The sequence below is a fragment of the Gadus chalcogrammus genome, chromosome 4 (assembly GCF_026213295.1).
Source record: "Gadus chalcogrammus isolate NIFS_2021 chromosome 4, NIFS_Gcha_1.0, whole genome shotgun sequence".
Taxonomy (NCBI): domain Eukaryota; kingdom Metazoa; phylum Chordata; class Actinopteri; order Gadiformes; family Gadidae; genus Gadus; species Gadus chalcogrammus.
In genome coordinates, this window is record NC_079415.1 from 16,218,720 (window position 1) to 16,288,151 (window position 69,432).

General features: G+C 43.6%; 8 protein-coding genes across 9 annotated transcripts in view; 4 read left to right on the plus strand and 4 right to left on the minus strand.

The window, feature by feature from the left end:
* Nucleotides 1-898: 898 nt before the first annotated feature.
* On the minus strand, nt 899-7,275 carry enc1 (ectodermal-neural cortex 1). The gene is made up of 3 exons (XM_056589155.1): nt 6,990-7,275; nt 3,066-4,885; nt 899-1,838 (listed from the first exon to the last, which is right to left on the minus strand). The coding sequence occupies exon 2, from the start codon at nt 4,877-4,879 to the stop codon at nt 3,104-3,106; it is 1,776 nt and encodes a 591-aa protein (XP_056445130.1). The 5' UTR covers nt 4,880-4,885; nt 6,990-7,275; the 3' UTR covers nt 899-1,838; nt 3,066-3,103.
* Nucleotides 7,276-8,227: 952 nt separating this feature from the next.
* Nucleotides 8,228-14,286, plus strand: LOC130380486 (beta-hexosaminidase subunit beta-like). The gene is made up of 14 exons (XM_056587710.1): nt 8,228-8,565; nt 8,697-8,845; nt 9,262-9,327; nt 9,753-9,799; nt 9,975-10,085; nt 10,183-10,284; nt 10,411-10,543; nt 10,911-11,091; nt 11,321-11,407; nt 11,701-11,773; nt 11,894-12,068; nt 12,564-12,654; nt 12,763-12,867; nt 13,912-14,286. Exons 1-14 carry the CDS (start codon nt 8,312-8,314, stop codon nt 13,973-13,975), a joined length of 1,638 nt encoding a protein of 545 aa, XP_056443685.1. The 5' UTR covers nt 8,228-8,311; the 3' UTR covers nt 13,976-14,286.
* A 787-nt stretch (nt 14,287-15,073) lies between these two features.
* Nucleotides 15,074-21,273, plus strand: LOC130380487 (beta-hexosaminidase subunit beta-like). Its single transcript, XM_056587711.1, has 14 exons — nt 15,074-15,430; nt 15,539-15,687; nt 15,906-15,971; nt 16,186-16,232; nt 16,708-16,818; nt 16,935-17,036; nt 17,178-17,310; nt 18,284-18,464; nt 18,556-18,642; nt 18,982-19,054; nt 19,353-19,533; nt 19,925-20,015; nt 20,135-20,239; nt 20,579-21,273. The coding sequence occupies exons 1-14, from the start codon at nt 15,195-15,197 to the stop codon at nt 20,640-20,642; spliced, it is 1,626 nt and encodes a 541-aa protein (XP_056443686.1). The 5' UTR covers nt 15,074-15,194; the 3' UTR covers nt 20,643-21,273.
* Nucleotides 20,974-27,988, minus strand: gfm2 (GTP dependent ribosome recycling factor mitochondrial 2). The gene is made up of 20 exons (XM_056587709.1): nt 27,740-27,988; nt 27,571-27,655; nt 27,380-27,425; nt 27,196-27,293; nt 26,979-27,104; nt 26,764-26,852; nt 26,564-26,652; nt 26,426-26,486; nt 26,080-26,265; nt 25,877-25,957; nt 25,587-25,735; nt 25,120-25,260; nt 23,740-23,839; nt 23,358-23,532; nt 23,066-23,142; nt 22,756-22,894; nt 22,253-22,438; nt 22,026-22,141; nt 21,543-21,725; nt 20,974-21,194 (listed from the first exon to the last, which is right to left on the minus strand). The coding sequence occupies exons 1-20, from the start codon at nt 27,785-27,787 to the stop codon at nt 21,066-21,068; spliced, it is 2,304 nt and encodes a 767-aa protein (XP_056443684.1). The 5' UTR covers nt 27,788-27,988; the 3' UTR covers nt 20,974-21,065.
* A 214-nt stretch (nt 27,989-28,202) lies between these two features.
* On the plus strand, nt 28,203-31,599 carry nsa2 (NSA2 ribosome biogenesis homolog (S. cerevisiae)). The gene is made up of 6 exons (XM_056587713.1): nt 28,203-28,361; nt 29,525-29,712; nt 29,909-30,059; nt 30,412-30,591; nt 30,993-31,185; nt 31,375-31,599. The coding sequence occupies exons 1-6, from the start codon at nt 28,359-28,361 to the stop codon at nt 31,440-31,442; spliced, it is 783 nt and encodes a 260-aa protein (XP_056443688.1). The 5' UTR covers nt 28,203-28,358; the 3' UTR covers nt 31,443-31,599.
* Nucleotides 31,600-34,304: 2,705 nt separating this feature from the next.
* LOC130380488 (torsin-1A-like) lies at nt 34,305-45,813 on the plus strand. Its single transcript, XM_056587712.1, has 5 exons — nt 34,305-34,614; nt 43,477-43,742; nt 43,839-44,014; nt 44,168-44,289; nt 44,684-45,813. The coding sequence occupies exons 1-5, from the start codon at nt 34,461-34,463 to the stop codon at nt 44,911-44,913; spliced, it is 948 nt and encodes a 315-aa protein (XP_056443687.1). The 5' UTR covers nt 34,305-34,460; the 3' UTR covers nt 44,914-45,813.
* Nucleotides 45,814-56,261: 10,448 nt separating this feature from the next.
* LOC130380898 (torsin-1A-like) lies at nt 56,262-61,811 on the minus strand. The gene is made up of 5 exons (XM_056588324.1): nt 61,484-61,811; nt 59,149-59,414; nt 58,871-59,046; nt 58,591-58,718; nt 56,262-57,175 (listed from the first exon to the last, which is right to left on the minus strand). Exons 1-5 carry the CDS (start codon nt 61,728-61,730, stop codon nt 56,910-56,912), a joined length of 1,083 nt encoding a protein of 360 aa, XP_056444299.1. The 5' UTR covers nt 61,731-61,811; the 3' UTR covers nt 56,262-56,909.
* Nucleotides 61,812-67,353: 5,542 nt separating this feature from the next.
* Nucleotides 67,354-69,432, minus strand: part of LOC130380899 (torsin-1A-like) — a 7,992-nt gene continuing 5,913 nt past the window's right edge. For both annotated transcript variants that reach the window (XM_056588325.1, XM_056588326.1), the window contains exon 5: nt 67,354-68,884. In XM_056588325.1, coding sequence (XP_056444300.1) covers nt 68,640-68,884 — 245 coding nt within the window. In that variant the 3' untranslated portion in view covers nt 67,354-68,639. The remainder of the gene's footprint in view (nt 68,885-69,432) is intronic.

Genomic DNA, 69,432 nt, shown 5'->3' on the forward strand with positions numbered 1-69,432 from the left:
TGGTGACAGCTGGGCAAGCCGTGGCATTCCGTACCGTGTTGGGGTCTCTCTGTATACTTATAGGGCTTTGATAGTGGGGTGGCGAGAGACAACACACTAAAAACAATTAGCTTGCCTGACGAGTGGTTGTCGAGTCGCAAGAAATTCTGGAGGCCCATGGCGGCTTTGGACTATGACGACTTTGAACTGTAGTTGGGATCGGAGTAATACACTGATACTAATCATGGAGTATCAGTATGTAAGAAGTATATCAGTATGTAAGAAGTTTGTACTGCATGCCTGAACTCTGGGATGTGGTCCAAGCGGGGGGCAGAGTTTTATCCATTTGTCTAATGTAATGTTCTTTATAATTCAGGAGAACTGGAGACATTTGGTCTGTATCATCTTTGAACGAGAACATGCACCCCAGGGAGACAGAACTGTGCAAAAGACAGACTAATAGTAATACAAAATAATATACAACACACACCCTGGACTGACACGAGGGCAGGCAGAGAGGGAATAAATAGTATCGCTAGTGAACGTCATCACCGTGATATAAATTAAGACTTAAGGAGAAACATTGCAGCAGGTTTAAAAAAGAAAAAAAGCTGATTCATCTCTGGTAAGGTTAAAGTGACGTTATTTATCTCTAGTATGAAGGCAGTTTCTGCCATCATTTAGGGTAAGCATCGCGTGTGTTAAATCCAGGGGTTCACCAAAGACCGCCGGACAGCAGGCCTGTTATCGTAGTTCATCGGTGGTCATGGTATCTCTCAGCGTAAGGAGGGCAGTGGCTCCCTTTGTAGGAAGCCAACGTGTGAATACTGCCCTCGGTGTGCACTAGCTGAGATCATAGCTGTTTTAAGCCGGGGGGGGGGGGGGGGGGGGAGGGGGGCGTTCTGCAAAAACAGCTCAACAGGTCACGACCCAATGACGGTTCCACAATTCTCAAACACCCCTCCAACCAGACCTCTGATCTATCCTCAACATCAGCTGGTGCTGTTGATCAAGAACCCTTGACCTCGTGACCTTTGGTGACAGTAAAACTATGAAAAGAAAAACACCCAGAGGGTGGGAAGACCACAGCCAAGTGTGAGACCCCCAAAGATCAGAGCATACAAGGACCTTTGCTTCGCCAGCGTTTGGGGGAGGGGAGCGATGTGACCACCAAGGTGGTGTAGCGGGGTAGGAAAACGGTACAACAAAGCAGAGTTTTTAAGAGTCCAATAAAAAATAGCGAAGGTTTTCTTGTGCCCTTCATGATTTGGCTGGCCTCCCAAAGCGTGTTCTGGAACGCACCCCACATCACAGCACGTTCACTCTTGGTTTTAATCCCTTCATGATTGAAATAGTACATCCGACATGCAATTGATTACGGTCTCTGAGAAGAGAGTGATTTTGTTTTGTTTCATTTCTTTCTTTTCATTTCATAGAAGAACAAGTTAAGAAAACAGGACACATCCTCACAAGCATTTTCGTGATTCAATGGACACTATGCAGTTTGCATGACTTGAATGTCGAAAGCCCAAGATGCAATATGAAATTTTGATTTTGCATTTCATACAACAAGCAGCGGTTTGTTTGGTTGGTTTGTTTGTGTTGGATTAGTCCCAGATGTTTGGTCAGAAATGGGAAAGGACACACAAATCTATGTTCAATCCTTCCAGGATTAAAAGCACAGTTCTTTGTCATCAATGTCCGCACATTGGAAACATCAAGTTGAAGTCAGGTGTCGGGACGTCGTTTGTTTTTTTGGGGGTATTTTCCGAACAGCAAAGATGAGTCATTGTCGCGCAGGAAGTTTAAGCGTGATCCTTCACAGTTGGAATCCAGTAAATGATGCAAAATGGTGGAATCTGAGAAAAGGAGACAAAAAAAAGACATAAAATAACAAATTACGCATAGAAAACATAATAAATTAATCCAGTACATTTTATATTAGTTAAATTGTTCAATGTGACTTAGATAAGATTGTTTCAGCTATAACTTAACTCATTCACACAATTAAGGTGCAACTTAATGGGAGGTGGCCATAGTCCATGATTGGCTTACTCTTGATTCAGCAAAGAAGAGGAGGAGAAGAGAGCTGGAAATTATATGCTACTCAAAAACACTCCTGGTAGCAGTAGAAATGTACATAATCGATGTATTGTCGTATCAATGGATTTAACTGAGCAACACTGACCATTCCATCATTTAAACATTTCGCTGATGTGCAGGTTTACCAATCTGAATGAATGACAGTTATGGTGGACGGTGGAGTCCTAGATCAGTTGGCTGATCTATCCCCTCACACATGAACAAACAGTAGAACTGAAGGATCACGGGGATGAAGCATGACTCAGGCAATCCATTTAAAATACAGCAGGCTTTAAAAGGTCCATCAATGCATTGTATACCAGTATGTGTGGCAAAATGTGATGCAGATTTGATATATATTATCAGTGTGTGTGTGTGTGTGTGTGTGTTTGTGTGTGTGTGCATGTGAGTGGTTGCCCGTTTTATTTATTCAGGGGGATCAGAAGTCTTCAGATGCACCTCAGCTTCCCTCTCTCAGCAATGCTGCGTGCTCATCTCACTGATCTGAGGTTTAAGTCTGAACTAGCGGGGTGGGGGGTGAGGGGGGGTGACGTGTGGGTGGGGGTGGTATGTGGGTGGGGGGGGGGGGTCGGCGGGAGGACCGGAGGTCGCCTGCGCACCGCGAGGAGCCCCCCTCTCATGCGGTGCAGGAACCATAGCCTCTTCAGGAGGAGCCAATTGAGAGAGGATTAGTCTCACCAGGATGCTGTCGGCTGCTAGTTGAAGCCTGTCTTATTGGCTAACTCCCCCACCTCCTCCAGCCTCTAAACATGTATTCCATTTCCGTCGCACTGTCCTTGTGCTTTAGCCCAACGAATACCTCACCAGCATTCACTCGACACCCCACACCGTCCTAGCATCCGTACCCACTACCAGACACTTCTGACTAACGGGATGCACACAATCGATAACATCTTTACATGTACAAAACCCCCCAGACATTTTGGTTCTCAATGTTTCACACGCCCAGCGAAGTGGGACTACAGAGAGGGAGCTCTTCTTACCTCGCGGGAGAGGGGGGCGTCGAGGGGCCCGCGGTGCTTCAGGAGGGGAGGTGCTTCCACGTGCTCACGAAGGCGGTGGGGATGAGCGAGTACGGCACCGTGGTGATGCTGTTCCACGCGTCCAGCGTGGGGTCGTAGCAGTCCAGGGTCTTGCAGCGCTGCGTGCCGAAGTAGCCGCCCACCACGTACAGTTTGTTGCCCGACGCCACGGCCTGGCAGCTCATGCGCTTGGCCGTGACGTCCCCCACCTTGGTCCACTGGTAGCTGTCGCTGCTGAACTTGTAGGCCGAGCACGCCGAGAACTCGGTGTCGCCGCCCATCACGAAGATCTGGTTGCCCAGGACGGCGGCGGCCGTGTAGCGCCAGGGCTGCGGGCAGGAGGCGGGCACGGTCCAGCGGTTCTCCTGGGGGTCGTAGCACTGCACCTTGGGCAGTTTGTCGTGCGTGACGCTGGTGCCCCCGAACGCAAACAGCTTGAGTTTGACGCTGACCACCGCGGCGTTGCTCACGCCCTCCCTCAGCGGCGCCACCATCGTCCACTTGTTGACCGCCGGGTCGAACTGCTCCACCTGCTTGAGGGACACGGACGGCGAGGCCGGGAGGCAGCCCGTGGCGGCCGTGTGCCCGCCCACCACGTACAGGCAGTGCTTCAGCTCCGCCGAGCCGTGGCCGAAGCGGGCGATCAGCATGGGTGCCGCCTTGGACCACTCCTCCTGCACCGTGTCGTACACCCACACGTCTTTGGACACGCCGTTCTCCGAGCCCCGCCCGCCCGTGATGTACACCTTGCAGCCGATGGCGCAGGCGCTGAACTCCTTCCTGGGGCTCGGGATGTCGGCCTTGGGGATGATCTCTTTGGCTTTCTGGTCCACCAGGTACAGCTTGTCGCACATGAAGGTCTGGCCTCCCAGCAGGAAGAGCGCGTGGCTGGTCTTCCTGGGACGGGCGCACGGGCTGTTGACCACGCCGTCGTTCTGCAGGATCTTCAGCTTGCAGCAGATGGCCTCGTCCACCAGCTCCTTGCTCTTGGTCTGGCTGTTTATCAGTGGCTCGGTGGAGACGTTCTCCATGAGGAAGACGGCGGGCAGAAGGGCCAGACGCACTGTTTTCAGAAGCTCCGGCAAGTGGGGGTGCCTTCCTTGCAGGTCGTAGGTGACCCAGTTAAGCGCGGCCTCGTAAACAAGTTTCTCGTCCTCCGTCTCCAGCTCCTCGTGGGACAAAAGCTGCACAACCATGTCTTTGGGCAGTTGGAGAAACTCCTCCGTCTTGCATATGGCGGGGAAGTTGCTCAGGCACATGCTCCAGGACAGCTCCGAGAGCTTGATGCACTGGTGGGCGTCGGAGAGCAGCAGCATGCCCAGGCAGTTGGTCGGGTGGAGGTTTCTCTCCAGGAACTCGGCGCAGGCGTCCCGGATGTCCTGGAACTCCAGCATGTCGCCGGCCTCCAGCAGAGACTCTGCGTTCTCCTCGTTGATGACCACGCGCGAGGAGTAGGCGTAGTCCAGCAGCAGCTCCAGCACCTCGGGGTGGATGGAGTCGTGGAAGTCCACCTCGCTGGCCTGGCTCTCCCTCAGCCCTCCGCTGAACATGGCCTCGAAGTAACGGCTGCAGGCGGCCAGCACGGCGCGGTGGCACGGGAAGGAGCGGCGCCCGGCGTGCAGCATGACGTCGGTGAACAGCTTCTGCTGCCGCAGCGCGTTGAGGTGCATGAGCACGCTGTCGGCGTAGGACGACTTGTGGAACAGGTAGATGTTCATGGAGCCCGTGCTGCCACGCGACTTGCGGTTTTCGTGGACGCACACGGACATTTTCATTGAATCCTGGAAAAACCAAACAAAGGAAGGAGTTTGATTTATGTTCTATATTTGCTGGATTAAATAGATTTGCATGTACAATACAGGTGTTTAGGGTATCATACATATATATATATATATATATATATATATATACACACATCAGAGTTGGGAGAAATTGTCTTCCTGTGTACTTCAGGAAGTTTGATTCAAGTTTGTAAGATGCAGCAGGATGAGGTAAACCAGGAAGAACCAAAAATCCTTTATTCTTTTCAGTCACCAGGACTTACAAGAAAGACCTGCTCACTAGACCACTTCAAAAAAGGAATTAGTTTGGCCTTATAGCCCTCTTAGCAAGACGGTGGTTGGGGCTTGCCTGCTCTCCACGTCTTCAGCGGTAACTGTCATTGTTCTTGCTCTGGGTGCATTCATGCCGAACTTGTCAGAGATTCCGGGTCTTTAAATCCCATTAAAATGTTTCTATTCAGAGTTTCTAAACACTTTCTATTGAGGAACATCAATAGGCAAACATGTTAAACATGGTCGACATTTAAAAACAGGGAACCACCTTTACATAAACATAATTAACCTTAACCTGATGATTTGACCTGTTATAGCCCCATAACAAACTATTATTGTTTTGCTATGTTGTGTTGATTCCTATCCTGCATTCATATGATTCCCTACATGATGAGATGATGAGGCCAGCTTTCTACTGCATCGTGATCATCATTTGTATATTGGGAGACGTTATTCATCATAATCCTGGTCTTTAGACTCTGGGATCTCAATCAGGCATTTTATTCTGCGTTCCCCCTTCTTAATAAAATACCAGCATTGGAAATACTTATCAACAATGCTAGCCTGTGACCTAATAAGCATAACTAGTTCTGAGATGCACTAATCAGGTAATACATGCATAGTCATAATGCTGCTGTCCTAAATAGGCTACACATTATTTTAGTTAAACATTGTACGTAGGGTCATTCAGGTATGACATTCAATGAATCAAAACTGTCTCTGCCCGCAAACACAATTAACAGTTTAAAAGCAATTTAGGGAATTAGAATGGAATTTCACTTAATCTGATTTACCATGTGGTCAGGGTAAGAATAATTATTTTGTGGGAAGAAATCCACACATTTCCACGAGCAAATAGTCTGGTAAATATAATACGATTATATTACCTGATATAACCTATTAGTGTTATTATAATTATATTAGGACACTTACTACAGAAACGGCTGAATCTATTCAACACAAATTACAATTTGTGAGTAGGCCTGCCTCAGCCCTTAAACTCTTTTAAATCCTTGTCTAAGTTCTTGTCTCTTCACTTCACATTCCTCAGGCATTGTCTTGAGTATCACAATAATCATCTAATTGGCCCTCAGAAAGATCTAACCACAGGGACGCACGGCAGCATTCACTGTGCGGTAGGCTACACACTGACACACACACACTCCGCCTCTTCATCGGATCGACTAGACGTGTTCTAAATCATTGCCAGGTGTTCATAGTGGACCATGGCTATCACACAGGAAGAGGTGCCAAGGGGAGAGTCTATAAACGAAAAAGCCCCCAAACAAAATGTTGCCGGTCTGGTATAGGAAGAACAAGACCGAATACACTAGGGGGAAATGTAAGCAATGCAAGGTTGTATTCCGAAACCAGCTGTCAGATCTCTAGAGGTGTAGTTAATTGTGTTAAACCCAACCACTAACGTGGTCATGATCAAACCGGGGACGCTCTAAGAAGCAACACGCTGGTCCACCTGATGGCCTCATGTCTGAGGGTCTGAAGATGTGCTTGAAGAGCATTCTTGGGTGTAATCAGAAAAAGAAAAGAAAAAACGGTGAATCGCACTAACGCCATAGATCATGGTTAAACGACATTAACCCTCAAACGAATATACACTATTCCTATCGAGTTGACCTAAGCCTTTTATGTGCTATAATGCCTTCTCCATACAGGGATATTTAAAGAGGCCTATAATAAAGGAATATAGATTACAAGTCTTCATTTGGTGAATTAAATAAAACAGCCTAATTGTTAAATGCCCTGCATTCTAATGTAGGATTGGATCAGATCAGTGCCGTGGTCCAGGCAACTGGTTGAGTGTGGGTATTACCTCTTTAGGTGAAAGCAGGAGGTCAATTCTGTCCGTCTTCGCCCTCGAACATGCCGCCTCTAGCAGAGCCACGATGCTGGTTCCGACGCTCTTTTGCGCTTGACAATAATCCTGGATTATTTCCGCTCCAGTCGCAAAATGAACATTCACAGAGAAACGATAGTAATCGTCTAAATTCGCCTTGACATTTGAGTTTTAGCAATATTTTCTAATTTGCCGATCACAAGTTGGACAGAGAGACAACAGGCTGATGAGGATGACCAGCAGCGGGCTCGTGTGTCGCTGCTCTGAGTGTGAGCGGCTGTGGGCTCCGTGCTGTGGATCAATGGGAGTGTTTACAAAGAGGAGGAGGAGGACCGCCTTCTGAAGCAACCCAGAGGAATTACTGGGGAGGCCGACTTTAGCCTACACATGGTTTGAGTCTATGAGTTAAATTCATACAATATTATTGAACATTCAACAACAACAATAACAACAACAAATTAAATGAAGATTTAACTACAATGTTTCTCATTGTAGGCTAAATTAGTTGCTGAACATTGATAAACGATTAAATTATCCAGCATTTTAAATCATATCGTGGGTCTATCTATTATAGGCATATTAATTGGAGAGAAGAGGGGGAGGGGTGCTAATTGATGTTGTTGCTCTGTAGCAGCAGGACTAGGCCTATTGTAGTCAAATGGTAAATAATACAAACGTAAAATCAACTGAATAATATGAATATTACAGTGCATGCCTGTATTGTATAGTATTTAATCATATAAATTGGTAAGTGGGGAGTATAGGTCTAAAATGACAATAGAGCCACCTAGTGGACAATAGAGTGCGGTTGAGATGTTATACGAAGCTGCTTCGCTCCGCCCTCCAGAAGATTCGAGGCCGGGAGACAATCGGAAATAACACACTCTACGCCAAATGAGGTCAAAAAATGAGGTCAAATTGTGTCGGAAAACATTGCAAATATTTCAACCAACTTTTAAGAGGGGCATGTCTATGCACATTTGTGATGATACGTTTCGACTCCAGTTTGCGTTCATACAACCGGATAAAATATTCTTTCACATGACATTGCCGGATCAATTCGCAAATGCGTATTATTTTGCAGATTATATTTCTGACAGATTAAATGAAACATTAGAACGCAACGCATATTCGTCTGGTTCACAGGCAAATGTACTGTACAACACGGAGTTGTCCATAACGCATCACCAGCAATATTGTCTTCCGCTTTGCTAAGCCCCTCCCACTTTCTAACTACACTGGATGTGCGACAGTCACTCTGGTGTTATTTTCTTCTAATTTCACATGGGAATGTCATCATGTTAGCTGGGCTGAATTTCGCTACGCTGTTGCTCTCGGTGGCTGTATGTCAGGGATCTCAATACAAGGACATTGATAGTGAAACCGTCAGCGTGGACCAAGGATCCACCTATGGTTCTCTCTGGCCTCTGCCCCAGCAAGTGAGTTTGTCTGAGGTTTCATTTAAACTATCGAGCTCCAGCTTCAGAGTGGTGGACGCCGAGGGATCGTCTGCGGGTCCCAGCTGCAACATTCTCCAGAATGCATACAGAAGGTAAGACTATGCTTTTTATTGTTAATGGTAGTTTTTCATGTGGTTATTTCTCTTTCCACTGTCTGATAAGAACAAAGGGTATTTTTGCAAAAATAGAAGATCCAGATGATATGCCCCACTATAATCTGCAGATATTATGAATACGTGTTTGGCAACGCAAGAAAGACTGGACATTTCAAAAGGAAAGCGGCAACATCAGAGTTGTCAGAACTACAGGTGTCGATCACATCAGGTGATTCGGACTGTGACGGTTACCCAGGAGCGACCTCGGACGAGTCATGTGAGTGACTTCCTTGTTTTTGTATAATTGCAGGATAAGGATACAGGTTTTCACACACACACACACACACACACACACACACACACACACACACACACACACACACACACACACACACACACACACACACACACACACACACACACACACACACACACCTTTTTCACAGGTCCTCTATGGCAAAGTCTCCTGCTGTTCCTGTCATTTTAACATTAGGTCGGTTTTATTAATGTCTGTGTCATCCTAGCACCAGTGTGGTCAATGTCTATTTAATGGACTAGTTTTGTCCATACTGGTGCACTCCCATGAACAAATCAAACAGACACATAATTCATTCGATTTGCTACGCCTGTGTTTATCCTACTGTGAAAAGGGCCCATTGTTAATCTGTTGACAACTGTTTCATCTCTGTTCAGATGAACTGACGGTGGACCAGCCGTATGCAATCCTGAAAGCACCAAAGGTGTGGGGTGCTCTTCGAGGTAGGGATTACTAAACTAGGACTAGGCCTATATGAAGTTGATAATAGCCTGTATACAAATGTATTTATTGACAGATTGCACATATGTTTATTGGCATCCACTCTTTCAGAGATACTGAGCAAGTATTTCTAGGACCAGCTTCTCAGTGTTTTACCTCCATATTTTATTTGTATTTATGTTTGCATTATTTTTGTCTGATTCTGTACTCTCACTCTCTGCTCTAGGGATACCTGTCTTGTGTTTTATTCTCATTGTTGTTGCTGCTATCAAGCCTGCATTTCCCTCAGGGGATTAATAAAGGCTTAACTTATCTTAAACCTGACCTCAGGTGTCTATTGGCTTTATACGTTGCCTGCAAAATGACATTGGACTACAAACACGCCTTGTCCTTAAAAACTCACGATGAAGCCAAATGTATTTTACAGGTCTAGAAACGTTCAGCCAGTTGGTGTATGAAGATGAATATGGGGCTGTAAGTCTAATATTTTGAGATATTTTCTAAAAAGAAAAAAACCGATCCTGCATTGTACTATTTATTTGCCACATGGCCGGTGTAATACATTTATTTTTTGTTTTAAATGAATCATTGAAATGAATCAACCTGTGTGCAGGTGCATTGGTTTTGACTCCCTCTTTAAACTTTTCAGAAAAGCATTAACTCGTCAAAAATTGTTGACTTCCCAAGATTTCAACATAGAGGTATCTTACTGGATACCTCTCGCCACTTCTTGCCTATTAAAGTCATCTTGGCTAATCTGGTAGGTCCAATCTCATAATTTTTATTTCATTTTCATGCTTATTCAATGTTTCAGTTTCTGGGTGTTTTCTTGATTTTTAAACTTCATACGTTCACAGGAAGCAATGTCAATGAACAAATTCAACGTGTTCCACTGGCACATCGTGGACGACCCGTCATTCCCCTACCTCAGCAGAACCTTCCCCCAGCTCAGCCAGATGGTCAGTGTCGTAATTAAGCACAACATATTTTCATTTTGGTTCATAACTGTATTTATTTTTTGCATCGGAAAACTCAGCTTTGCATGACCGACAGCTTCTTATTATTAATTTATTTTTTGCGAGCAGGGCGCCTACCACCCGTACACCCACGTGTACACGCCTGGCGATGTGAAGATGATCATCGAGTTTGCCCGGTTGAGGGGCATCCGGGTTGTCCCAGAGTTTGACACACCGGGACACACGCAGTCCTGGGGCAAAGGTGGGTTTGAAATCGCTCTTCTTCTCTGTGCTGGTTCTGAATCATGTGACAAATTACTCACCTAAATAAATCGTATCAAGGTTATAAAACAACCAAAATGATCTTTTGGCAGTTCTTGCACCTCAAAGACTTTCGTAAGCACTTTCGTGCTGCAGTCTCTGCAGATGCAAGATGATGCAATGATTGTGTTGGCTTAGTCAGAAAATCAGGGAAGGCATGATTTCATTCATTTGTATTTATTTCTCCAGTCGTGTTTCTGATTTCCCGTCTCCATGGAGACCCTAGTGGTCTTGAAACATTGTATGCTGCCCACTTAAATGGCCAAACTTAAAACGCACAACCCCCACACACCGCTTCACCCCACCAGGACAGAAGGACCTGCTGACGCCGTGTTACTCCGGCTCCACACCCTCTGGCACCTTCGGGCCGGTCAACCCCATCCTGAACACAACCTACGACTTCATGAACCTGCTCTTCAAGGAGATCAGCGAGGTGTTCCCCGACGCCTACGTTCACCTGGGAGGAGACGAGGTGGACTTCAACTGTTGGTAAGAGCTGAGGTTTAGTTTATTCATTCAACGGTAATTAGAAAACGTATCAGGAATGTTTATTGGTTATAATGTTTGGCCTTCAGCCAAAAGGCTCTGAAAGGTTGTCTGCCTGTAGGGATTCTTGCGCGAGATGTCTAACCCCTACCTTCTCATTAACGAACAGACAGCTTATCTAAACAAAAATGGCAGTTTAAACTTGCTTTTCGGTATTTTCTCCTCTCCACAGGAAGTCAAACCCAGATATTCAGAAGTGGATGGATGAGCACGGCTTAGGAAAAGACTACGCCAAACTGGAATCATTCTACATCCAAAAGTGAGTGGCTGAAAGTAAATGATATGAAGCATTCTCCACAGGGGACTTCTTCAGTGCAGATGTTTGAAGACATCCAATAGATTTTGTTTCATCTAAATGCACACAGATTCTGATTCATTAACCAACCGGTAACAAGGTTGGTTAATAAATCAGCCAGAAGGCTCTAACCATAATCTGGATGTGATAACAAGTGAGGTGTCATCATAGGATGTGAACAATGCGTTGCTTCATCAACAACCAACAACGGTGTCTGACCTCCCGATAACTTCATAATAATGATAAAAATATCACAGGCTCTTGGGTATCGTCGCCGCAACGAAGAAAGGCTCCATGATATGGCAGGAGGTGTTTGACAACGGCGTGAAGGTACTTGAAGACCCAATTCGACCATATTCTGTAATAAATATGAACGACGTGTTTGAATGTGGATGGAGTCGTTCAGGTGGGCTGCCCACGTGTACGTTTTGACTGCTCTAACCCCGGCAGCTGCCGGCGGACGCGGTGGTGAACGTGTGGATGGGCAGTGGGCTGCAGGGGGAGATGTTCAACGTGACGGCGGCGGGCTTCACCACCATCCTCTCCGCCCCCTGGTACCTGGACTACATCAGCTACGGACAGGACTGGCAGCGCTACTACAAGGCGGAGCCGCTCGACTTCAAAGGTCCGTGCTCCACCGTGTCCTCCCTGTTCATTTACCTAAAGCGACTCATAATGTGTACATTTTTCAGAAGAGGGAGAAACAACGATATATCGCTGTAGGTACGTGTTCAATAGAACCAAGCACTAACAATCGCTAGGTTAACCCATTCCCTGTATACAACAAAGCTAGCTAGGATAAGATGCTACACAACTAAGTACTATTTAAAATAATAATAATAATTGTGCCAGGGCATACGACATGCAATAAATGCATACATTAAGTGGCATGAACGTATGCCTCACGTACTCTACTAGGGTAGCGATGATGGGAACATGGCTGATATTCAATACTTAGTTGTTGTTTTTGTTGGCCAGTCACAGTGCTTGTTTTCTTTTATAGAAAGGCAAAGGGAACATGTTTAAAACTTCCTTAAACAGGCTCATGTACTGTGCACAGGGGGGGAAGGGAATCAGTTGGTTTTGAAGTTCCCCATTTGAATAATGACGTTCTATGCAGGTAGTGATGCCCAGAACAAGCTGGTGATTGGTGGAGAGGCCTGTCTGTGGGGCGAATTTGTGGATTCAACCAATCTGACGCCAAGGCTGTGGTACGCTTAATCCAGACTTCTCCCTGAACCCTAACCGCTGTTTCCAGTGAGCCTGGTTAAGACTGACCTGTGGTACTCATGTAATGAGTGTTTGTCGTCTGGCTGCAGGCCTCGCGCCAGTGCTGTGGGGGAGCGCTTGTGGAGTGCCAAAGATGTGACAGACGTCAACGACGCCTACAGCCGCCTGGCCAAGCACCGCTGCCGCATGGTGGAGTAAGTGACCTAGTGCTCTTGTGTTTATGTACTGGGTTTTAGGGTCGGAATTGGCAGGGACCTCACATTTTGGGATTCTGTAAAGATTGTTGATTATTTATTGTTTAATAATATAACTTTTCATTCTCACCGTGAATTGGTCAATTGAAAGGAGGTCGACAGAAACGTTGTACAAGTCTGCAGAATATTGGGTCTTAAAGTAGTTACTATAGGTTTTTGCTGCTCTTTTGCTGCTCTTTTTGCTTAGCAACACAAGAACCCACTGTGTGATAGCTGGTTACTGTTAGTGAAAGGCTATGCCGCATTTGTATAAGTCTGTGTGATGCAACAAGGACATACTAGCACCAGTAGCAGTATGCGCAGCTTCAAATACTTCCGGAGTGGGTCTTTGCTTGAATCTTGTTTTTTTTTTTAAAGGGACCACTGTGTAATATTTTAAGTAATTTATTACCTCAAATCAACGTATTCATTCATCAATAAGTCCTCATTGGTGTAAAATTATCTCTGCCAAAAATCTCACTTATCCTCCTGAGCGAAGAATAATTAATATGTAGTTACATAGGACGGGTAAGCTTCATGGAGGCTTCCATGTTCTTTCGGTCTATGTACTGCCGAGAGGGACAAAAAGCACTACGTGGTACAGGAAATGCAAAACGCGTTTTCACTCTGAGCCAGCGTGAATGATGACTGAAATAATTCACTATCTTGCTCGAGGAATAATTACTCATGCATCATTAGCTTACACTAATGATTCAATGCAGTTTGACATTTTTTGAAATAACGAACCTCATCATCACTTGAATGACTCGATGAGGTAGTATTGGATGTCATGACACAGCTTCTTGGCACATACTGCCCACCGTAGTTTTTGAACAAGCGAGCACTATTAGTTTGAATGCAATATACAATTGTACCACTAGATGGGAGTAATTTTTACAGTGTCCCTTTAAGTTTCTTAATCAGATCTTAGCTGAATTTATGCTTTAATTATCAGACCGTGATCATGACTGACATTTGTTTATGTTTTCTTTTTCTACATACAAGGCGTGGGATCCCTGCGGAGCCTTTGTTTACAAGTTTCTGCCAGCATGAGTATAAGGGCAACTGAAGTGTGGGCCTGGAAAAGTGAAGAGTCTACGGACACACACACGCACAATCATGTGTTTTCTTTGAAGATTTTTGTGAGATTGATCTCTCATGTTAATGCACTGAACCTTTTTTTTTTTTAACATTCAACCTCTCTTCTAAAATGACTGGATTGGATCCTTCTGTAGTTGTAATCTTTTCTACATGATTCCCGATCAAATATTTGCATACTCCCAAATTAATTTATGCTGGATCAAATTTTTTATATTAATGTTTGTATGATTCAGTATGAATAAAGTTTTCCTTGAAATGGTGAATGGAAAGTGTTTCATTTCACACACCTGTGACTGACTATCAGGGAAGAGCTGCCCAAATTAAATCTGATGTGTATGAAACCAGAATAGCTCCGATCACATCAAATATGTCTTAACCGTGGGATGTGAATGTTATAGCTAAATTAACTCTCATGCAACACACACATCATTATTCATTCATCTGAATCATGTGTATCATATCCCCCCAGGAAATATGGAGGGATTTAACTTGCTTTTTGAAATATTTGTATGTGTTCTGTTTTTTGCAACGGTTCAAATCTGATTCATGCAAGTCTAATCTTGCATAAACCTTTGCTTTTAAAAATGTGTTGATGAAACCAGTTTAATTTGGTTCTGGATGGTCTAGAATCTATACTGGTCTATGCTAGAAGGGTTGAACTGCTCATATGGGCCTAAATATCTGTCTATAGGGCCTAGGATGAGTTAACATAGTTGTCCCTTCAAGATGAGCATTGGGCCCCTGCCGTCTGTCTGGGCCCCGGTGCAGTGCACCGGTTGCACCGTCGATAAATACGCCACTGCAGCTTTTAAAGTTAAAAAGATAACTAAATGCAATTTGAAGGTTTGACCTTCTAAATGATGTGCCAAGGATGCAATAGAAAAATCAACTCTACAATCCTCCACCTTATTACAATGAAAAGAGTCTCTCGTTACCAATTAGTTTTCCTTTCGTATTAAGCTTGGAGCCTTGGACACACTGTGGAGCTCATCCCTGCAGCAACATCACAGACCTCTGCAGGAACATCTATATTTCTTTAATTGTGTTACTTCCGCGTTAAGTCCCACCCAGGACTTTGCGCACGCCTCTATACACTGTTGGTCCAGCCAAGGGATTCTTCTCAGTTCGCAAATGGGTTGGATTTGATTGTGTTACCGACGGTCCTATCCATACCAGATCGTAAAGCCATGCTACCGTTTGCCATCGTGTCTCTCCTTGTGACAGTATCCCAGGGGTGTGGTAGACACAGCGGGGATCCGGATACCGCTGTGGAGTCCAGTTATGGGTCTCTCTGGCCATTGCCCCAAAAAGTGCGTTTCTCATCGTTGTCATTACAAATAAGAGGCTCGAGCTTCCAAATCCAGGACGCGGACGAGTCCTCTGCTGGACCCAGCTGCAGCCTTCTCAAAAACGCTTACAGAAGGTACATGATATATCACTCGTATTAGGTTTTCTGCGAGTTATCTGAGGGTCATCAAGCAGATTCATCAACTGTATACTGCGGACTCAAACTCTTTACTCTCATCCTCAGGTATTATGAATACATGTTTCCCAACGAAAGAACGAAAGGGCACACGAATGGCTTTGCAGATCCATCTGAACTATCGCAATTGCATGTGTGGATCACATCCTCCGACTCCGAGTGTGATGGCTACCCCGTTGTGACATCCGACGAGTCATGTGAGTCTACCTCTTCCTCCCTTCCTCTATGTTGGTCCAATAGTTCAATAACATGCAGGCGAGGATACCAACTGAAGCTGATTTACATTTTTTGTTGTAATCTATATAACTCAAAAAGCCTCATGCAAACTTTGCTAAAACTTAAGTATGAGTTGCATATTTGGTCTGTATTGAGTTGAACATGTGCATAACTTTTGTGTCTTTGACTCTTTGTGTAGATGAGCTGTCCGTGAACCAGACATATGCTGTCCTGAAAGCACCAAAGGTGTGGGGTGCTCTTCGAGGTAGGTCTGCACTTCTTTCAAATGTAATTCTAATCTACAGGTTACCCTTGATAAGCCAAGTTTCATGTTAGATCCTACCTGGTGCGGTGATTTTAGATAACGATTTCACAAGTTCACCATCTGGTGAGCTTGTGAAACCGTTATCTAGTTTATGTCATAACAAAAATCCTGTTTGTTTCTTCTGAACCGTCATATTTTGCTTCTTTCTCGACAGGTCTTGAAACGTTCAGCCAATTGTTGTATGAAGATGAATATGGAGCTGTAAGGATTTCTTTCTTTGAACATTTGACGGTTTATTTTTCCTCCCAGGGATGAAAGGAAGAAACCTTGTGACGAGACTTCTAAACAAATTACAGTAATGAAGCTCGCTAATACTAGCATCCCATTGGCTATAATGAAGGTATTGAGAGCATGGCCGTGACCATCAACATGTCTGCTATTGTCCAGTCCCAGTTCTGTTCCCTCGGTTGATGGTGTGTGAATGGTAGATGTAAGCGGAACACCTAATCTGGAAAGCCTGCATAGGACATCAATCTGCCTCCTTCCTCCTCACTATGCATTGTCGAAATACTAGCGAATATCATATTTGAATTATTTTATTATTATTTGAATCATGTACTCAATAATCATACTGCTTTCCCGGTTAGAGAGGATGTTTACTTTTGCTAGTCCCAGTATGTAAAACACAGTGAGAATTTTTTTTTTTAACCACTTCCGTTTTGATTGTGTATTTCAGAAAAACATCAACCTCACTGAGATCAGTGACTTCCCAAGATTTCAACACAGAGGGGTCTTATTGGATACCTCTCGTCACTTCTTGCCTATTAAAGTCATCTTGGCTAATCTGGTAAGTCTCTAACGACTCCTACTCCTAACTGTTTCACGTTATTCACAAAAGCACAATCCTTATTATCATTCCACAACCAGTTTGCGGTTTCACTGGATTTGATATCGTGTTCACAGGAAGCCATGGCCATGAACAAATTCAACGTGTTCCACTGGCACATCGTGGACGACCCGTCCTTCCCCTATCTCAGCAGAACCTTCCCCCAGCTCAGCCAGATGGTCAGTGTCGTACTTACGGCTGACATGGTTTAGTTTTCATTACATATAGTTATATATTGCTCGAGATAGTTCAACTTTGCGTTGCTTAAAGCTGCAGTATTTTTGTTGTCTTGTTTATTGTTTATTTACTTGTGCGAGCAGGGCGCCTACCACCCGTACACCCACGTGTACACGCCTGCCGACGTTAAGATGATCATCGAGTTTGCCCGGTTGAGGGGCATCCGGGTTGTCCCAGAGTTTGACACGCCGGGACACACGCAGTCCTGGGGCAAAGGTGGGTTTACTGGAAATGAGTTTACGTCGATGCTTAAGCTCCATAGGATCATCCAGACCCTGTCCTTCTAAGCCTGATTTTAGAAGCGATGCACTTGACCCTGTTTCAACGATGAGCTTGACCCATACTTGTCTAACCTGTTTGTCTGATGTCAAATAGTTAGTCTGCACTGCTCTGAATGGAAAGTTGCTCATGCAGTTGTTACTCCTGTTTTGATTGTGTGCTGACATTCAAGGCTGCCTTAATGCACAAGCTTACCTGGGCTGAAGCCTACAGGGCCTACGACAATCAGGGGGCCTATCATGACCTGCAGTAAAAACAATATATGCATATTTTTTTTTAATACTGGCTCATGATAGGCCCCCCGATCAGCGTAGGCCCAAGACAATGTCATTTTTTTTGTTTGGGGCTTACAAAGATCAGAGGCCTATCATGATGCAAGAAAAAAGGGGGCCCAGTGGCCACTTGACACCACAGCCGCAGTCGTCTACCCCCCCCCCCCCCCCCCCTCCCCCGTCAACAACAACAACATTTCGGAAAATTATATACACATTATGTAAGATCCCCTCTCAGGGGGGCTATGAAACCTCTCAGCACTTGGCAGGTTAATGCAGGCCTGCTGACATTGTATGCCAGCCTCACTTGTTTAACCAATCTTTTTGGAATAATCCCGAGGCTGTTGATTACGTTTTTTGTAGGAAGCCTTAGTTTGTGGGCCTAGTAGATCCTACATTCATGGTATTATTGTATCCAAATACCTTTTTTATGTTTTTTTTTGATGTGAGGATGTCAGCCATTGATTTATTTCAATCCACTCACTTTTGGATGTAGAAGGATTGTAGTTTAGAGTAGTCCCCTGTCCAAAGCTGTGCTGCTCCATGAACTTTGTTATATCTCGGTTGGACTTCCTGTTGATTGGGGAAATCCACAGGAAGTCTGACTGACCAGTGTGTTGTTTTGCTGTCTCTATCAGGACAGAAGGACCTGCTGACGCCGTGTTACTCCGGCCCCACTCCCTCTGGCACCTTCGGGCCGGTCAACCCCATCCTGAACACCACGTACGACTTCATGAACCTGCTCTTCAAGGAGATCAGCGAGGTGTTCCCCGACCCCTACGTTCACCTGGGAGGGGACGAGGTGGACTTCAAATGTTGGTAAGAGCTGAGGTTGAGTTCAATCATTGCAGATGCAGAACATACTATTTGGCCGCTGAACTTGTCTTTCTGCATTTTCCCCCATCAACAGGAAGTCCAACCCAGATATTACAAAATTCATGGAGCAGCACAGCTTTGGAGATGACTACTCTAAACTAGAATCCTTCTACATCCAAAAGTGAGTGGATTGACATAAATCAACTTAAAAAAATATGAAAAAGTATTACCTGCATCTTACTGCATTATCCCTGCATCTTGCTGCACAAAACATGCATGTTACTTGCATATTATTACATATTGCCTGCATATAAAATACAAATATGAGATAAATGTTCATGCATACTCCCATCTTATCGCATAATCAGCATAAATTGGATCAATGTTGGTAGGAATCAGGTAGAATGTAAATAACCGCAGGTAGAACGCAGATATGTTAGTTATGTGTAACTACCATAAGAAATGTGGAAAGAAAAAATGAAAGGTTTCCAATTATATTAATTTTGTAATCATTATTTAGGCTCTTGGATATCGTCACTTCAACTCAAAAAGGCTACATGATATGGCAGGAGGTGTTTGACAATGGAGTAAAGGTAAGTGATGAAGAATTAAGTCTCTGCCGCTCCCTCTATTTATCATTTCATCCTTTTGTTTTGAAGTAATTGTATTATCGTCAGCAGTGTTCATTTTACAAATTAGTACAAAGTTGAGATGAGGAATACTGTTTTCATGACACTATCAGATGAAAGACCTAGTTTCATGTCATCAAACATAACCTGAAAAGCTTAAAAAAACACAATAATTTTCTAACCACAATGGCTGTTAAGGTCAAACCATCTCATGATTGGCTCTGTTACCATGACCCCTGCTTCTTGGCTGCCCTCTGTGTAGCTGAAACCAGACACCCTCATCCATGTGTGGAAAGGAAACCAGCAGCAGTACCAGAACGAGATGGCTAAAATCACCTTGTCCGGGTACAAGACGTTTCTCTCCAGCCCCTGGTACCTGAACCGCATCTCCTACGGGCAGGACTGGACCAGCCTCTACAGAGCCGACCCGCACAACTTCACAGGTGTGTGACGGCTGCAACGTGGTTTTAACTGACCGACTGGAGTCAGCGGAACGAGACGTTACGTAGGAAGAAAGAGTTAGTCAGTCCTGTAGGATTTAAGTGGATTGTGTGAAAGGGACCAAACATGATCGCTAGGTTTGTTATGAGGAGGAGGGGGGAGCTCAGGACTGAAGACAGGATATTATTGGCTGATATATATAAATCTTGTTTGTTGTTTTCATCAGCAAACTTTTAAGATGTAAAAGTTATTGATTGAAATTCGGGATGAAACGTTCATATTTTAGGAAATTCACCTGAGGAAAGGGGTCAACACCTTGGAATATTAAATGGCAGTTACAGCACTGAATGTGTTGTTTATTTAAGTCATGTTTTCTTGTTGCATTCTACACAGGGACTGATGACCAGAAGAAGTTGGTGATTGGTGGAGAGGCCTGTATGTGGGGGGAGTATGTGGATTCAACCAATCTGATGCCAAGGATGTGGTACGCTTCCTCCAGACTTCTCCCTTAACCCCAACCACTGTTCCCAGTGAGACTGGTTCAGACTGACCCCGATTGGGTCAGCAGCACACATGTAACGAGTTGTTGTCGTCTGGCTGCAGGCCTCGCGCCAGTGCTGTGGGGGAGCGCTTGTGGAGCGCCAAAGATGTGACCGACGTTAACGACGCCTACAGCCGCCTGTCCAAGCACCGCTGCCGCATGGTGGAGTAAGTGACCTACAGACTGTTTGTATGAAGCTTTACATGTGTAGGACATGTACAAAATTACGTTCAAATTTGAATGAACACAAGGTTTCTAAATACGCCTTCTACATGTTTTGTTTCTTGCTGGTTCTTTGCTTACAGTAACACATACATTTATAATGAGCGTTATTTCCAGGTCCGAAAGCTTTCATCATTATTAACGTTACCTTATATATATTTTCTTTATGACTTTGTATTGGGAGAAATATAAAATGTACATTTCAAGATAATCAATTACATTTTAAAGTGTTGAATATGCAAAATAATATGCAAATATTGTGATATGTTTCTATTCTTTTAAAGGCGCGGTATCCAAGCTCAGTCTTTATTTTCAAGTTTCTGCCGTCATGAGTATAAAGGGATCTGAGGGTGCACCACAAGAATGGACCGAGGATGGGAACGCACAAGTCGCGCTATTATTTTGTAAATTGTCAATTCTCATTTCAAAGCCAATTTTTATTTGTTTGTTTAATGGAAGCCTTTTAAAAAGTCCTAAAAGCATTAATAAATCATTATGAAAAGTATTTTTATTATTCAGTGTGAATACCATTTGAACTGGATTATTTTTCTAATAAATAGGTTCTGCAATAAATGTGTGTTCATACTGTATTCATGTATTGTATCGCTATTAAAAATATAATGGTGCATAATGTACTTTATTTTACATTCAAAATAATCTGAACAACATTTTCTTCAAGGACTTAATCCATAACCTCCAAGCGGGCCAATGCAATCCAATCCCTGGAGTGGTCCACATTCTGCCTCATGGAGGAAGTGCGAGAGACAGTCACTAGGCCAGCCCAGCCAGTCTTTGTACCAGGCTCCTCTGGTGTTGGGGGTTCATGGCCTCGTACGAGTCCAGCTGGAGGGAGAAGGTGGCGTTGCCAGAGGACAGCGTCCGCAGGACCGTTGAGTAGCCCTTCATCAAGAAGAAGATACTGTCAGTTCATTTAGGAGGATTTATTATGTTCCAATAACGGGGAATTTCGGCCTCTACCACCGCTTCCAACAATGATTAGATATGTTGCTTTTGTACATAATAATATCTGACTTTCAACTTTAATATACAGTATATATTGAATATTGTCACGCGGTGCTTTGAGCATATCACTTTTGGACGACCTGTCCCATTGTTGCAAAAGAATGCACTAATGGAATGGGATTCACCAATCAGTATCAAGTATACCACAACGCGTGTGTGTGTGTGTCTGTGTGTCTGTGTCTGTGTGTGTGTGTGTGTGATTGAGAGACGTCGCCCGTAACCCACCATCATCTCAGCCAGTGGAACGGTGGCCAGCACCAACTTGTTGTCATGGCGACTCTGGATGTCCCTGACGGCCCCGCGCCTCTGGGCCAGGTCCCCCAGCACGGAGCTCAGATGGGCCTCCCACACGGTCACCTCCAGGGACATGACCGGCTCCAGGATCTGCCCCCCCGCCTGCCTCATAGCCTGCGTCAATGACAAAGCTGCATCCTCAACACAACACGTGTGTATTCATTTACTTTTAGGGGACTTTTGCTGACGCTTTTGTCCAATGCGACTTACAACCCTTCATTCACACATTCACACACCGACGTCGGAGTCAACCATGCAGGGCAACAGCCAGCTGGTCAGGGGCAAAGAGGGTGAGGTGTCTTGCTCAGGGACACCTCAACACTCAGCTAGGAGGAGCCGGAGATCGAACTAGCAACCTTGCGGTTAACAGTCATCCCACACGCACATCATGGCAGTATGCATGTGTTGCTATACCTTAAGCATACAGCGGGACACACAGGCAGACACCATGGCTAGTGATGTCCCGGGTTCGAGTCTGACGCTCTGGATCGCCGTGGAGACGCCCTGGACTGGGTAACCGAGCAACGGACCTGGGGCAGGGAGCAGAGTCACAGTTGTGGAAATTTACTTTAAAAAGTAAATTTAATAATAAAAAGGGAAAGAACAAGATCCTATTGGAGGATGATAAGTTCCTACGTTACCTTGGAAGTACGAACTCTGTACTCCGTTGTCCACAGCGTCCTTCATTTCAGCCGACATCTGCCTCTCAGCTTCCTCGTCAAAGGTCAGGCCACAAGCGTCCCCCGAGGAGACCTCGTCCACGGGGCTGACCTCCAGGGTCACGGTCACCACGTGCCTCCGCTCCCCCAGCGTGCGCTCCAGGGTTTCTGAAACAGGCCGTGCAACTTTCAACCCAATTCATGACCCTGTTGGCTCACAGACTATACAAAACAATTATTATTATGTTATTTATTTGTTTTGAAATCCCTTCGTTTCGTATCTCTCAATTTGTCTACAACTTTTGTTTCTGTATCGTAGCACTTCAAACAGTTGCGTTTGCCTAGCGTGTGAATTTGCACTTTCAAAACAAAAGCGTCCGCTAAACAAATGCAATGTATTCAAGTGTTGAGTTTGTGGCTGGGAGTGGAGAACCGAGCCACTAGCCTATCCTGCCTCTATGGCCTCCTCCTCTCTGTTATCATACCAGTTGCAGAGGCCTGGTTCAGAACGGTCTCCCGGTACGCCACCTGCAGGGGACCCAGGTGTGTCTCGATGCCATACTCTCTTCTGATTCGATCATGGAGGATCTCGATGTGCAACTCGCCCATCCCACATAAAATGGTCTTAGGGAGGAAGTTAGGAAAATGTTCAGTCTTTGATAAGAGGGAAATTAAGACAAAAATAAGTGCAAATAAGCGACGATAAGAATACAAATTAAATTGTTGATACAAATGTAAAGAAGTGACGCAATGTTGAGGTCAACAGTATAAAAGCACCATGCGTGATGGTATTACCTGTCCGGAGTCTGGGTCAACCCTGACTTTAAGGCTGGGGTCTTCTCTCTGAAGGCAGTTGAGAGCATGCTCTAGATCTGTCGATAAAGGTTTGTTAAAAGTCATTGAAAAAAAGACGGCCTTTATTCTCAATTAGGATTTATTATAAGCCAGCCACAACAGTGTCGCATCATGTGGCCGAAGCCACACACACACACACACACACACACACACACACACACACACACACACACACACACACACACACACACACACACACACACACACACACACACACACACACTCTACTGACCCGCTTGTTTGGCCATGGTGGGGGGTTCTATAGAGCAAAAGAACACTGGCTCAGGGACCTCCACCCCAGACAGGATCACACTGGCCTTGGTCCCTAGCTCTTGGTCCTGATTGGCTCGCCGGGCAGCCGCTGCTGCAGAAGCCTTGGAGGACACGATGGTGTCCCCTGTAACGGTCTACAAAGAGAGGAAAGAAATGCTATGAATGCTATTGCAGCAATAGATAAAAATTATGGACGTGGTCCGTAAGCACCGAGCCTAGCAGGAGACCTCGCTTGACATCCCTTGTCTTCACGCCACGGCACCTCAGAACAACGTGCCAAGAGACTGACCTTGACTCGTAACCAGGCCAACCGTGTCGGCTCTGCGGCGTAGTGTCTCTACCTGCTTGAGGCCCACAGCGAGCGCGATGTTTCCCGCCGTCAGGGAGCTGATCTCCACGTGTTGATCGGCAAACGGAACTAGAAGCCGGCTCAATCTCTCGCTGCAAAATAGAAACCGCACTCGTGTAACACAATGTCTTACAACACGGGTATTAACGCAAACTGCTGCTTGAGCTACAATAAGAAGAAGATACCATCAGTTAATTTAGGAGGATTTATATGCATCATGTTCCATTAACGGGACAGCCCGTGTAGTGGTTTGTTCGGCCTCTGCCGCCACTACCAACAATGATTAGATATAAGGGACTTTCAACTATAATATCTGACTTTCAACTATAATATCAGCTTATATCTACATAATCAGCTGAACTTTAAAACAGTCTCACGCAATGCTTTGAGCAAATGATTTTTGGACGACAGTTCTACAGTTGTTAATGTTAAATGCGTAGCGCATTGATGAGAAACTTAAAAAAAAAGCAGAGGTGTGAGGTGTCCCATGTGTGTGTGAATGTTGGTCGGCAAACAGAACCAGAAGCCGGCTTAATCTCTTTCTGTGAAAGAGAAACTGCACTTGTAAAACACACTGTCGTACAACACGGGTGTTACAGCAAACCGCTGCTTGAGCTACGAAACCCGTTGTAGCGTAACATTTTTGGATCAGCGGCGCATGGCGAGACCTATGCTGAGTTAGGTGTCCTATGAAATGTGTCACTAGGGTGCGTGGTTCCACAGAACCGCATCACATGAAAACATTAAAGGCAAACCTTAAATATCATCATATTTGATATCATGCTTTTTCGACCTTACCCTTTAATTAAGACTGTTATATGACGAAACCAGTGGGGTTATTCACACCGACCGAGATCGCCCCCTCAATAAGTGTGTGAAACAGCTTGTTTGCGCTCAAACTTTACTTCATTAATGGTGTGACATCAGACTGTGCTTTGGGGGGTGCTGAAGTGCAGAAGTCGCGCCTCAAGGCTACCCGCAATGTTTACAACTTATCGGGGGTGTGAATTTGCCGACATGAACAAAACGACCAATCAAACCAGACTTGACTAAGGGGGGCCTTAATGCGACCTGATACAAATCATACCAAATCATATTTTTGCAGAAATAAACAGTGTAAGAATCATAAGAGGTATTTTCTAACATACAGGTATGTAACCCTATTCCAGTAGTACCCCTAAAATGCAATTATTAACCCTAAAAAACATGATATGGGATCTTTAAACGCGTAGTCCTAAACAGCTTTTACAATTGATAATGTATTGAAATAAAAATCCTTGGCCTTTCAAAATCCTTCAAGAGCACTCGTCACTGATCATGTTTTGCAACTCCATCTGAAATGATCTGTTGTTGGCTAGAGAGTGCCACGTACACTGTGTTCCGGTTGATGTTGTGGACAGCTGTCTGGGGTTTCATGGTGCCAGAGTAGATCCTGAGAAACACCAAGGGGCCTCGCTGCTTGTCATGGACCACCTTGAAGGCCAGGGCGCAGAGATCGTCTTTGTACCACCGCCTGCACAGTGACACAAAGTGGTTCACAAATGGGTCATAAAATGTATAAAATCGAACAACCTCAATTAGATTCACGCTGCATATGGTACTTATCTACTGCAGCTAGTCGATCTGAAAAAGTGGGCAATCCAGTTGTCAATACATCCAGGGAATGCTTCTCATTCAATTGTTTTATTGTGGTGCACTTTGGCCCTTTTATCTTTAAAGGATGTGGCAATAACTGTAGCTACAACTTAAGCCACTAGAGTGTAGCTGCTCATGAAGAACGTCCATAGTGCAAGTTTAAGTTGGGGTTTATCAAACGATGGCAAGGAAGGATGCACTCACACCAGGTCATTGTGTCTCTCGTCGGGGGCCGGAAGGTAGGCAGTGATTGCGTCTAGGAGAGGCTGAACACCTTTGTTTTTCAGAGAGCTCCCGCAGAGCACAGGGACTGCTTTCTGGGCCAAGGTCACCCGTCGCACGGCCTCCTGGAGCTGAGGATACGGATAAGGTACAAGGTCAAACATATCTGTCCGATAATAACAAACAAAAACATAACTGATGGTTGTCTATTTCCTCGTCATCGTCTAATTTTATGAATTCATAAGGTCCTGAACAAACACTTCAATGCTTACTTTTACTGAGGGAATGGCATCAAAATCATCACTGAAATCGGTGAGCAATAGTTCAGCAAATTCATCATCTAGATCTGCGACCTGTGAAGTAATATATCAGCATAGTGTTTGATGTCGATATTATCTTCAGATCCGTTTGGAGAACAACACAACATAATAAATATCATAATAATGATAGTACATTTGGATGAATGTTGAAGTACCTGCTCAATCAAAGCCGCCCTGGCCTCCTCTGCCTCCTGAACCAGACCCGGGTTCTCTACCTGGCTAAGCGGTTTGGTTTCAAACCCACGGCCGTCATCCTCTCGTGACGCTGCCTTCCATATCATTTGCTGGTTGCTTACCAAGTCGATCACACCTGTGAAGTTTCGACCGACGCCAACCGGAATCTGTAAGACACAGTTGTGTTGACATTTAAGACAACATAAGATGTCCTTTTTTTTATCCCAGATGGGAAAGTCTGGGATTTAATTTCGGATCAAGGATTTCAGAAATGATCATTTATGTATTATGCTTTTAAATTCTTGCTATATTCTCTTGAAAACTCACCTGAAGCAGGAGTGGATTGACTTTTAGCTTCTGCCTTATACTCTCAATAGAAAAACTGAAGCTGAGGGAAACATGATAAGACTTATTGAGATGTTCAAAATTCCAAAAATAACCCATTGGGTTGGTAGGTTGACTTACTTTGCCGAAGGTTTATCCATCTTGTTGAGAAAACAAATGCAGGGAACATGATGTTTCTCTGCTTGTCTCCATACCGTAAGCGTCTGAGCCTATTGCCAAACCAATGTCCACAAAGAGCATGTAACGCACCTTATTATTGTACACACAACATGTTAGTTCAACCTCGGAAAACATTCCAGGCACGAATCAGATTAACAAACCTCTACTCCAGCAGATGCATCAAACACTGCCACTGCCCCGTCCAACACACGAAGAGCACGCTCCACTTCTAGAGTGAAGTCAACGTGTCCTGAGATCACAGACACACACACACACAAAGTACATCATTATAACTCTCCATTTTAATTATATTTTCTTCTATGCCAGCAACTGTTTTATTTATTTTTATCTCCTTCTTTATGGAGTTTTTTCTTACCTGGGGTGTCTATTAGGTTGATTCTATGTGTTTTCCAATCAAAGGTGACCGTTGCTGACTGTATGGTGATCCCACGCTCCCGCTCCTGTACCATAAAATCTGTTACTGTATCACCATCGTCAACATCTGAGAGAGAGGGACAGGGAGAGACAACCCAAGTTGATGACGACACTAAGATTGGACAAATCTCCAGATTGGCTCGTTCTGTCTGACCCACCTCCTAACGACCGTGTGAAGCCAGAATAGTAGAGCATCCTCTCTGTGGTGGTAGTCTTCCCGGCATCGATGTGGGCCATAATGCCGATGTTTCTGATCCTGAGCAAGGTGAATGAAGGTCAAATCAGACCCCTCTTGGGGTTCCAACGAGACTAAAAACTACTATTTTCTGAATAACAACTTACTTGGAAATATCTGTATTGGCAACCATTCGCAATGATTTAACATTATCTGTTTAAAAACGATTGGTTGATAGAATTGATTAGTATCACATTACATTATCCACAAAGTAAAACATAAAAAATAACTATGGTAAAGTGAATATCATTTTTCAATCACGTAATCTAAAACTATTTAAATAGACAAAGGAACACACCTGGCAAAAAGCTGTAATATCTCTTCATCTGACAGCTCGCCCTGAAGTGGCAGGTCTGAATCCCGTGCTTTAATAAATGCCTTCCCTGGAAATGAAAAAAAAAATCTGTATTCATTAGCATGTTAGAATAAATCAGAGGCAGTATGATAAAGATAACTAACTCTCTTACCCAAATCATCATGCTATAGGTCCCAATGCCCCTGAGTCGCATCGTCATTAAATGTATAATCTATTTATATGCGAGAGGGTAACCTTGAATTCATATATGACAGATATTACACAATACATAATAATGTGTCATAACCATAATTCCATAAACCCCCATTTGTGGAAACTAATTCAGTATCTTCATTTGGAATGTCAAATCCATGCCTTTACGGCTTTGATGCGCAATTTCAAAATACATCCCCAGGAACATAGTTGCCCAATACATAGTTCCGTATAGAGAACGTTTCAATATAATATATCAAAATGAATATGATGTATGACATACATTTATTTGACATAGAGTAACGGACGATCATTTCAACATTAAATCAGGTAGTTACTTTAATCAATGCAAAATATAAAGAAACTGTCTGTAACTTCTGAAGGGTACTAATGTTTGAAAGTAGGACATTTTAACCAACGGACCAAACACGATAAACGGACTTCCTCTAGGCATCGGCTTCGGGGAAAACAACACCTATAACCCAAGCCTGAAAGTAAAACATTGATATAACATCCATCAGTGGGACATCGTCTTCGTGTCGACGTTTTCTATAGAAAGACACAACATCTAAGATAACATGGTAAGCCTTCTATCGCTTATATTGCCGGTATATTCCATATAATGTGTTAGCTTAGTGTTAGCTTGGCGTGCTATCCGACATGTGGCAGAGAATCACGCGTCTGTTTTCTTCGTCGTAGTACTGAGCTGTGAAGGGATGATACAAATTGTCTATGGAGGATTTACCACAATTTGTAAAGATGAATCACTTGTACTAAATGATACACTCGCAGCACGGCCTGTCCACGTGTTCTTTGGTTCTGTCCTGCTGTTATGGAGTTTGGAGTCTCGAAGATGTCCATGTCAACAACATGTTTAACATGTCTGTTAAATCACCATCTATCGCCCAATGAGCCCATGACCCACTGATTAAATACCTTTTAATTTGCAGTCGTATGAATGTTACGTCTAGGTGTCGTTGGAGACACCGTGGGGATCTCTGGGAAGGAGCGCTTATCGCCAAAGGTGTCGCCAGAGAGAACGAAACGGGCATCTTTGAGATAACCACTTCAATTCCCGTTATATCAAGAAAACGATAATCTTCCATCACGATAGTTATAGTTCTGTTTCTTTAAAAAAAAAAAAAGGGTAATCTTGGTTTCACATATGTATTCCAAGCTTTACCCCAATGTTATCCTCATTTGATATAATCATTCCTATATCAGTATACTGATTTGTCTTTTAAGAGATAAAATAGATAGCAATGCCAAATCCTTGTCTAGAGGGTAGTTTGTTTTTGCAGTATGAAACAGTTAATACCAGGGCGATTTGAATCAGTAGTTTGATGTTTAGGAAATACAGTACTCAAGTTCGGTGACTTAACTGTCATCCAGTGTAATGTTATTTTAGTTGTTTATGAGGGAAATATAGTGAAGGGTAGTGTTTCACTTGAATTGACCAAGAGACAGAAAAACGACACACGTTTTAACCAACCTCAAGAGCTTTTTTTTAACTACTCTAATGATGCTTACTACACAAAATAGCTATTGTAAAGGCTGTATCTGTTACATGTTAATACAGTTTCCTGTTATTTTTATGTATTTTTTAGCATGCACCATGACCTACACCAAGGTTGCACATTATTTATCTGATAATATATGTATTTGCAATCCAATACCTATATTATAGGAGCCGCAGTGTGAAGACGCAACAATGTTTATTACTAAGTTTTCCTCCTGTCTATAGCCTCAGAACGAGCACATTGAGTTAAGTCGCAAGCGTCATGGCTACCGCCTGGACCATCACGAGAGGAAGAGAAAGAAGGAGAGCCGTGAGGTCCACGAGCGCTCCCACAAAGCCAGGAAGATGATCGGCTTGAAGGCCAAACTGTACCACAAGCAGAGGCATGCTGAGAAGATTCAGATGAAGAAGACGTGAGTAGAACCACTCTGCACTCAACCGTGTCATTATTGTCAATGGTTTTGGAGAAACTGAGGTGATATCAACATCTTACAAAATTATATATTTTGTAAGATGCTAATACAGCTATTTTGATATATATCAATGTTTATTATGCGCTGTACTGAGTCCATGTGTAGTTGCTATAACTCCTGTTTGCAACGCCTGCAGCCTCAAAATGCACGAGCAGAGGAAGACGAAACAGAAGAACGATGACAAGACGCCAGAGGGAGCGGTTCCTGCTTACCTGCTGGACAGAGAGGGCCAGTCCCGCGCCAAAGTCCTGTCCAACATGATCAAACAGAAGAGGAAAGAGAAGGCTGTGAGTATTGCCTCATCTGGGCTGGGTGGGACATGATAATGTGATTTTTCTATTGTGGAATTGTGACGGCAGATTATGAGTTATCGGTTTGTTTGTGATGACACAAAGACTCCTGTTGATGGTATAATCGCTGTATGGCAGCAAACATTAGTTTTTGTGGCTTGTGTCAGGTTACTTTATTGTACATTTTCTTCTAACTAATTTGTACTTCAGTACATAAGTCCAGTTGAACAATCATACTTCTGAATTTGTCCAGCACTGCATCTTGCTTTAGCACCTACACAGTTTCTGTTTTGATATCATTGCCAAAGGGAATGCTGTAATGGTTTCTGCCGTGCCTCGTCCCCTGCAGGGTAAATGGGAGGTTCCCCTGCCCAAGGTGCGCGCTCAGGGCGAGACGGAGGTGCTCAAAGTCATCAAGACCGGCAAGAGGCAGAAGAAGGCGTGGAAGAGAATGGTCACCAAAGTGTGCTTCGTGGGTGACGGCTTTACCCGAAAGCCTCCCAAGTATGAGCGCTTCATCAGACCCATGGTAAGCCCTTCAAAAAAGTGTAGGAATTATCGCTGGGTAATATAGAAAATGTACTATCCCGATAATCATGGGTCATTTTAGACGTTGGCGTAAGTACCACAATAGGCTTATTAGTTCCAAAAAACGTTCTAAACAGTCCAACTGAGGGTCTTCACATTGAAGCAGATGGTTTTTTAAGGTATGGAATCGGAATAAAACAATTTTTCCGCTTTTTCCATTTAACGCTTGAAACTTCTTATTTGCCAATTGAAGTGCATTTCTCGATCCATTTTGTCTGCTGTACTGATTAAAATGGTTCTCACGATAAGTCGACCTCTTCGTCTCATGACGATACAAAACCATTCAAAGATGACATGTAGAATTCAAGTGGTTCATTGCTCTTTTCCCCCTTACGACCCTAGGGTTTACGGTTTAAGAAAGCCCATGTCACTCATCCGGAGCTGAAGGCCACGTTCTGCCTGCCCATCCTGGGGGTGAAGAAGAACCCATCGTCTCCACTGTACACCAGCCTGGGGGTCATCACAAAGGGAACTGTCGTGGAGGTCAACGTCAGCGAGCTGGGGCTTGTTACACAAGGGGGAAAGGTCATCTGGGGTGAGTGTTTTTTTCCCGGTCCCTCTGGGTCTTGTTGTTTGTAACGGTAGAAGATCATGTCTTGCCAGGCCACACCTTTCCTTTTCAGCCTCACAATATTTGGTTGTTCATGTAGATGGTTATAGATATGATTCATTGTGGAGTGTCATCAGTGATGTAACACAACATGTGTTTTTGTTTGTTTACCAGGTAAATATGCCCAGGTGACCAATAATCCGGAGAATGACGGCTGCATCAACGCCGTGCTGCTTGTGTAAACGGACTCCTGCCTCATACGGACTGCTGACTCTTCTCACTTGGATTACTGAACATGATATGGAATAAGGATGGCTTGCTGTCGGATGGAATCTGAAATACTTTCCGCATTTGTAATAAATAAATAATTTACTCTGGAACTAGTATTTTTTTCCTTAAAGGGACACTGTGTAATATTTTCAGTCATTTATTACCTAAAATCAACGTATTCATTCATAATTAAGTCCTCCTTGGTGTAAAATTATCTCTGCCAAATATCTCACTTATCGTCCTGAGCGAAGAATAATTAATATGTAGTTACATAGGACGGGTAAGCTTCATGGAGCCTTCCATGTTCTTCCAGTCTATGAACTGCCGAGAGGGACAAAAAGCACTACGTGGTACAGGAAATGCAAACGCGTTATCACTCTGAGCCAGCGTGAATGATGACTGAAAATTCCTTGTATGCCACAAAAGTGTAAATAATTGAAGCCGTACCATTCACAACACCATCAATGGTGAGTATTTTGGCCCTAGCCGTCAGAATTGGATTACTGAGAGGCCCAATCCCAGGGCAGATGGTGCAAAAAAAAAGCATTGGGTGTAGCCGCTAATCTGTTTTCTCAGGTTATCTGGCAGTTCTGTCGGAAGACAATTGTGTTTGGAAATGTAGTCGACCACTTTTTTGAGGTCTTCTCCCTCTGGTGGATAGGTTGTGACATCCTCCGCCCCACTTCTGTTTGCCAGAGTGACAGTTTCCATGTGTTGGTCCCCTGGGATGTATTCACTGGACCTGACTTTACTCTTGTCTTCACCAAACCACTTCAGTGTGTCCAGCTGGTCCAATACATTATCTTTCAGAACGACCTCAGACGCTATAGAAGTGCAGTAGTCAGTGGACTTCAGTTGGACACGTCGAAAATTTGGAATTCGGCTTTGTCTTGCTATGTCTGCATTTGTTTGACAGTGGATGGACTCGCATCGGACCTGGGTTTGACCCCATGTCTTCTGTACCACATGTAGTGGGACACTTGATCCTTTTGATGTTTTAACAACAGCATACAGACCATTGTTGGGATCTAAACATACACAGCGTAAACTTGATGTTGAGGTTATTTCAAGTGGATGTTCAGAAGGTCTCCTGTGAATGTAACGTTTCAAATTTATTTTGTTGATTGATAATCCCCAATGGGGGCAATTAACTAATATCAATTTGGTCTTGCTCACTTTGGCTGAATTCTTTGTTTGCTTGACACAGGACGTTTTGACATCTGTGGAGTCTTCCTTCTCACAGCATGGCTTGACATCTGTGGCTGTCGCCCTATTGATGTCCACTATGGTTGTTTTAATTTCTTCAATGGTGATTTCTTCTTCATTGGATGCAGTTGTCAGGATACCATTGCCATCCTGCTCCAACAGTTCTTCCTTCTCACAGTACGGCTTGACATCTGTGGCTGTCGCACTAGTGATGTCCACTATGGTTGGTTTGATTTATTCAATGGTGATTACTTCTTCTTTGGATGCAGTTTTCAGGATAACATTGCCATCCTGCTCCAACAGTTCTTCCTTCTCACAGTACGGCTTGACATCTGTGGCTGTCGCACTAGTGATGTCCACTATGGTTGGTTTGATTTATTCAATGGTGATTACTTCTTCTTTGGATGCAGTTTTCAGGATAACATTGCCACCCTGCTCCACCACTTTCTCAGCACAAATAAGAAGATGAGCTAATAACCTGTCTCTCGTGGAAATTATGTTTTGGCAGGAGGAACATGGGAAATGAGCAATCTTGTTGCAATTAAGATTGCATTTGAAGATTGTGTACTCTGGAAAGGAAACAAATTCAAATGTCAAACAGTAAAAAATGTTTTCCACATGTTGGTGCATTACTGAAAGTTACAGTAGCTAAATGTTTCAGTGGTAAAAGAAAACAACAGGGAATACCCTTGTGCTTCACTGCCTTTAACTTGTGTGTCTCCAGATGTTTCAGGACCCTGGACTTCGTAGCTGGCTGAAAAATCTTAGGACTGCAGAATGGACAATGGATGCTGTTGCAGCAGTCTGCATTTCTGCAGGGAAGGGGTGACACCCGTCACCTGAATAATGATGTGCCTGTTGATACGTCAGAGTTTATAAAAGGTGCCGATCAAAATAATTCTGCTAGATAAATTAAATGATGAAACTTAGGTCAGTTGAATGATTGTACATAGTTATGTTTCATAGATTTATGTTTGGTAATAAACAGTGTGACGTATGGGTGATTAAAGGAAAGGTTTATAGAAAGGTTGTTTAGTAGGGAGCTGGTATCGGCTGTAGAGCCAATGGTTATGTGGATTGTTATGCCGATGCTTATCGTTGCAAGCATGTTCATCTATGGCCTCATGGGCATATTTCTAATTACATATTTCTAATTACTGACACATACACCAATGATTCTCAAATGGGGGTACGCATACCCCTAGGGGTACTTTGGAGTACTACATGGGGTACTCAGATTTCTTTTTTGAGAACCACTGGCCTACACTGATGGTTCCTCGCTCTCCAAGCTGATTTGGAATAGAGCTTATGGTTGAGCTGCTTCAGAAATGTTATTGTTAGAACAGCTGGTAAGACTGAGATAAAGGAAACATTTGGAGACATAGCAGGAAGCTCGATGTGAAACATGATACATTTAGATTTGGAATTCAGCCCAGCTATTACAATTCGCACAAGCTTCCTTTTTTCAACAAACTAAATGTTTAACAAACATCTGAGAACTTTTTTTAAATCGGTAGATTTGAACTAGCTATGTTGAACTTAACTTTATACAAATTACTGCGTTGTGTGCACACGGTCAGCCAAGGGATTGGTCGACATTCAGTGCGTAGGTGGCAGCCTACTGGCAGACCATCCCGACTGGTTTGACAAGTGAATGTAGTTTTTGGCTCCGACACACTGAACAGCTTCAGTGTCTGTCAACCTGTGATTGAGTTACAAGTATGTTCTGGTAGCTCGAGAGTGGAAACTTTCACATTCTAATCTTTTCTAAAATTTATTCTATAATGCAACTTGCATTACTTTTGTTTTTGTTAGTGGGCACTTGCAGGGCCGATTATTTTTTGGGGGATCTCAAAGATTGGTTTGACAAAATAACAGCCCCCAATGAATACTGTAACAGGGAATGGATTACCCTTGACGGTAAAGGATATGGAAAAGGTAGGATAAAACATTGAAGGTCCTCCATGTAGGAGTGTGTCTTTATTATTTCCTTTGTTTCATTTGTCAAATTAAAAAGGGGAAGTGTTTCAGTTCAAGCTTTCAATGAATGAGTTCACATCAAACGCGCACTGCCTTATGGGCTTCACGTAACGCATGGGCATAACGCAACACTAGAACGTAACGTAACACAATCAACATCCATAACATCTTCCTTCCTTTAGATTAATGTTCTTCGATTAGATTAACACTTCAAATTCTTCACTGCTCAATAACCATTGCAGGCTGTAACAACATTGATATCAACAACTCTTTGTTATAGTTTCACAATCGAACATGCATGGCATTGGACTCTTTCCACAATCCCTTTTCTTTCTTTTTTCTTAACAGACCAACAGTCTCTCGTGAGGTTTCTTCAAGTGTGTGTTGTCACTGTATGTATGTATGTATGTATGTATGTATGTATGTATGTATGTATGTATGTATGTATGTATGTATGTATGTATGTATGTATGTATGTATGTATGTATGTATGTATGTATGTATGTATGTATGTATGTATGTATGTATGTATGTATGTATGTATGTATGTATGTATGTATGTATGTATGTATGTATGTATGTATGTATGTATGTATGTATGTATGTATGTATGTATGTATGTATGTATGTATGTATGTATGTATGTATGTATGTATGTATGTATGTATGTATGTATGTATGTATGTATGTATGTATGTATGTATGTATGTATGTATGTATGTATGTATGTATGTATGTATGTATGTATGTATGTATGTATGTATGTATGTATGTATGTATGTATGTATGTATGTATGTATGTATGTATGTATGTATGTATGTATGTATGTATGTATGTATGTATGTATGTATGTATGTATGTATGTATGTATGTATGTATGTATGTATGTATGTATGTATGTATGTATGTATGTATGTATGTATGTATGTATGTATGTATGTATGTATGTATGTATGTATGTATGTATGTATGTATGTATGTATGTATGTATGTATGTATGTATGTATGTATGTATGTATGTATGTATGTATGTATGTATGTATGTATGTATGTATGTATGTATGTATGTATGTATGTATGTATGTATGTATGTATGTATGTATGTATGTATGTATGTATGTATGTATGTATGTATGTATGTATGTATGTATGTATGTATGTATGTATGTATGTATGTATGTATGTATGTATGTATGTATGTATGTATGTATGTATGTATGTATGTATGTATGTATGTATGTATGTATGTATGTATGTATGTATGTATGTATGTATGTATGTATGTATGTATGTATGTATGTATGTATGTATGTATGTATGTATGTATGTATGTATGTATGTATGTATGTATGTATGTATGTATGTATGTATGTATGTATGTATGTATGTATGTATGTATGTATGTATGTATGTATGTATGTATGTATGTATGTATGTATGTATGTATGTATGTATGTATGTATGTATGTATGTATGTATGTATGTATGTATGTATGTATGTATGTATGTATGTATGTATGTATGTATGTATGTATGTATGTATGTATGTATGTATGTATGTATGTATGTATGTATGTATGTATGTATGTATGTATGTATGTATGTATGTATGTATGTATGTATGTATGTATGTATGTATGTATGTATGTATGTATGTATGTATGTATGTATGTATGTATGTATGTATGTATGTATGTATGTATGTATGTATGTATGTATGTATGTATTGTATGTATGTATGTATGTATGTATGTATGTATGTATGTATGTATGTATGTATGTATGTATGTATGTATGTATGTATGTATGTATGTATGTATGTATGTATGTATGTATGTATGTATGTATGTATGTATGTATGTATGTATGTATGTATGTATGTATGTATGTATGTATGTATGTATGTATGTATGTATGTATGTATGTATGTATGTATGTATGTATGTATGTATGTATGTATGTATGTATGTATGTATGTATGTATGTATGTATGTATGTATGTATGTATGTATGTATGTATGTATGTATGTATGTATGTATGTATGTATGTATGTATGTATGTATGTATGTATGTATGTATGTATGTATGTATGTATGTATGTATGTATGTATGTATGTATGTATGTATGTATGTATGTATGTATGTATGTATGTATGTATGTATGTATGTATGTATGTATGTATGTATGTATGTATGTATGTATGTATGTATGTATGTATGTATGTATGTATGTATGTATGTATGTATGTATGTATGTATGTATGTATGTATGTATGTATGTATGTATGTATGTATGTATGTATGTATGTATGTATGTATGTATGTATGTATGTATGTATGTATGTATGTATGTATGTATGTATGTATGTATGTATGTATGTATGTATGTATGTATGTATGTATGTATGTATGTATGTATGTATGTATGTATGTATGTATGTATGTATGTATGTATGTATGTATGTATGTATGTATTACCAGTGGCGATTTCTCTAAGACTGCAAGGGAAGCTCAGCTTCCCCTAAAGTTTCGAACATTAAATTGTCAAATATGTATTGTTGTGTTAACATTTCATTGACTACAAATTCGTTAAAATACGTTCATGTCGAAGACAAGTTCGATAAGAATCTTATCCAAGACTGACTCGATTTTGTTAACTTCTCATACATTCCCGTAATGTCAATGCATTAGACCGTAGAAGCCGAGCGTCCATTCACTTCAATGAGACTGCATGGAACAGTTTTTTTCATTGCCTCGAAACTCGACGGTCATTGGATAAATGCCCAGATTTGTCCCGCCCCCGGACGCTCAGCGTCTCTGGGGGTGGATGGAGCAGTGGGCTGGCCTGGGCTAGCCTGGACGCTGGGCTTCCGCGTTATGATTGGAGGATCAGTCGAAAGTCTGAATCACTTTTTGATTGACAGCTATTTTGAGATATACGCAGTCACTTCACTATCTGAGTTCAGTGACAGTCCCATCGCGGATTTTGCAAGTGAAGTCTCATGACAAACTGCAACACATTTCTTGGTATTTGCTTGGCGAAATTGCTTCCATTATTAATTTAACAGGGTCACAGACCATTTTCTTGAAAAGGAACGGAGGGCCGAATTGAGGTATAAATAAATTGACAACTATTTTGATGTAGGCCAAAAATGAGCTTCCCCTCTTTAAAAGACCAGCAGCCGCCACTGGTATGTATGTATGTATGTGTGTGTGTGTGTGTGTGTGTGTGTGTGTGTGTGTGTGTGTGTGTGTGTGTGTGTGTGTGTGTGTGTGTGTGTGTGTGTGTGTGTGTGTGTGTGTGTGTGTGTGTGTATTGAGAAAGGGCAGCGATCCGCCTACACCCTAATCAAACCCATGTTCTAATGGCACTTGTTAGTGTATGTGTGCTTTGAGCCTAAATTCTCCTAAAGTCACCAGTTCAGTCTCTGAGGTGGGCGTGAGAGGCGGCCACAACGTGTGAAGACCTCCTGGCCCGGGGTGCAGCTGTGCTTCTCCGGTGTACTCAGGGGGTGAGGAGCCGGACTGCTTGTGGGGGGTGCGTCTTCCATCCCGTCTGGTTCGCCCTGGCTTGACCCATGCCCGGTCTCGGCTGAGGCTGACTTCTCAGTCATATGTCCCTGTTCAGGACTGTTCTGCTCCAGCCGTCCCATCGGCCGTACTTCAGCTGAGCGCTCTGCCACTCGAAGATCCACACGGTTGCGCCTGTAAAGTGTGCCGTTGACATCCACTACGAATGAGCGGGGAGCCACTTTCTGGATATATTGGCCCACCGGCCATCTTCCTGTGCGATCACCTGGCAGCGGTTTCATCCTGATCCAGTCTCCCACATTCAGCTCAGGGAGGTCCCTGGCGGATCTGTCGTAGGTTGATTTCACCACCCGCCGTTTCCACCGCAACTTCTCTGTCACTCCGATCACCACGTGTGGCTGCAGTCGGCTGTCTGCAACTGGCAGCGAGGTCTTGAGCCTTCGTGACATTAAGCGTTGGGCGGGGCTGCTGTCCAACCCCTCTGTGGGCGTGTTGCGCCAGTGGAGGATGGCCATCCATGCATCTGTGCCATCTAACTTTGCCCGCTTGCAAAGTGATTTTACAATTTTCACAGCCGCTTCGGCCTTGCCGTTTGACTTTGGGTGACGTGGGAAGGACCGAGGACGTGACATGGGAAAAACCCCAGCTTGTTGCAAACTTCCTGAATTGTTCACACGCAAACTGCGGGCCGTTATCAGAGATCACTTTGTCAGGCTGCCCATAACGCGCAAACTGGGCTCTGCAGCGTGTGATAAGCGTGTTGGCTGATAGGTCTGGCAGCTGGTCGATTTCCCAAGGATGAGAAATTCCTTGCCTGCATAGGAGTAGATGTCCATGCTCACAGTTTGCCATGGACGTGTAGGTATCTCATGCGACATCATGGATTCCTTCTGCTGATTTCTTGCGTACTCATTGCATGCAGAGCAGTTGGCTACATAGTCCTTGATTTCAGCTCTCATGCCCGGCCAGAAGAGGGTATCCCTGGCCCGCCTATAACAGGCCTCGCCACCTATGTGGCTAGAGTGTATCCGCTTCAGTAGCTCTGCTCTCAGGGCCTTTGGGATAATAATGCACTGTCCCCTGTACAGCACACCATTTTGCACTTCAGCTCATCCCGGAATGGCCAGTAGTCCCGCACCGCCTGTGGAGTGTCCTCCTTGAAGTCAGGCCACCCGTCCAGAATCACCGTCTTCAGCTCTTGGAGTACATAATCTGTTTCTGTGTGTTGTGTTATTTGACGGAATCTGAAAGTAGTGACATTCAGGTGCTGGGCTTGGTCCAGCTGTGTGTACTCCGTCTGGGTGGCAAACACTGCATGTCGCACGTGTGGGGTGTCTGGCCCTTGGTGCGGCAGAGTAGCTCGACTTGAAGTGTCACTGACGTACATTTCTGGCCCAGGATTGTACACCACATCTAGGTTGTAACACTGCAGCTGCGTCAGCATTCCCTGGAGACGTTTCGGTGCACTTAGGAGTGGCTTTTTGAATATTGTGATCAATGATTTGTGGTCTGTTTCAGCAGTGACCGTTTCTCTGCCATATAAGTATTGGTGGAATCTTTGGCATGCGAAGACTATGCTCAAGCACTCTTTCTCTATTTGAGCATAGTTTTGCTCCGTTTGAGTCAGGGCTCTAGAGGCAAAAACCACAGGCTGCCCCCCTTGCAGCAAGCAGCATCCCAGCCCATTCATGCTGGCATCACTCTGGACAGTGACAGGCTTTGTAACGTCATTATCTGAGAACGGGTGTATTTGAAACCAGTCGCTTTATTTCTTGCACTGCGTCCTCATGTTTGGCTAGCCAGTGCCATTCTGTGTCCTTGTCCAGGAGCCTGCGGAGTGGCTCACAGACCTCTGAGAGCTTTGGCAGGAATTTTGCAAGGTATGTCACGAAGCCGATGAAGCGTTGGACAGCTTTTGCATCCGTAGGGGTCGGCATCTCCAGCACAGCCCGCGTTTTCTCTGGGTCAATCTTCAGTCCTTCTGAAGACAGAATGTGTCCATTGAAGTGGACTGCTTGAAGTTTGAACTGAAGCTTGCGCTCGCTCAGCTTCACAGCTCTGCATCGCTCCATGAGGACACGTAGGTTGGTGTCATTATCCCGTTCCGCGTCCACCTCTGTGTTGCCACACCCGACCACCACGATGTCATCAGCTATTGGTTCAATGCCAGCCAGGCCTGCTAGCAGTTCGTGTTGTTTGCGTTGGTAGATCTCCGGTGCTACAGAGACACCGAATGGGAGTTTGAGCCACCTCATGCGACCCCACGGTGTCCAGAAGGTCGTCAGGCGGCTGCTTTCATCATCAAGCTTGCACTGTAGAAAAGCATCGCGAGCATCCACCAGTGTGAAAATGCGAGCCTTGGGTAGCTTGTACAACACATCTTCCAGTGTTGGCATGTGATAGTGAGACCTCAGCAATACTCGGTTAAGGGGTTTGGGGTCAATGCACAGTCGTATTTTTTCTGGTTTTGCGACAGTCACCATATTAATAATCCACGCTGTGGGCTCGCTCACTGGTGTGATGTTGCCTGCTCTGATGTGCCTATCTAATTCTTCCTTGACTTTCTCCCTCAACGCTACCGGAACATTTCGAGGTGCACATTGTACAGGGGGTATATTTGGGTCCAGCTCAAAGTGTATCTCACCTGGGACTGACTCGATTGGGCCATTGAAGATGTCAGTGTAGTTGCTTAGCAGCTGCTCTTTAGTGAGGGGCGTGCACTGATCTGCCTCTATCTTATGCAGCTCCTCTGGAATTGTGAATGTCATTAGGCCTAGGCGCTCGCATGTGGCCCCAGAGAGGAGAGGCTCCTGCTGAGTTTCCACTACCTCAAAGACCAGGTCATGCTTTTCCCCTCTAATGACACATTCTGTGTGGAATCTCCCCTGTGACAGCATAGTTTCCCCAGAATATAGTTTTAGCTTAGTTGTGCTCTGTTGTAGCGCTGTCCTAGGTGATAACTTCTCTTTGATCTTTCTGCTCATCACGTTGCAAGTGGCACCTGTATCTAGCTGGCATGCATGCTTTTTTTTGTTCAAACGCAGGTGCACGAACCATTTGAGCCCTTTAGATTTTATATTGCTGATGCATTCTGTGGCCAGGAACATGTCATCTGTATCTGTGTCCCCTTGCTCAACATCTTCAAGCGCATTTACTTTTTTTGTCTTGTTACTAGCCTGACATACTTTTGAAAAGTGGTTTGAGATGCCACACGCTCGGCATGCCTTACCGTAGGCTGGGCACTGCTCTCTGCCCCGCTTGTGGCTGTTTCCACAGTATTTGCAAGCCTGCTGTATATCTCTTCCTCTCCTGTCTTGAGGTCCACGTCTCTCGTATTGCCTGTCTGCAGAGTTTACACTGTCAGTTTGCAATTGTGGGCTCTCCAAGGTTTTCATGCGTGTATCGGTTAGCTCTGCCAGGCGACATATACCGACTGCCGTTGCTTACATCAGATCACGTTCACGCAGCAAGCGCCTCCTGGTGTTTTCGCTTGCGACACCAAGCACGAGCTTGTCCCGAATCATCTCATCCTTTAGCCCACGGTTCTCACACGATGCAGCTCTCTCCCATAGTCTCGTTATGAAACTGTCAATTGGCTCATCAGTCTCCTGTTTGCAGCATCCAAACTTATATCTCTCATAAATCACATTTTTTTCCGGCTTAAAATGTTCTCCGAGAGCATCTAGGATGGCGGTTTGGTCTTTCTTTTGGTCGTCATCCAAAATCACATTGTGCATATAGATATGACGGCACTAGCTACCCATTAGCTGTCTTAGCGCGGCTGCCTGCACTTCTTCTGACTTTTCATTAAGGCCCGTAGCTAGCACAAAGTCCTCGAATTCCGCACGGAAAACTTCCCAGTTCTTCGCCAGATCCCCGGACATCTGCATGCCCTCTGGTGCCGGAATCATATTGTTCGAGTTCGCCATATTATTCTAACTAACTTTGTCAACTATCCCACTTCTGACACCATGTTTCAGTTCAAGCTTTTAATGAATGACTTCACATCAAACGTGCACTGCCTTATGGGCTTCAGCATAACGTAACATAACACTAGAACGTAACGTAACGTAACACACTCAACATCCATAACAGGAAGGTATTTTCATTATTAATCCATTCAAATTTTGAACGCTCAGTGTATTTTTAAATTAAATGTATATCAAACGTTACCCAGTTCCATCATTGTTTATCTTGGGTCTTCAAGTCCTACTATGTCACAGCAGACCCTCTGTGGGGAGGCGGCACAGAGCCTGGTCACTTGTCTTGTTTGGGAGTAAAACCTTTGGCCTGTAGCCCAGGCAAGGGAATGTCACCTGAATCTGATCACCACCCACAGCCAGTTTAGGCTGAACAGGGCGACACCGCTTTGAAAGGCTGTGTGGGCTCTCTTGGACAGCAATACCTCTGGTGGACAACCACAACAGTTGCAGGGCGCTGTTGCTCTGAAGGAAATAGTTATTTTATGTCTTTTATGCGTCTTTTATGTCTTAAATCGGCAAGGAAATATATAAGGCTTCAGGTCGGTATCAAGTTGGAGCCAACCTCCACAGCTTCTACAGGGTCGTGCCGAAGGGTGAGGCTTCCTCTAGGCCAACAGGTGCTTCTGTTGTGACTGCTGTGGCGGCGGCACACTGTCCTTATCTGAGTTCACATTCTGTTTGTCTCTGCTGTATTCATTGCGAAACAGATACAGTTTCAAAATCATTGACATGGGATTATTTTATTATTTGACTGTTACAACCAATTCCGATTCCGACTAGGGATCGACCGATATATCGGTCGGCCGATATTATCGGCCGATATTCGCGTTTTTTACGTGTATCGGTATCGGCCGATACGCGGCTGATTTTCGCCGATTTTTTTAATTTATTTTTTTTAATTTTTTTTTTACTTTTTCTACTTCACCTGTTTTTAATATTTGTTAAATATTGTTCATCTACTTGTTCTTACTTGTTCTACCTCACCTGTTTTTACTATTTGTTAAATATTGTTCATCTACTTGTTCTTACTTGTTCTACTTCACCTGTTTTTACTATCTGTTAAATATTGTTTCTTATATTGAAGTTCAATAAATGTTTCTTTAAAAAAATAAAAAAAATAAAAACGGCTCAAGAAAGTCGGTATCGGCGTATCGGCGTATCGGCTAAGGCTGATGAAAAAATATTGGTATCGGTATCGGCCCTAAAAAAACGGTATCGGTCGATCCCTAATTCCGACTAAGTTATGCATTATTACTAGGCCTCTCAAGCAGCTGTGTGCTTTTTCTTATTCCTTTCACTTTAAGGTTTGGAGGCTGACCTGGGAAGAAATCTCTTTGGTCAACACATAGCTTCAGACGTCATCTTGAATGCTATGACTGGATTCATGAACAATGATAACCCAAAGAAGTCTCTGGTCCTCTCTTTCCATGGGACTACTGGCACGGGGAAGTCTTTGGCCAGTCAGCTGATTGTCAAAAACCTCTTCAAGAAGGGGATGGACAGCCGCTTTGTCCACTTTTTTCACTCTCTAATTAATTTCCCACATAAAAGCGAGGTTGAGACCTACAAGGTAGTCTTAATAATGTGTTTGTGATTCCACAGTGCCAGTAGCAGTTGACTGGTGCATGTTGTCCATTCTCTATTAAAGGCTCCCATTCCTCAACAGTCTCAGTTACAGCATTGGATCAGAGGAAATGTTACCAACTGTGCCCATTCCATGTTCATCTTTGATGAGATGGACAAGATACATCCTGGCATAATTGATGGCATAAAGCCATTTATGGACTACCACTACAAGCTGGATGGAGTGTCATATCAGAAAGCCATCTTCCTCTTCCTCGGGTGAATACATCCTGCGTTATACATAGTACAATCTGAATAATCCCGATTGTTTAACAATTCCTGTAAAGGGTACAAAAAGTCATTGCCATGTGTGGTAGTCTAATGCACCTTATGCACACGGGAATTAACCATGTTTGCTTACATTCCTGATAGTAATGGTGGGGGAGAAATCATCAGAGAGAGCACTTTGGTTTCCTGGAAAGCCGGAAAAAAAAGAGAGGAACTCAAGCTGGAGGATCTGGAGACAGCCCTGTCTTCGTTTGGTTTCGACTATTGTAAGTCTGATACTTTAAGATGAGCGTTCTGTGAGGCTGGTGGTTGTGCTTTACCGTCACTAATGGCCATGCATCACATAAGGGCCAAAAATGAAAACCACACTCAAGTATATTATTGCAATTATCCCACGGTTACCAACAAAATAAAACATAATTAAAAACCTCAGCATCAAACTATTTTATGCGAACATGCATGCCTTATGTGAACATGCAAGTTACTTCAGAATTAATTAATGTTAAATTCCTTATTTTAATGACAATATCTGTTTTGAACTAGCTTCCAGGGATAGCAGATGAAAAATTGCCTGTTTGGATAACTAGCTGGTTTACATAAATGCACTCAATGTGGACTCTCTAGTTTTACACCGTACAAATAATCATTCACTTTTTGCAGATGGAAAGAGTAATGTGGTGGACTTCTTCATCCCATTCCTGCCCCTGGAACGCCAGCACATTGTCCAGTGTATTATGGTTGAGATGGTAGCCATGGACCTCCTGCCAGACCATAATAAGGCTTGTGAAATGGCAGATAAAATCGTACTTTACATTTCTGATGATGAGAGACGCATCTCTGCCTCGGGTTGCAAGAGGATTGCCAGGCGGCTATGGCACTTCATGCAATAAAACAAGGAAGTTCCTCAGCCGGCTGGCTGAGGCGGCGGGCTTATTTCGCTTAGCCTCGCTACTTTAAGCTAGAGTTGCGTTCCATCAATGTGAATTAGGGACTCTCAGCTAAGTACCCATTGCAATTTTTCCGCCCAAACTAACCTGGTCGGTACCAGGCTAACTGTCAGGCTTACTTAATCTGTGTTTCAGAGAAGTCCCATCTGTCGGCAACAAGTGTACCATCAGATGGTTCTGCTAAACCCAGTCCTCACGATTTTGGCATTTGTACATATGAATATAAAGTAGCCTAAAACAGCATATATTTTCACTAATATGATTGAATGATGCAAATAAAATAATAAAATTAATTGCTATCTAATGTTATCATGGATATTTTCTCAACACATTTTTATACAAAGCCATGCATTCTTAAAGCCATGCATTCTTAAACAAGCAGTTGGGTGAGTGATCTAACATCTGCCCTGTAGTACGTGCGACCTGAGTCAACCTCCTTGGTAGCCTACGTCAATTAATTCTTGCCGTTGGCTTAATTTTGTAATTTCCTTTATAGAAATTAGGCCTAACAATTGACTTTTTATGGAATAAATATGTCTTACAATATCCCTAGAACCTAATATATAGCCTAACTTCCAACAACCCATGGTAAAGTTAATGCTTTAATTTTCCTATAAAGGCCGCTAAGAGGCTTAGGTGGGCTCCAGGCAGTTACGCGTCCTTCAATGAATCCAAGTCTGTTGATGAATATTGTTTGAGAGTTTATTAGAAGACCGAATGACAACTGATGAATGAAAGCATCAAGAGGGTAATGAAAACAAATAAATAAAAGATAAAGTGATGACGATGACAACGCTAATGTGGGGTGTTACTGACGGTTGTTTGACGCTTGTTTGACGGTAGTTTGACGGTAAACAGAAAATATAATCAGGAGCGCCACTAACCCCCTTTGTCTCTTACCCCCGCCTGCCTGAGTGCCCCGGTATATAGATTAAACGACACCCATGTGTCAATCAAACTGAAGGTACATGAACTAAAACAGTGTGAGTAACCCTTCGAAATAAACAATAAACAAACAGACCAAATATGCATTTTGGCCCCTACAATTCCAGCCACTAATTATTATGTTTAAAATAATAATTACAAATTTGACATAGCAATCAACATAGTATATAAATACATTTTCTCGATCTTCTTTCTTCATTATTTATAATCCAATATACTGTATGTTGTCCAAGGAAAGAGTGATAAGTCAAAGTCAAGTGTTCAGGAACAAAGGGGTCAAGGGGTTAAAAGTCAGTTTGGGTCAGTCAATGATCCGCTGCCTCCTGTAGTAGGCAGACTTTGTTGATAGGCCTGGTCAGAAATTCGGTCTTTGACTTGATCCGAAGCTGACCGAAGTCCTTTTTTGTCCATAATGGTATGGGATCTTGTCGCCCCGACGCGTTTACTGTGAACGCACAAATCTTTCCCGACTGGGCAAAGCTGGCGAAAATCGCCAGTACAATCCCTGTGTCCAGTGTTCTTGCAGAATGAGACTTTTCTCTCCAAAACAGTATTAAAACATCTATCAGAGACCGCCTAGCTGATGAAAAGGTGACGAGGCTGATGCGCATATCGAGCCTTGGGCCGGGGTTGAAAGACTTCAACTTTTCGCGAGCAGCGGAGCACTACTGTAGGAGCCATATTAAATGTGCTTTATTTTCGTGTAATTTTACCCCGTGCCACTAGGGGGCTGTGTGGTTCAGTTGACCTCGGGTCAGCAGAGTGAGGCATTTAACCTGATTGAACCTGATCACAGGTTGTTGTTGATGGGGAAGCAAACAGTTTTTCGACTGTGCCCGTGTGCCCGTGTGCCCGTGTGCCCGTGTGCCCGTGTGCCCGTGTGCCCGTGTGCCCGTGTGCCCGTGTGCCCGTGTGCCCGTGTGTTGATGCATCTTAGTTTAGTGAGGAATTCGGGTTTATTGTTTTGTTACATATATTTTGAGTTAGAATTACTGCGGCTGTGTATTATTGGAAGGAAAATAAACCAGCAAAATAAACTGAACTGTCTTCGTTTTTGCGGTACTTGGAGCGCGCTGGGCGCACGTCGGAAACTATAAACGGAATCAACAACCAGTAGAGGAGTACAATTAGTAAGTTTAGGGCTTAGTCACTACATTTAGGTCGAAAAACTGCTTCGATTTGGAGAACGTTCACCAAGAGGACGCCGACTTGTTACATTGTGGATTAACGTCTTCTTTGGAAACCACGGATGTGAGGGTGGGCGGGGCACTATCGCCCACCAGGAGCCAGCCGCCCCTGTGTTTGGAGTTGCCGATTGCTTACGGAGCTGGAGCTACCGGAGTGAGCTACGGGTCAGCGACAGCATCATCTCACCGGGACATCATTCATCAAAGCCGGCCAACGCTCGATTGGGGGCATGCAGGTTTATGTATGTGTGGATCAGCGCTGATATGAATGGCCATGGCATTTGTGTGCACACATTCGCGTAAACCCAATGCATTGGTAGCAGACTCGCAACCGACTAAAAATAACTTTCTCGTCGAGACGAGTTGTTTGCGCAACACAAACTATTTTGCGGACTAATAAAGCCAACTGACTTTGTCGTCATTATGGCTGAAGAGGAAACAGGCCAACTGGGCCTTGAGACTGAGCTTGCGGGTGCAGAGGTAAAATCTGTAACTGAAAAACGTGTTGGTAAATTAACACATAAAGCTTTGTTGGAAAAAATAAGCATTTTAGAAAAGGAAAGAAAGTCTAACTTTGGTAAACTGTCTAAAGTAAAACATTCTATTCTTAAATTCATGGGTGATAAAGAACATGTGAATAAGGTTGAAAATGAGCTAACCGTTTTTAATGAGTTGTGTAACACAATACAGCAGGTGCATGCATCTTTATTGGGTTTATTGCCTGCTGAGGAAGCAAGCAAACATGAAATATGGTACCAAGCTAAAATGTTGAATGTAAAGGAGTTTCTTGTGGGTACAAATCAATGGTTGTCTGACACTGCTGCTTGTCCAGCTACTAAAGTGGGTGATGATCATGATGATGAGGTTAATGATGATTTACTGGGTCAAACTGAACAATCTCAAACTGTCCAAAGTGAAAATGAGATTGGACCTCAAGACAGCATTTCAAATGTGCAGTCAAGGCACCATGGCTCAAACAGATCGTCAAGTAGCAGATTCTCCACTTCATCAGCCAGACGCAGGGCAGAGGCGGAACGGGCCGCACTCTTGGCCCGAGCTGCTGCTTTAAAGGCTAAACATGCTTTGGAGGAGCAGGAACTTCTCTTGAGGAGAAAAAGGGAGAAGCTTGAGCTGGACACTGAGATAGCTGCCACTTCTGCAAAGCTAGCAGTGCTACAGATGAGGAGCAGCATCCATTCAAGGCAATCTGATGGAATGGCTTCCTACTTCAGAAAAGGGGCTAGATCTAAGCTCACCTCTCTCAATCCACAGGCCTCAATATATGTGGCTCCACCCGCACAGCAGCGTGAATCTTTACCACAACAATGCAATGCTGAAACTTCAATCGTTTCAGCATCTTTGTCCATGCATTTTGCATCACAACCACAGCCAACTGTCAGTCATGGCTCTCAACTGCCTCACTTGCAATCAATGCCAACATTCAGTCAAAGCTTTCAACCCACTCTAGGCCAACAAGTGCAGCAACCCCTGCAAGACCAAAATCAGACAGCAGGTCTTTACAATCTGCTGCAACAACAGAATGACATAACGGCTCGCCTTGTTCAAATGCAAACATCACATCTGCTGCCGCGCAGAGAAATTCCAACTTATGATGGAGACCCTTTGCAGTTCAACACATTTATGAGGGCATTTGAGCACTGCGTGGAAGCAAAGACTGGCTGTAAAGGAGACTGTTTGTACTATCTCGAACAATTCACTAGGGGGCAGCCTAGAGATATTGTACGCAGCTGCCTTCACATGACTGCAGACAAAGGATTTGCTTTCGCTAAAAGGTTACTAAAGGAGCACTTTGGAAATGAGTTCAAAATAACAGCGGCCTACATGGAAAAGGTCACAGGATGGCCAAGCATCAAAGCTGAAGACACCAAAGCGCTCAAAGCTTATGGGCTTTTCCTCTGTGAGTGTTCCAACGCTATGGAAGATCTTCAATATTTGGAGGAACTTAACATGCCAGCGAACATGAAGATTCTTAGTCAGAAGCTTCCGTATAAACTAAGAGACAAGTGGAGAGCAAAGGCATGTGACGTACTGGAGAAAACTGGTCGAAGGGCACGATTCTCAGACCTTGTCAAGTTCATTGAGCGCCAGGTCAGAATCATTTCAGATCCAGTCTTTGGTGATATACAGGACACTTCACCTGTGCTCAAAGGAGCTACAAAAGTGAGCAAGATACAGGTGACGCCACAGCTTTGGGGAAGAAACAGCTTTGCAACACAGGTGGTCATTGAGGATGGATATAAAGCAGACACTCACAGGAATGAGGACGGATGCAGCAGACCAGATGGTGACCAGAGGGAAAAGGCTCTCGGCAAAGTGACCACCTTCACTAAAACTACTTCTGTATTCTGCCAGTATTGTGCTGCTGGTGGTCATGTTTTAGATCAATGTTTTAAACTGGGAAGAAAACCACACAGGGAGAAACTGGACTATCTAAAGGAGAAAGGTCTGTGTTTCAGTTGTTTGTGCACAGGACACTTGAGCAGGAATTGCGACAGGCGCATCACTTGCAAAAAGTGCAACCGAACGCACCCCAGTGTTTTGCACATTGAAGAGAAAGAAAGGGTTTCTTCAAAGGATGAGAAGAACAGTGAGCGGTCAAAAACATCTGAGAGCCGCACAACATCCTCCGCTTGTGGTCTTACAGGGGCTGGCCACTGCAATGGTATTCTTCCCATTTTGCCTGTTAAGGTGAAGTGCGCAAAGGGAAACAGGGTTATTGAAACCTACGCTTTTCTGGACCCAGGGAGTACAGGAACTTTCTGCACCAGGAAGCTTGTCGACAGGTTGAACATGGAAGGACGCAAATGCAAAATTCATATCCGCACCTTGGGCCATAACAACTCAATAGAAAGTTCTATCGTTGACAGTCTGGAGATTTCCGGATTTTCTGGTGAGAGCTTCTATCCACTTCCCAAAGTGTTTACCCAGAAAGAGATGCCCGTCTCTACAGCCAACATAATCAGTGAAAGGGAGCTGAGAAAATGGCATTATTTAGACAATGTAAACATTCAACACATAAACGCTGACGTGGATCTGTTAATTGGCACAAACGCCTCCAAGTTGATGGAGCCTTGGGAGGTCATTAACAGTCGTGAAGGTGAAGATGGACCCTACGCGATCAGAACCCTACTGGGGTGGGTAATAAATGGCCCGTTAGGGGGAAGTGACGACTGTGGAAGTGACCACCCTTCATTTTGTGCAAATAGAATTGCCATTGACCATATTGAAGAACTGTTAATTAGCCAATATAACTATGACTTCAATGACCGAGCTTCTGCAGAACAGGAAGAAATGTCAAGAGAAGAAAATAAGTTTATGGAGAAAATGGAAAGCTCTGCTCAGCTCCAGAACGGACACTACACATTTCAATTGCCTTTCAAAGGGAAAGATGTTTTGATGCCGAACAACCTCAGGGTTGCCGTGCAACGTGTCCGTGGTCTGAGAAGAAGAATTCAGAAAGACGTAAGCTTTCATGAGGAGTACAAAAACTTTCTTGCTGATGTCATTAGCAATGGCTACGCCGAAGAAGTGCCGCAGCATCAGTTAGAAGCACCAACAGGGAAGGTGTGGTATATCCCGCACCATGGTGTGTACCATCCACGGAAGGGAAAGTTACGAGTGGTGTTTGACTGTGGAGCAGAGTACAAAGGGATCTCTCTCAACAGTCAGCTCTTGCAAAGACTTCACGAGGCAGAGGAGCAGAATCGAAACCTTGTTGCCGAAATAGGTCGACTGAAAGAAGAGCTCCTCGAGAGAGAGAAGCTTGGCTGAAACAACAGCAGGTCGCCATGGTTTCCTTGGAGAAGCAGACGCTGGTGCAGCAGGAGGAGGTGGTCAGGATGGAACAGTGCAGCGCAGTGCAGGCGCCGAGACCGGAGACGACGGACCAGAGAGATGAAGACGGAGAGTCTCTGGAGTCCTTGAAGGAGAAGCTGACTGAGGTCAAGAACGAGAAACTGAAGATCCACAAAGACTTCACCAGGTTGCAGAAGGACTTCCGGTCGCTGAGGAGGGAGAATGAGCAGGATCTCGAGCACCTCAAGAAGGAGTTGGCGGAGGAGAGTGACAAGAATTTGAAGTTGGAGTTGGAAGATCTGGAAATAAAGCAAAACTATTCTCTCAAGCAGCTCATGAGGGACTTCAACACACAAATGGCTCATTTAAAATTGTTGGTGTAATTGCTCTAGCAGACGCAATTAGGGGCTGGTGTGTAGGAGCCATATTAAATGTGCTTTATTTTCGTGTAATTTTACCCCGTGCCACTAGGGGGCTGTGTGGTTCAGTTGACCTCGGGTCAGCAGAGTGAGGCATTTAACCTGATTGAACCTGATCACAGGTTGTTGTTGATGGGGAAGCAAACAGTTTTTCGACTGTGCCCGTGTGCCCGTGTCCCCGTGTGTTAATGCATCTTAGTTTAGTGAGGAATTCGGGTTTATTGTTTTGTTACATATATTTTGAGTTAGAATTACTGCGGCTGTGTATTATTGGAAGGAAAATAAACCAGCAAAATAAACTGAACTGTCTTCGTTTTTGCGGTACTTGGAGCGCGCTGGGCGCACGTCGGAAACTATAAACGGAATCAACAACCAGTAGTAGTAAGTTTAGGGCTTAGTCACTACAACTACCATGCCTTGAAGTTGCGCCGAAAATAGCCAGCAAGTATTGCAATTATAGAATTAATAATTTTTTACCCGTTTACCATTTTTGCCGAGAATGGCTGTTATGTTTCTTTGCCTAGGCTAATTATTATTATTTATTTATTTTTTATATATCCCACCACCCTCTTCGGAGGACAACTTTATTTTTATTCAACAAAATTAGATTTACAAAAGTAAGAAATAGGAGAGAATAATAACAATGATAATAATGAAAAAGAAAATAAAAAGGAGATTGAAGTGGCTCCGAACCCATATACCCAAGTGCGCAAGACACACACACACATAAAAAAGTAAAATAACAGACACAAAGAAAGAAAAACACAGAAACAAGCTTTAACATACATACTGACAGACAGACACAGGGACGCACAGTCAGACAGGCAGACAGAGACAAATGGTGGAGAAATGTGGAGTGGTAGATGTGGTCTGAAAGGAGGAGTATGGTGCTATGTGTGTAGGGTAGGTATATGCAAGTGTGTAGCTATAAGGTGTTGTTTGGGGAAAGGGAACGTGTGTGTGTGGGGGAGGAACTAGAGAGAGTTAGGAGGGGAAGAGGGGGGGTGAGGGGGGGGGGGGGGGCTTCGAATGTACATGGCTTACCTTAACTATTGAATTTGTAGAAATGTTATGAGGGGATTCCAGATTTCTTTAAAGGCGGAGATATTGTTCTTTTTATATTCAGCAGTTTCTTCTGTCAGGATGAATTCTGTGATTAAGTTGGTCCAATGGTTGAAGTGGCAAGATGATTTAGATTTCCAGTTTTGAAAGACTATTTCCTTGGTGATAGCTAGAGAGACAAGGACTGGGGTTTTGTATTTTGAGGGGAAGGGGGAATCTAAGGTGTCTCCTAGAAGACAGAGTGCTGGAGACAGTGGGACTCTGCAGTCCAGGACCGAAGATAGTGTGTTAGTTACTGTGGTCCAGAGAGAGTGAACAGGTTGACAGAGCCAAGTTGCATGGAAGTAGGTGTCAATGCTCCCCGAAGTGCACTGTGAGTGTCTGTGTCAGATAATCCCATGTTAAACATTTTACTCTGAGTGATGTGTGTTCTGTGGATAGTTTTATATTGTATGAGTTGTAAGTTAGTGTTGGTTAGTGAAGACGTTTCTGCAGATTTGGGTCCAGAAATCAGGGTCGGGAGACAGAGTTAAGTCGCCCTCCCATTTGTTTTTCGGAAGCGTTATTGTGGGGTTAGATGAGGCGATGATTCTGTAGAGTTTTGATATAAGTTTTTTGTGGTTGTTGGGTATGTCCAGTAACTGTTTGCTGGTTTTGGAAGGTTGTAGGGTGTTGGTTAATTTTAATTTGCATTTGATTAGGGCTTTAAACTGTTGGTAGTGGAGAAATTGGTCTGTCCCAATCCCACATTTTTTGATTATTGCTTTGAATGACATAAATTCATGATTTTCAAAAACGTGATGGAGGTGGGTAATGCCCTTTTGCTGCCATTTGGGGAGATAGATTTGTGTATTGTGCAGACGGAAGTCCGGGTTGTGCCAGATGGGTGTATGCCTGCACGGGGCTAGTGATGATATGGTGATTTTGTTGGCTTTCCACCAGGCTGTCAGAGTTGTGGATATTGTGATGTTATGGTAGAAGCAATTTTTTGATTGACTGTGGTAGAAAGGGGAGGTCTGTGATTGAGTTGGGGGAGCATACTTTTTGTTCAAGATCGAGCCATGGGTTGGAATTTGTCTGTTGTTGAGTCCATTTATATAGGTATTGTAATTGATTTGCCAGAAAATGATTTGCCTAGGCTAATTTAATAAATGGCATTTATTGAAGCAACTTAGTTTGCGTCGTTTGTCGTTTAAATGTGGACTTTTGTTGATTATTTAATTATTAGTGAATAACTTCCGGAAGATATTCGAAATGTCCGATATTCTGGAATAGTGTCGGATATTTGTCCGCCCAAGAAAAAGTCTAGCGTGAACCCTGGTCCGATGGCTTGAAGCGTCCGAGGCGCCCTCGCGTCCAAATGGGACATGGGCGACCACGGTTGTGATCGCCTCAGACCATTTCATAAAGTAGTCCATGGCCACGAGGACTTAGCGGTTGCCAGAGTCAGTGACCAGAAATGGCCCCATGACTTCCACCCCAATTTGCTCTATCAATGCCCCGGCAGGTACTGTTGGCAAGTGGCATGGCAGTGCTGGGTCGCTCCTTTCTGCGCCGTGCAGGTGTCGCAGGACATGCAACTCCACGTCCCATCGACGTCCCGGGTCTTGGCGTTCCCGTAGTGCCCCACACCCAACAAGCCGTGGACGATCTTGAGGACCTGCAGGCGAGGCACAAGGGGCACCAGCAGTTGCAGGAGGTCGCCCTTCACCCTTGGGGTCATATCTCCTCCGGTAGACCAGCCTGTCAGGGAGCTGAAAGCAGCCCCATTGCATATTTGCCACGTGTGGGAAGCATGGTCAGTGTGCGCCAGGAACCGTTTGCCTTGCAGATATGGCCTGAAGTGCCGCACAGCCACAACCACAGCCAGCAGCTCCTGTCGGGTCATATAGTAGTTGTGCTCAGCCCGACTCATTGCATGGCTGCATTAGGAAACAACATGCTCCCCAGCCTGTTGTGAAAGGACTGCCCCGACTCAAATGTTGCTGGCATCGGCGTCCATGATGCAGGGCCGCTGGGCGTCAGATATGCCCAGACTGGGGCTTGGTGTGGACCGCCTGTGGCCTGGTGAAGGCTGTAGCACAGGCATCGTCCTGGTTGGTCCCCACGCCGAGGGTGATGGCTGCCCAATGGGTCATGGCCGAAGATGTACCGGTCCCGGATGACCAGGCCAGAACTTGCACTTTACCACCTAGGGCCCTCTTTTATCGGTCTGAAACACAAGTGAGAAGCGCCAAGCGCAAGTAGCTTTGTGGGCGGTTCTATGGCGATGTCGCTATTTTACCGGCGCAATAATGACTCTTGCGCCGGTGCAAATCTAAAAAGGGTTGGTCTAAAGTAGCCTAATTATCCGTAGGTGGTTTGGGCGTAACGTGCAATAAACCAATGAGAGTGCCAGCTCCCATCCCCTTTAAGAGCCATGAGCGCATTTGAATCTGACAAGTTTATATTTTGACACGTCGTCTGCAGTCTCCAATGAGACAGATGCACATCAAACTTCAAATGGCTCAGTTTATGGCCAAATAATATGGCCTAATTCACACATGGAATAAGGTTTTCTTCCACAACTTCAGAAATACTAACTAACCCGTCCTCTCATAAATGTCGCTAAAGAAAACTTAACACACATATGATATGCGGTAACTGTGGTTCTATTTAATGATGTACGCAATACATTATAAACATCGTTTCTTATCAGTATTGAATGCATTAACGTTATCGACTTGTGTTCCTAATATGCATGTGTCCCTCCCCCCGTTAGTATACATTGCCAATTTGCCATGGACTGTATTATGCGCTACGTGTTTAGTTTGCGTGTGTTTAAACAGATGGACGCACACACGCACGCCCAAATTCATTAATTATTTTACAGATACACACACGCACACCTGCATTCATTCATTCTCTTTAACACTCACTTGCAGTAAAACAATGTTTTTTCACGATCAAATACTCATCAATCCTAATAGTTATGGGCATGTACACGATGTCTGTGTTAAGAGAATATGTGTTTGCTGTACGGTGTTTGCAGATGCTTTGATTTAAAAGTACAACTTAATTACCGCTGTATCAGCTGTTCTTTCCCAAATAATTTACCAAGAATGTGTGGCTAGGTAGATGAGGGAAGCAAAGTGTATGCGCAAGGTGCACAAGCAACATTATGCATGCGCCCTTAAAATAGCATCTGAACAACGCGCCGCTGACTTTAAACCAGGTATTGCCTGGTTTGTGGCGCAAGTTGTTTCTGAAACTGCAAAATAGCACCAGGGAACGTTTGTGCCAGAACCCGCCTCCTCATTTCGCCGAACTGCCCCTTGGAACGCTCTGCGCCAGTGACAAACTTGCAACGACACATGTGCCAGTGAGAAAGTAAATTGCGCCGGATGCAAGGTAGGGCCCCAAGTCCCATCAACAGTCAGGCCAACAGAGCCGCCCCCGGAGGCAGTGCAGGGTCTTGGCGTTCCCGTAGTGCCCCACACCCAAAAAGCCGTGGACGATCTTGAGGACCTGCAGACGAAGCACAAGGGGCACCAGCAGTTGCAGGAGATCGCCCTTACCCCTGGGGTCACACCACCTCCGGAACACCATCCTGTCAGGGAGCTGAAAGCATATATGGCCTGAAGGGCCACACCACCGGGACCACAGCCATCAGCTCCCGTTGGGTCACATAGTATTTGCAAATTGCATAACTACTCAAGGTGTGTGTGTGTGTGTGTGTGTGTGTGTGTGTGTGTGTGTGTGTGTGTGTGTGTGTGTGTGTGTGTGTGTGTGTGTGTGTGTGTGTGTGTGTGTGTGTGTGTGTGTGAGTGAGTTGACCTTGTCGACGGCTCAGTGAAGGATCTACACAGGACACTAATACATCATGGTGTTTGTATTCCATTAAGATGGAGGTCAAGGTTAGCCTGGGGACCATCTGATCAAGTGACCACACACAGAAAGTCACGTGATCAGGATGGTCTCCAGGCTAGGTCAAAAGGGTCTTGCACTCATCATGCTATGCCAAAGAAAACTACAATCAACATGTATGACAATTTCCTTTTATTTTTGTTGTTTATAACCTAAAAGTTTCAGTTGGAAAAATCTGATTTGCCTCCATTATATTGTTTAATAATTATGTTCCAAACCAATGTATTCAACTCAATATATTGCATGGTTGCTAACAAATATCAAATATTTTTTAATGTGTGGAAAACTAAAAGATTATGCAAGCTTAAACTGTACAATTTGTTGCTTTCCCTTAAGTAATTCATCTTCTTGTTCAATGGCAACTGTTTTCACTTAATGTACATCAATTCGGAAAGTACAATAAAGTATCAGACCATAAGACTATTCTCCTGATTTCAGACATGAAGGCATGTGGGAAAGAGCCAACCCAAATCTTTTCATATTCTCCAATGTTTTTTGATCAGTAAGCTTAGTGTTGACAAAATAGGATAACTATGGCCTTTAATAAGCTGTTAATTTCGTTTTCAGTGGGCAGGAGTTATTCCATTGACAGTCCTTCAGCCAATTAGTGTAACACAACATCTGACGCCACCACTTGTTTGATTACATGAAGAATCTCAGTCGGCTGGCAATCCTCTTGCAACCCTGTGACAGAGAAGAATTTCTCATCCTTAGGAAAATAGTACACGATTTCGTCTGCCAATTCACAGGCCTTCTCATGTTCTGGTTTGAGGTCCATGGCTTTCATCTGGACCATAATACACTGGACAATGTGCCGGCGTTCCAAGGGCAGGAATGGGATGAAGAAGTCCACCACGTTACTCACCCCACCTGCACAAAGTGAATGATAATTCGCACAATGTTAAGCTAAATAGGAAATGAAAACTATTATATGACTGTCCACATTGAGCCTGCTTTTTTTTTAATGTAATCATACCAGTTATCCAAAAAAGGAACAAGGCGGTTTCCGGACGTGGAACTACGGACCTGCTCTAAGGACCAGCCCCCTGGAGGGGGCCTGATAGTATGCCCATCCGGTCGGCATGTGTTTTGTGGATCTGGAGAAGCCGTATTACTACGTATTTTTGATATCGAGGCGTAGTCGTGGTGGGGAGGGGTTGCAGTTCGGTGGTCTGAGGATCTCATCACTGCTTTTTGCAGATGATGTGGTCCTGATGGCATCCTCGGCCTGTGACCTTCAGCACTAACCAGATTGTCTCGAAGCCGAGTTTGAAGCGGCTGGGATGAGGATCAGAACTTCTAAATCTGAGGCCATAACTCTCAACAGGAAACCGGTGGGTAGCCTACTCTGGGTAGGAAATTTGTCCTTAGCCCAATTGATAGAGTTCAAGTACCAAGTACCTCAGGCTCCTCTGCTGAGAAACGAGTCAGTTGAGTTGGTTCGGGCATCTGGTAAGGATGCCCACTGGGCATCTCCCTAGGGAGGGGTTCCAGGCAAGTTCAGTAGGGAGGAGACCTCGGGAAAGACCCAGGAATAGGTGGAGAAATTATATCTCAACACTGGCCTGGGAACGCCTCGGGATCCCCCCGTCAGAGCTGGTCAATGTGGTCCGGGAAAGGGAGGTCTGGGGCCCCCAGCTTGAGCTGCTGCCCCAGCTGTGGGTCACGGTCTGCTCTGGACAGCTCAAATCCAAGCCAATGTAGAGCGGAGTCTGAACTGGTTTCACCTAGCCAGGTTTCCGTGAAACGTAAAACGGAGGATGAAAAAAACTCTCTGCACTTCCCCACCAGTAACTTGAGGTTTTGCAGGTTGTTGCACAGTGAACGCAAGTTTGAGAGAAGTAATGGAGTATGATGTCGCCTTCCCCGGAGGCGAACCAACGCTCCCGCACATTTTCCCCTCTGTCTGCGTTTCACTGCGTGAGCGAGGGTGAGTATCCCCGTGACAATAATGTCCATTAACTCCAAGGATGGAAAGAGAAATTTCGGAAGTAAATCCACAGGAGTTGTTTCCTTGATGTTAATTAGCTGTTATCTAGTAAATGAGCTCTGGGTATCGTAACAAAACACTGAGTTTACAAACAAAACAAAACAAAATAGCGCAGATCTAATAACCGAGGCAGCCATCTGCCGCACCATCAGTTGATCCCTGCTGATTGGCAGGAAGCGATGCAACGACACACCACACACCGTCATTAGTGGCCTTACATGATGCACGGCCACTAATGATGGTAAAGCACACCCTCAAGCCTCACAAAACGCTCATCTTAAAGTATCAGACTTACGATATATGAACAAAGGGGTAGAAAGGGAAAGGGCAGTCTCCATATCCTTCAGCTTGAGTTTCTCTCTCTCTTTTCCTGCTTTCAAGGAATCCAAAGTGGTCTGTGTGATAAATGTACTCCCACTGTTACTATCAGGAAGGTAAGAAAACGGTTAATTTCCGTGTGCATAAGGAACATGAGACTACTACACATAGCAATTACTTTTTCCACCCTTTTACAGTAATTGTTCATCAAAAAGGATTATTCAGATTGAACTATGTATAACATAGGATGTATTCACCTGAGGAAGATGAAGATGGCGTTTGAATATGACACGCCATCCAGCTTGCATTGGTAGTCCATAAATGGATTTATGCCATCAATTACGCCAGCATGCATCTTGTCCATCTCATCAAAGATGAACATGGAACGGGCACAGTTGGTGACGTTTCCTCTGATCCAATGCTGTAACTGAGACTGTTGAGGAATGGGAGACTGCTATTAGAGAATGGACGACATGCACCAGTCAACTGGTCTTGGCAAAGGTCAGTGGAATCACAAAGACATTATTCAGACTACCTTATAGGTCTCAACTTCATAGATGTGTGGGAAATGTATTGCAGCGTTAAAGAAATGGACAAAGCGGCTGTCCATTCCCTCCTTGTAGATGTTTTTTACAATCAGCTCACAGGCCAAATTCTTCCCTGTCCCAGATATCCCATGGAAAGAGAGGACCATAGGCTTCTTGGGGTTGTCATTGTTCATTAATCCATCCACAGCTTTCATGATGACCTCTGCAGCTATGTGTTGACCAAAGAGTCTGCTTTTCAGGTCAGCCTTCAAACCTTAAAGTGAAAGGGTAAGGAAAAAGCACACAGCTGTTTGAGATAGAAAGTAATAATGCATAACTTAGTCATCGGCATTGGTCGTAACAGTGAAATAATAAAATAATCCTATGTCAGTGATTTTGAACCTCTATGTGTTCGTAATGAATGCGGCAGAGACAAACAGAATTTGAACTCAGATCAGGAGGGTCCGCCGCCGCCACAGCAGCCACAACAGTAGCACTTGGTGGCCAAGAGGAAGCCTCCTCCTTCTGGCACGACCCTGTGGAAGCTGTGGAGGTTGGCTCCAACTTGATACAGACGCAGTACATTGTACCTAAAGAGCTATGTCCTAAAGAGCAACAGCGCTCTGCAACGGTTGTGGTCGCCTCTTGAAAGTGATAACAAACATTTTACTCCCTCTACCTATTGAGTCTCAATAAGTCAGAGGGGAACCCATTGTACATCTGAAGAAAAACTAATTTCAATCCTTTGTTGTATCGGGTTTTAGGCTAGGTATGACTCAAAGAGTGGTTAATGTTCAACACGTGGTTGATTCAGAGACAACATAATTAAAAAAGAACTTGCATTCTGGAGGTGGTTCATGAAGCATCTACCCAACACAGATAAGAATTCTGTTTATATTGGCAGTGGGCGGAGTGGTAAATAAGTCACGCCTACAGGTTTTGATTGACACAGGTAAACCTGGGTGGAAATGACAAAGAGGCCATGTTTGAAGTGTCTTATCTTCAAACTCATGAAACTTATTTAACTTATATGGTGTTGTGTTGACCAGTATGTGGAGAAGAAGCCTTGATAGCACTACATAATGGTCCAATGAGGTACTGATGTTAGGTTCAAACATGTGGTTGAAATGTATAAACTCAAATAATTTACATCAGATCCTTCAACATTTCTTGCTGATTACATTCTTGAAGGTGCTTAGATGTGTGAGCTGGTTTGCCGCATGTTGACGCCCTGCTGTGATCTTCCAGGCATAGCCTCTAGGCTTCACTTACAATCATAGAAGTGTTATAATAACATAACTATCGTCTCTGGTTTTGGTGTCATAAATTGGTCATCCGCCAAATAACGAGTGCCATCCACGGGAGCATAGCCTGTCAAAGCTGTAATTATATTTGGAAACCAAATTTCGGTGCTTCTATTTGTATCAATAATTGACAATTGACAATAAAGCTGAGTTGACTTTGACTTTGAAACTAGACTATTTGTAATAAACCTGATTTACAAGTGAGTTTTAAAAGAAAATATAACTGCATTATTTACCTGCTCTGTTCCCTATTACAACTAATCCAGTCCTTATCAACAGGTTTTTTTTAACTATAAAAATGGTCTGTCACTTTTTGGGACAGATGCCCAGGCTCTGTGCCACCTCCCCACAGGACTTATGCCGCGTTTCCACTGCAGGGTGCGGTACGGTTCGGTTCGCCTCAGTCCGGTAGGGAGGGGGCGGTATAGCCCAGCTCAGTTCCAAGGTCGTGTTTCCACCGCCGACAGTACCCTTTATCGCCGCGGCAGCTAGGTAAACATCGTGACATCATAGCAGCACGACACAGTGTAGCCTTCCTCCCCAAAAATGCAGAGGAACGTCTCCACCTCCTTGTTCGCCCAAGCGTTTTAAACGACATGTTCATTGTAAAGAATAATACCTTGAGGCTACTGATTCTGTCTACCAATCAACGGAGGGGGTGTGTAGCTCAAATTTTCCGGCCCCCTTTCAGGCGCCTCAGTACCCCAACGGAGGAGTACTGAAGACGAGGGCAAAACGAGTATGGCTCAGTCCGGGTCACGCCCACTTTTGGGGGTGGAAACGCAATCCGTACAGCACCTTTGCGAACCGAACCGAACCGTGCCGCACCCTGCAGTGGAAACGCGCCATTAAAGACCCAAGATAAACCATGATGGAACTGTTTAACGTTTGATATATATTTATTCAGAAAATACCTTGAGCATTCAATATACGAATTGATCAATAATGAAAAAACCTTCCCCTTTTTAAACTGACAACTGAACAGAGGAAATAAAAAATACACACTCCTACATGGCAGACCTTTAATGTTTTATCCTACCTTTTCCTACTCCTCTACCGTCAAAGGAAATCCAATCCTTGGTACATTCTTCGTTGGATGGTGACGGTGTCGGTATTAATTTGTCATACCAATCTTTGAAAGTCCTAAAAAAGGCATCGGTCCTGCCAGTGCACACTAACAACAACAAAAGTATGACGAGATGCTTTCTGTTACTGGAATTCATTTTACATATGATAGGGATGTGATGTGGAAGAAAAGTGTCCACTCTCGAGCTACCAGAACACATAAGTTTCACTCTTGTCCGTGTTGGAGCAAAAAGGTGCGTTGACTTGTCAAACCAGTCCAGATGGTCTACCAGTACGCACTGAATGTCGGCCAATCCCTTGGCTGAGCGTGTGTGCACAACTCACTAATTTGCATAAGGATAAGTGAAGTTCAACCTAGCTAGTTCAAATCTATTTTCAAAAAAGGAAGCTTTTGCGAATTGTGATAGCTGGGCTGCAATCCAAACCTAAAATCCTCAAAAGTAACATTTGTCACTCGGCTGTTAATCACACCCCGGCGAACCAAGGATAACACACTGGTGAGAGACCACCGCTGCTGTTTTAGAGCAGAGGAGAAATTTGGTTGGATAGTAAGATGGATAGATGGGTTTGAAGTAATACAAGGCAAAATGTAGCACATGCAGACCAATAGAAGGGAGAAAGACATAAATAAAAGACACATGCACTGTAATAGACTAACTATTTATGAAATTCTGGTCATGATGAAATGGGCCTTATTTCCAGTCTGAGAATTTTAGAAGATTCAGTTTGCTTCCACTTCATAACAAAAACCAACAAACAGGCAGGGTATGAAAATAGACGTAGCTTAACAAAAGTTACGTGGAACACTGAGTTATATAAATAAACCAAATGGCATGCTTGGGAGTGTGTGTGAAGGTCTGATTGGACTCTGTGGCTGGGTGAGGCTGCACACCTTTGTGTGTTGTGCATTGAGTAATCAGTGTGCACAGGTTAAACAAACCGTCTCCACTCGCACTCAGGAGATTTCCTGGATGGCAGCACCTTTGCCATGTTCATGGTTAAACCTTTGCAATAAACCAGATTTTTAACACCACCACCCTGCATCTTCGGCAAAGTAAGTCACCTAGGTGGCATGTAGCAGCATGGACATTTGCTACCCTGGCCAGTGGAGCAAATTCACTGCCATCCAGGTGATCTCCAGAGTACGTGTTGAGATGGCTGGTTTCACCTGTGCAGACAGATTACTCGCTATGCAACAGGTCTGCAGCCACAACCAGGGCATGCCACTGCAGATGGAAGCCTACACATGTAGGCTTCCCAGAGACAAATGCATAAGTAAGATTGTTGATCTGCATGTGCATAATGTGAAAAGGGATTAAGGCTATGGTTTAATTTTACACATGCACTCATAAACTGCCAAGATCAAAGTAAAACAAGCCAGGTTTAGCCTAAAATATGCACAATTGCCAAATACATATTATCTAAACCTGGAGCCTGAATGTTGCTCATGACGTAGACAGAGATTGTGTGGCTGCATTTCTATTGTCCGGGCCTTCATAGGTAACAATCTTACTGTTTGGATAGGAGGGAAGAGTTTAAGATCAACGGACAATCAGATGCCTTTGCTCATGAAGTCACATTGGTTTGGGGACACTCACACAATGCAGTGCTACTGTGAATAAATTAATCTCTCTCTCTCTCTCTCTCTCTCTCTCTCTCTCTCTCTCTCTCTCTCTCTCTCTCTCTCTCTCTCTGTGTATGTGTACGGGTGTGTGTGGGCAAATCATCGCTGCAGGATTGCGGTGATACCGGATTAACTACTAGACGGATATCACAAAGAATGGGATGAGGGTTGTCACAAACACTGCGTTAAAAACATACTCCTGACTTGGGTCGGGGAGTTTGGCTGGGCTTAAATTCGATAAAGAAATTAAACATTAAAACACTGCTGAGGTCACTGGCTTCTTTGAATGCCATGTGTAGTTCACCCCTTCCTGGTGAGCAGCGGCCATTATGGCTCTGAGGCCAGCAGGATGCATTAAGAGAAGTGGCCACTGTGGCTCTCTCCGTATGTCAAACTCTAACACTGGAAACACTGGAAACAACAAAGTTTTACTTAGACTGTAAAAAACAAAGTTTTACTTAGAACTACATACAGCGTTTGGACTCTAAAAGATCAAAAGTATGGAGTAGAAAAAACATACACCTCGTAAAGGAAACAAATTCTTTACAAATCCAACATTTAAAACCAAGTCATCAAAGAGAAAAAAAACTATAAATATTTCAGAATAGAGAGAATAAGGCTGTGACGACTACTGGCTTCAACGCAGTCTATAGGCCCTACTCTATATATAAGCCTCGGTCGGTAGATAGCACATTCAAATGTCTTTTCTGTTGTGTGTGTCATATATATATATATATATATATTTATTTATTTATTTATATATACGTGTGTGTCTGTGCATGTCTTATTGTCTATAGATGAAAAATACATGTGGTCCCACATGAATCAGGAAACATACTTAACCAATAGCAAACATTAATATCAAAGACAATTAAAAATCAAGTAAATTAAAACACAACAAGCAAAGATCAGTTCAACTGACCCAATGCATCTCTCTCTTCTCCTCTCTCTCTCTCTCTCTCTCTCTCTCGCTCTCTCACTCTCTCAGAAGGATTATCCTGCCCTCCATCGACAACAACAGACACGACACTTGAGCTGCAGCGCTACGAGAACTCAACCCACGGGTTCAACTGAACTGTACCTTATTCTCTGAATCAATCAGGTTCACCACACCCTGCTCTGTACCAATAAGGTACTAGACTTTTTATATATTAGATAAATCAAATCTTAATTGCCGTAACAATTGGTGATAATACTAACCAATTTAAATATCTCACTCACTGAACCAGGTTTATTGGTAGGTCTTTATATTTGCTATGTTATGCATGTTGTATAAAACTATTCACACATAGTGACCAAGTGTTTGACCCAGTGTTCTTGAATAAAAACACAAACCACGCGGTCAGAGGAAGAGGACATTTAACAGTCATACACACAAATGTAGGGAGGAGGAGGTCTGAGCAGTGTGGCTGTCCTTTTTCCCTCAACTTGTTAGGAAGTTTGAACTTTATCACTAATTACCAACATTAAAATGCTGCTGTTAAACTCGAGAGACTGTAGGAAGCCTTGTTAAACTCAGGATAGGATTGTCCAAATCTGGCACATTTGCCAAGGAGGTCGCCCACGGTTGCGAGGTGACAACAATGGACGGAAATACAGACACGTAGTCATTTCCTTGTAGGCCTACCATTCAAAAGGTTGTCTTATTATCCGTCATGAATAATGTCAAAGGATTAATCAAAAAATATAAATTAAAACCCTTTTTTTATTCAAGTATTTAACTGCTATTCCTCTCATAACAAGATTGACTCTTCAACAACATGTAACATAGCACACATACAAAAGACCAGCAACCTTATTGCACTGTTACCGGTGTGGATGTGCGGGGGTAGGCTATCTTGGAGGTGCTGCCTTGCTCAAGGGTGGCTTCGCCTGCGTGACGAAGGCGTACATCGGTAACATTGCGTTCTATACACGCCGCAACGCCCTGCGAGTGGCTGAGGTCTGGATAGATGAGTACAAGACTACCAGGCCTGGAACATCCCAATGGGGGATGCCCCCGCCATTTAGCAGAACACGCCGACGTCTAAACGCTATTTAGAGATTAATTTATTTTGATTGATTCAGCATTTAGATGTTGGTTGTTTAGCTACTGCTCTGTAAAGAGAAAGACACTCAGTGGGTGTGATCACAGATCAGTCACCCCAAGGCCAGTATGGACAAGGGAGAGAGGGACCACTAAACCACCACCCTACACCCCTGCCATGGTGGTGTTCTGCAGGTACCCCCTCACAGTTCACTTTACCCGATAGTCTCATTCTGTTCACATTTGTGATCCCTTGGCAGGTCAAAACAAAGAAAACCCAATATTGAACAGTAAGGGCCTAGGGTGAAGACATAATACAGAGATGTATAAAATAGAACAGCTTGGTGATCCTGTAGGTATTGGGAGCATGATGAACGAGAAGGTTTGATCACATCACACCTATTCTCGCCTCTTTCCACTGGCTACCAATAACTTTCAGATCGGACTTTAAGGTGCTACTGCTAACCTATAAAGCCTTGCATGGATTATCTCCATCCTACCTGAAGGACCTGATCATTCCTTATAGTCCTTCTCGCTCCCTCCGGTCTTCGGGAGCTGGCCTACTTTCACTGCCGAAGGTTCAAATGAAATCGGCTGGACAGAGAGGGTTTGCCTATCGAGCACCCTTCCTATGGAATAGGCTGCGACCAGTGATCAGGGAAGCTGACTCTGTGGAGCTATTCAAAGGAAAGCTCAAAACGCACCTCTACAATCTTGCATTTGGAACATAGGAGTGTGAAAACGACACAGATGCGATGTGAAGACCACTCTGTGTTTGTTTGTGCTTTTGTTAATACAGTATACATTCCCACTATGTATTTTTCCGTTCTAATTCTCTATTCTGTCAGACTCTCCTCATGGTTAACCGGCTAGCACCACATCACCAATTTAATATGATGTGCATGTATTTACCTGTCAATTATGGCACCCATTGCACTCCTGACCATCCCTGGAAGAAGGGATCCCCTACTAAGCGTTTCTTCTCAAGATTTCTTCTTTGCTAATTTCAAGGGAGTTTTTTCTTGCCCTTGTGGGGGCTTGGGTAAAGGGGGGTGTCATAAATATTTGGCCTGTCAAGCCCTTTGAGACTGTAATTGTGATTAAGGGCTATACAAATACAATTGAATTTAATTTAATTGAATGAACGTTTTTGGGGGAAAGAAGTTAATCACGTTAATTTTTCTTTTTTTTGGTCCTTTTTCCAAACAGGTTTGAGGGCAATTAAATCGAATGTGACTTAATGTGATTGAATAACATATTTTGTAATCTAATTGTGAGTTTGACAATTTTGAATCACATTTTCCCAGCTCACTCAGGCGAAAAAGGTCCTACTCTGCATTTTTGCACTATATAAAAAACACTGAGTCAGCCAGTGTGGATTTGTTTACCATCAGGTAGGCCTATGTTTACAAATATGTAATATCACAGAATAGCTCCTGAGGGTTGGAGTTTTCATCATTTTAACTGCATTCTGAGATTAACTCAGTCCACAGCGTGCCACTGGAAGGTGAGTGTGAGTTATATAGGTATTTGTATTCTTATATATTTACTGTATAATTATTATGTAAGCCTGTAATCCAACCAGGCTGTTAAGAGGATGAGACCATAAAACAAAAAACAAAGATGATACTCTCACACACACACACACACACACACACACACCCACACAAACCCAAACACACAGTGGCTGACTTCGAGAGATGCATTAATATACTTGAACTTTGGGCACCTGCTGATTCTGCAGCCGTGCACCGGCCGAAAGTGGGCCATCAAGACGACCATCAGACAGCAATTAACCTAGGTGGTCACACGGGCCCCAACACAAACACAGAGTATTTAGGGACACAACCAGGAGCATTGATGTGAAAAACACACAGAGGTGATGTGACTGGACAATAAAGATGATGAATTTATTTTGCTGGACAGATGTGGCTAATATCTTGTGTCTTGAACCATAAAAAACCCAGGTGTTTAACACACACACACACTGTACCCCTAAAAAAGAGAGGGTAGGTGTAGAAAACCTGATAACGATAATGTCCCTGATTATGTAGATACAGACTGATTATCAAATGTCCTCAAAGGCGAGTCATATGATCAGGATGGTATCCAGGTTAGGTTAAGATACTCTTTTACAAAGAAAAATAAAAAAGCCAACGAAAACTACAACGAACCATTGGGCCAATTGCCTTTTATTCGTGTAAAAAGGCATGGTTTGTATATCCTATAAGTCTCAGTTGGAAATACCTGATTTACATCCATATTCTTACATTATCTTAAAACCAATGGATTCAATTCAAAATATTGTATATTGCTTGCTGTGGGTCAGTGGTAACCGACACAAATATTCTCCCCGATTTCTGTGGAAACAGACCAGCAACTCCCACAGCCCTGAAACCTCTCATATGCACTGAAGGAGGTTATTACAGAGCTACAATAAGGCACAGCAAGTACAGTGGCGGTCGGTTGAAAAAGAGTTTAATTTTTTTTAACTGATCCGTATTTGCTTCTAAACGAAGGACAGTTTTCAAAAACTTGAAGCCATCATTGAATTACACTTAAATTATTCTAGAGACATATGAAGATGAAGATAGGTCTATTTGGGCATAAGAGGAAGAGCTCCTTTGACCCCCACCAGATTATGTATTAGTATCAAACTTCTAAATTATACAGTGCAATATAACTTAGTTATATACAATTACTCATAAAATCACCCCTAAATTCATGAAACACGAATTGCCATCAGTAGTAAGGGGACGGTAAATAAACTCTTGAATGATACCCAATGGTGCAAGATTTTGGCATAAAAATTTGTTGGATATTCTTCTTAAACAACACTGACTGTGATGGTACATTTTAGAAACCGTGGACATGATGCAACAAACCCCATAATCATTTTTTTATAATAACATAAGAATGTTCAATTGCAGTTAGAACAGAAGACATTGTGTCCCCATCGATGGTGTAGATAATTCTTTCTGTGGCTTAAATGAAAAAACATGAAATGATTTGAAAATCAAAACAATTTTCATGGGTGTAAAAAACATGAGTTATCCAGTTAAGGCGCGTTGGAAAACATTTCTGCAATTGGTGTCTTCCTGAAACATACTTTCCAAAAAATGTATCTTCTTGTTCAATTGCAAAAGATCACAATTACTGTTTTCACTTAATGTAGTTCCGATAGCTTTCATGTGGTTCAGACAAAAGGTATGATCAATTATCAGACCATCTCTTGATTTCACATAGGACTGCATGTAGAAAAGAGCCGACACAATCTTTTCATATTCTCCAGTGTTCGGTGATCAGCGATCATCAAGTTCATTCTTTAGAGAGCAGCCTGACGCCGTCGCCCTCAACTCGAATCCCCTCCTCTACATAAGACCTAGTCGATCTTTGAAGAGGAACCGCGAGAATTACCAAGCACAATCCAAACCACAATCGATCACCAAGCTGATTTAATTATAGATAGTAGTCCAGCTTGCTCTCTATCGTCTTGCAGCCCTTGACAGAGAAGACTCGGTCAGTCTTGGGGAAGTAGGTTAACTCGCTGGCCACTTGGTTGGCCAAATCAGGGTTTGGCGGTAGGCCCCTGGCTTCCATCTCAGCCATGGCACACTGAACAACGTGCCGGTACTCCAGGGGCAAGAAGGGGACAAAGAAGTCCACCAGGTTCTTGTCTATCAGACTGGTATGCCACAATCCACCTGCACAAAGTCACAAGAAGTGTTAGTCGTTTAAAGAATCAGTGACGTTGTAAAAAAATAAAGCCTTTCCCACAATACTAATTCATTCTGGAATAGTTGAGGGTTATCGCCCCAACGTTTTGACCTTAAGGTTTAAGAGACTCGCCCGTGAGACATGCAAAGGTCAAATGAATGAGATGGTCAATGCAAACAGAAGGGGAAGAGACTGCATCTGCGATGCGAGGGATTGTTGTTTGATTAAAGTCTGAAAGGGTCAACTCAACTCCTGATCTGACTTAATGCATGTCTTTCACCCACTCAGAGTGGTTCCGCCTGGGGGCTTTGCTCTTTCGGTATCTCATGACTCAATTTGATTCAAGGATCACAATGCGATACAAAATCACTTCAATTCAAAACATTTCAAACTTGATTGAGTACATACGGGCACTAATTTCAGGATGCACTCCGTCCGTTGTGTGGTGAAAAAGGCGGTGTGGCAAATGACGTGCATGAATGCAGAGTGTATTCGATTATTTCGGTTTATCAATTTAAAAAATCAAATACTCAAA

What these genes read in the sequence shown, in the direction of transcription:
- nsa2 (XM_056587713.1), top strand. An exon ending in AGAAGAGGAAAGAGAAGGCT is followed by an intron (nt 30,060 to 30,411) that starts GTGAGTATTGCC and finishes CGTCCCCTGCAG; the next exon opens with GGTAAATGGGAGGTTCCCCT. An exon ending in AGGGGGAAAGGTCATCTGGG is followed by an intron (nt 31,186 to 31,374) that starts GTGAGTGTTTTT and finishes TTTGTTTACCAG; the next exon opens with GTAAATATGCCCAGGTGACC.
- LOC130380487 (XM_056587711.1), top strand. Translation starts at nt 15,195, where the DNA reads ATGCTACCGTTTGCCATCGTGTCTCTCCTTGTGACAGTATCCCAGGGG. An exon ending in TCCCCCAGCTCAGCCAGATG is followed by an intron (nt 17,037 to 17,177) that starts GTCAGTGTCGTA and finishes TTGTGCGAGCAG; the next exon opens with GGCGCCTACCACCCGTACAC. An exon ending in CACGCAGTCCTGGGGCAAAG is followed by an intron (nt 17,311 to 18,283) that starts GTGGGTTTACTG and finishes TGTCTCTATCAG; the next exon opens with GACAGAAGGACCTGCTGACG.
- LOC130380486 (XM_056587710.1), top strand. Translation starts at nt 8,312, where the DNA reads ATGTTAGCTGGGCTGAATTTCGCTACGCTGTTGCTCTCGGTGGCTGTA. An exon ending in CTCCAGAATGCATACAGAAG is followed by an intron (nt 8,566 to 8,696) that starts GTAAGACTATGC and finishes TATAATCTGCAG; the next exon opens with ATATTATGAATACGTGTTTG. An exon ending in TCCCCCAGCTCAGCCAGATG is followed by an intron (nt 10,285 to 10,410) that starts GTCAGTGTCGTA and finishes TTTTGCGAGCAG; the next exon opens with GGCGCCTACCACCCGTACAC.
- LOC130380488 (XM_056587712.1), top strand. Translation starts at nt 34,461, where the DNA reads ATGCAACTTGCATTACTTTTGTTTTTGTTAGTGGGCACTTGCAGGGCC. An exon ending in CGGTAAAGGATATGGAAAAG is followed by an intron (nt 34,615 to 43,476) that starts GTAGGATAAAAC and finishes TTTCACTTTAAG; the next exon opens with GTTTGGAGGCTGACCTGGGA. An exon ending in TTCGTTTGGTTTCGACTATT is followed by an intron (nt 44,290 to 44,683) that starts GTAAGTCTGATA and finishes CACTTTTTGCAG; the next exon opens with ATGGAAAGAGTAATGTGGTG.
- gfm2 (XM_056587709.1), bottom strand. Translation starts at nt 27,787, where the DNA reads ATGACGATGCGACTCAGGGGCATTGGGACCTATAGCATGATGATTTGG. An exon ending in GCCAATACAGATATTTCCAA is followed by an intron (nt 27,294 to 27,379) that starts GTAAGTTGTTAT and finishes CACCTTGCTCAG; the next exon opens with GATCAGAAACATCGGCATTA. An exon ending in CTTCACACGGTCGTTAGGAG is followed by an intron (nt 27,105 to 27,195) that starts GTGGGTCAGACA and finishes CCTCTCTCTCAG; the next exon opens with ATGTTGACGATGGTGATACA.
- enc1 (XM_056589155.1), bottom strand. Translation starts at nt 4,879, where the DNA reads ATGAAAATGTCCGTGTGCGTCCACGAAAACCGCAAGTCGCGTGGCAGC.
- LOC130380898 (XM_056588324.1), bottom strand. Translation starts at nt 61,730, where the DNA reads ATGTGTTCTGGTAGCTCGAGAGTGGACACTTTTCTTCCACATCACATC. An exon ending in CGGTAGAGGAGTAGGAAAAG is followed by an intron (nt 59,415 to 61,483) that starts GTAGGATAAAAC and finishes TTTCACTTTAAG; the next exon opens with GTTTGAAGGCTGACCTGAAA. An exon ending in GCCATCTTCATCTTCCTCAG is followed by an intron (nt 58,719 to 58,870) that starts GTGAATACATCC and finishes CCTTCCTGATAG; the next exon opens with TAACAGTGGGAGTACATTTA.